The 51,325-nt window shown below is 52.4% G+C and overlaps 1 protein-coding gene across 4 annotated transcripts; it reads right to left on the reverse strand.

The window, feature by feature from the left end:
• Positions 1 to 9,854: 9,854 nt before the first annotated feature.
• IMPDH1 (inosine monophosphate dehydrogenase 1) lies at positions 9,855 to 26,257 on the reverse strand (the record flags this gene model as incomplete). 4 transcript variants are annotated; one of them, XM_082845862.1, is made up of 16 exons in its annotated part: positions 9,855 to 10,106; positions 10,778 to 10,794; positions 11,362 to 11,445; positions 11,587 to 11,730; positions 12,032 to 12,176; positions 12,272 to 12,415; positions 13,399 to 13,494; positions 13,721 to 13,811; positions 14,459 to 14,658; positions 15,495 to 15,582; positions 15,734 to 15,940; positions 16,248 to 16,322; positions 16,466 to 16,567; positions 19,715 to 19,763; positions 21,858 to 21,956; positions 26,088 to 26,257. In XM_082845862.1, the coding sequence occupies 16 exons, from the start codon at positions 26,255 to 26,257 to the stop codon at positions 10,006 to 10,008; spliced, it is 1,812 nt and encodes a 603-aa protein (XP_082701988.1). In that variant the 3' UTR covers positions 9,855 to 10,005. The 4 variants fall into 4 exon arrangements, with proteins under 4 accessions (XP_082701988.1, XP_082701989.1, XP_082701990.1 ...); XM_082845863.1 differs by lacking the exon at positions 10,778 to 10,794; XM_082845864.1 differs by lacking the exons at positions 10,778 to 10,794; positions 26,088 to 26,257 and having other exon boundaries at positions 16,263 to 16,322; positions 21,858 to 21,955.
• Positions 26,258 to 51,325: the final 25,068 nt, after the last annotated feature.

Here is a 51,325-nt window from a genome sequence, read left to right on the forward strand (position 1 = left end):
TATTGCCTCAGGCGGTTGGAGCAGATGCTTATAACATGCTTCTTGTTTTACTACGTGAAATAAGCCACTCATCAAACTCTACCAATAACAGTAATAGTAATAATAATCATGGGTCTGAAGCAGCCTCACTTGGGAACCGGGAGACCTGCGTTCCAGTCCTGTCTGGGGCAGAGCTGAGAAGAACATTCACCCTTCTTCTTTCAGGGCCTGACCGCTGCCAATAGGAGGGTGAGGTCACGTCTGCAGGACAAGAACAGGAAAAGCTTGGAGGGCGGAGACCCCCGGGAGATTCAGGGCACGCAGGCGCTTGGGAGGCGATAAGGGAAGGCAGAGGTGGGCAGTAAGTTGCTGAGGTGAGGACAGCCCACTTCATCCCGGCCCCAGGCAAGGCCGCGCTCTGCCCTGAGGGGAGGGCTGCACCCACTCAGACCCTCACAGCCAGTGGGAGGGAGGGGCAGGGAGTGACATGGGAGGAGGGCAGAGAGACCTACTGTGAGAGCTCAAAAAATACTGAATCAGGGTTTCCCTGGTGGCACAGTGGTTGAGAGTCCGCCTGCCAATGCAGGGGATATGGGTTCGTGCCCCGGTCCGGGAAGATCCCACATGCCGCGGAGCAACTGGGCCCGTGAGCCACAACTACTGAGCCTGCGTGTCTGGAGCCTGTGCTCCGCAATGGGAGAGGCCGCGATAGTGAGAGGCCCGTGCACCGCGATGAAGAGTGGCCCCCGCTTGCCACAACTAGAGAAAGCCCTCGCACAGAAACGAAGACCCAACACAGCCATAAATAAACAAATTAATTAATTAAAAAATACTGAATCACTGACTGATTGCAGGGGAGAAGGGACCGCAGGTGGAGCCTCTAAACCCGTGCCATTCACAGTGTGCACCGTGGACCAGCCCCTCGTCCCAGCAACACCTCACAGCCTTCTTGGTCTTGGCCCCTGGTGCTGAGTGCGCCAGCAACAGTCCGGTTAAGAGAAGGGAGCCCCGGAAAGGGGGGGTGAGGGCCAGCCCCAGAGTAGGGTTTCTTGATCCTTGGAGGTCGAACTCCTTCTGAGAATCTGGTAGAAATTCTGCTCCCGCTGCCCAGAAAAATAGACATACAACCTGATACGCATGGCAGGGGGTCCGCCAGAGCTCATCCATGAACCCCAACCCACAAAATCCTCTCTCTTCTTCCCATCCCGATATTGCCCACCTACCTACTCCTCCATGCACCATGCCAGGGCCCCAGGAGCTAAGACACAAGCCCTGCCTCTGGGAGCTTGCAGGCCGGACCAAGATGCACACCCAAGGGACTCAAAGCAAAAGCAGAGGGGCCCATGTGGGAGTTCCCAGGAGGCAGGGGCTCATTTCCAATCTGAGGAGGCAGACTTGGGATCACAGCAAGCCCACAGGCTCTGGAGTTGACCAGTCTCTTCATTTATACAGTGGAGATCAATGACCGCCTCACCGGGATGGCGTGGGATAGTGTCAACGGTATTTAGCGCGGAGCGAGGCTCAGGTAAACGTGCCATTGGCCCAGCTGGGCACGGTAAGTTGAATAACGGCCCTCCAAAACTGCCCATATCCTAAGCACTGGAACCTGTGACTCTCTTACCTTAGATGGCAAAAGGGACTTTGCTGATGAGACCATATTAAGGGTTTCGAGGTGGGGCCGTTATTATGGATTATCCAGGTGGACTCAGTGATTACAAGAGTCCATACTAGACAGAGGCAGGAGTGTTAGAGTCAGAGCAGATGTGACAATGGAAGCAGAGGTCAGAAAGGCAGGGAGATTTGAAGATGATGCCCTGCTGGATTTGAAGATGCAGGAAGGGGTCCAGAGCCAGAGAATTCAGGTGGTCTCTAGAAGCTGGGAAAAGCAAGAGAAAAGATTCTCCTCTAGGGCCTCCAGAAGGAACACAGCCTGGAGGATCCATTTTCATCTTCTTTTTTTGTTTTGGTTTTTTGTTTGTTTGTTTTTGTTTGGTTGTTTTTGTTTTTGTTTTTTTTGGCCACACTGCGTGGCATGCGGGATCTTAGTTCCCCAACCAGGGATCTAACCCACACCCCGCCCCTGGTGGAAGCACCGATTCTTAACCACCAGACCACCAGGGAAGTCCCCATTTTCATCTTCTGACTTCCAGACTATAAGATAATAAATTCGTGTTGTTTTAAGAGGCTAAATTTGTGGTCATTTGTTACAGCATCCACAGTAAACTAATACACCAGGCCTTGCCAGGGGAGGCCAGAGCCTGATGGGGCAAGGCTGTGGTGCAGGAGGGAGGCCGGAGGGGGAGTTTTGCAGGGCAGGGCAAGGAGTGAGACTGCATTGGGAGGGAGGAGGGGCTGGGCATGGAGTGCTCAGCCCGTGACCTCACCCTTGGCCAGCCAGGCTGCCCTGGCATCCGGACGCCTGTCAACCCGAGGTTATATGCCTCACTGGGCCAGAAAGGGATCCCCGTGTAGCCAGGCCCCAGGCAAGGGTGGGGTTGTAGCAAAGAAGGCTGGTGCCAGGGGAGGGAGCTCAGTCAGCCCCTGGGGCTGCAGAGGCCACAGCAGTGGAGGGGGAGGCCAGCAGGGGTTGGCAAGGTGCCCTGTCACCCAGGGCCCTCTGCCAGCTCGTCCTGCTCTACCTCTCTCCTGTGGGACACGAAGCACTCCCTTCCTCTCTTCTTTTTCCCTCTCCACCCCTGGGCTCCCCTAGGAAAGTGGGAGGAGGAGGGACTTGGGGGTAGAGAGCAAGTGATGGGGTCACAATCTCAGCTCAGTGGCTGAGTAGCTGGGTGACCTTGGGCGAATCTCCTTGTCTCTCTGAGCCTGTTCTCTCCTCTGGAATTGAGGAAAGAGTCTCCACTTCATGGGGCTATATTAAATGACACAATACAGTGCCCAGCATAGAGTAAACCCTCTAAGTGCAGCTGGTCTTTGTGCTATCACATGTATACACGCTACTGCCCACAGATAGAACATCAAGTTTATCTGCCCTGCTAGGTGCCCAGTTCCTCCAGGGAACACGGTGTCCTGCCTATCTTTGCATCTCAGCATTGCTACAATTACTGGTGTGTATTAGATGATGAATATGTGTTTTACCTATTCATTCACTCATTCAACAAGTACTTATGTGTAACACTGCTTTCGATGATGAAAACATATGAGGGAAAACAGACCGTATGCATATAAACAGACAGTATGTTTGTGATGTGTTATGAAAAACAACAAAGCAGGAAGAGGGAGTGCCAGCGGAGGGGGAAGCGGAGCGGTTTGCTATTTTGTACAGGGTGTCAGGGAAGGTCTGTCTCACAAGATGCTGCTGGAGTAGAGACCCCAGGGAAGTGAAGGAGTGAGCTCTGTGGAGTTCTGGGGAAGTGGAGGGTTCAGGCCTGGTGGAAGCATTCGAGGACAGCAAGGCTGGTGTGGTGGGATCAGAATGGGTGAGGGGAGAGGGATAGAAGACAAGGTCTGACGTAGTTGGGGCCAGATCGCACATGGCCTTGCAGGCATAGTAAAGCCTGGATTTTACCAGGCTTTACTGTGGAAATTTACTATAGAATGGAATTGCTATTCTCCAGACAGCGTAGATTTAAGGAGGAAAGGTCTGGGAGGATAGTGAGGGAGTGTGATGGTTAATTTTATGTGTCAACCTGACTGGGCCATGGGGTGCCCAGATATTTGGTCAAACATTCCGGGTATTCATGCTGGTGTTTTTGGATGAGATTAACATCTGAATCTGTAAGACTGGGTAAAGTGGATTGCCCTCCTGAGTGTGGGCCATCTGCTGAAGGCCTGAATAGAACAAAAAAAGGCTAAGAGAGAATTTGCTCTCTTTGCCTAAGTCTTTGATCTGGGACATGGATCTTCTGCTTCCAGACTTGGACTCAGACTAGATGGCTCTCCTGTTCTCAGGCATAAATAAATATAGTGCGTCTACCTCCTACTGGTTCTGTTTCTCTGGAGGACTAACACAGGGAGTCAGAAGTCGGGTGTTGGTTATGTTCAGCACGAGATCCTGGTCAGTGTCCTGGTGGAGACATGGAACAGGCAGAGACACGAGATCACAGGGACTGAGACCAGATCCGATCATTGAACTGAATTTGAATCCTCCCGATCTCTGTCCCTTGACCCAGCTGAGGCCGGTTTTCTCCTCGGCACAACTGCTGAAGTGGAATCCTTTCCTGCTTCTTCTCCCCAGAATAGCCCTGGGCTCCAGCTTTGTGTCCTGCTTGGAGAGCTCTCCTGTCCTTGGCTTCTCCAGAGGGTTCACATAACCTCCAGAAGCCCTAAATCCCTTCCCCTCCCCAACTCTGTGGTCTCTGACAGAGGGGAGCCCCCGCAAGGTGAGGGGAGCCCTGAGCAGAGGGGTTCCCCACCCAGGCCGGGAAAGGACAGCCGGGCTAGCAGGGGTGGATGCTCTCCTGGTCTCCCAACAAGTTCTGACCCCCAGCACCCCCCATGCCAGTTTCCCTTGGGGGCTTGGACACTTCACACCCGCCAGGAGGTGCGGTGGAATAGAGGGGGACATCAGGCAGGCCCAGCTTCCTAACCGGGTGTGCCTCTTATCAGCTGGTGACCTGGGCGGGACACTTCGTCTCTCTGAGCCTCATTTTCCCCATCCATAGCAAAGGGATAGGTGTGACTGCCTTATAGCGTTGCTGAGGGTAAGATGCACCTGCCACAGTGGCTGTTGCTTAGTAATAAATGACAGCAGGTGGCGGGGCTTTCAGACTCCTTTCCCCACCCCCCAGCCAGCCTCTCTCCTTTCTGAGAGATTAGATTATTTTACCCCCATCCTGTCCTTCAGAAGCCAAATTTTACTATGGACGTGGGCAGCCAGGGAATGGTTGCCAAGGGCAGGGCTTTCAGAAAGGCTGCCGGTCGCCCAGGAAACTACCCCACTCGGGGTTCCCTGGGGTCCCACAGGTCGTTGGGTTCTTGCGCCACCTGCTGGGTGCAGTGCCGCACTGCTCCTAAAGCACCCAGACCCGGGAGTCCCGCATCCCCGAGCAGAGAACACTCTCTGCCCCGCCCCTCTTCTCCTCACAGCATCTCCACCATAAAAGGTCCTTCTTACTGTTTGTCCCTACATTTTCCCAGAGGCCAGAGGCACGGAAAGGAGTTGGAAGCACTGTGAACCACAGGGAGGAGTGGGAGCCACGTCCTTCCCGGAGAACGACGAGGACGCCGGAGGGCTCTGGTAGTGCGGGGTCCGAAGGAAGTCCCTCCCCTTAATTGATTTCCTGAAGCTCGGACTCCGCAGTGCAGACACACGTTTTGTTTCTCATTAGTCCACTTTCCACCAAGAGGGAGCAGTAGGGAGGAAGAGGTTAAAATTGGGGGTGGGAGAGTGACGTGCAGGGTCACAGCCAGGTCCTTATGCAACATCCCCTCCTGGCTCCCTCCTCCTTTCCAGCGGCTCAGCCCCTGATGCCCTAGTCCTGACTTATCTTTTCTTCTCTGGGGAGAACCTCCCTACCTACCTTGACAGCATGTCAGACAAACCCCTTGGAGCCTCAGATCATCCTGCCTCAGAGGGAACTCCCGGGGGCGAGGGGCAGAAGAGGGAGAATCAAAAAGCCCTCTGCTATGAGAGACAAGGTCTCCTGGGTTGGATTCCTGCCTGAGGCAGCCCCTGTGCTTGGCCATCCTGAGGTCATCCTGCCCTGAAAGGTGAAGGGTGAGGTGGAGCAGCTGACGTGTGGGGTCAAAAGACAGGAAGCTGTTGGGGTGCCTGGGGGGGTGCTCCTCTTTCCCCGGTTAGGATCACAAGTGGAGAAACCCAGGCAGAGGCACACAGAGAGGGAAAGGCTGGTGTCTACCCGTACCAGGGTAATACTGCCCCTTGCAACCCACATGCCTCCTCCCTGACTTCAACTGAGCTAGGGATGTGGATGCCTTGGGAGCCAGACACCCTGGCTCCCAGCCCAGAAGCTGAGGCCGCCAATGGGCTTAAGAGGGTGTGGAGCGGCAGGCTGGGGACCAAGGTCTCCCTGACCCCGCCCATCTTCCCTCCTGAGCTGAGCTGCCAGGTGGTAAAGGAGGAGGCTGATGCAGGTGAGTCCGAACCCTGCAGGTGAGGGGCACTGTCCTGAGGACGACAGGTACGGCGAGCGGGGGTAGTAGGGCAGGGGCCCGGGAGAAGTTGCATCCTTTGACCTTGGCACTACCCTCTGACCAGATGCCCTTACTCCAAACTCCCCTCAGCTGCAGGCAGAAGGGCTGCTGGGGGTGCACTGGGGTGGATAGAACTGGCCCCTCAACCTCCAGATGGGGGGCAGCCTGTGGGTAAAGCAGGGCGGGGGAACAGAGATGCTGGAGTTGGGGCATGTGTGGCCCTACAAGCCTGGAGGGATACTGAAGGAGCAAAACGCTCTTCATAAGAGTGGAGGGGGGCGCTGCCTCCCCACCAGCCCCCGGGGCTGGTCCCGCCTCCTCTCCAGACTGCACTTCCGGGTGTGAGGGGAGTGGGTGGAGGGAAAGGTTGAGGGCAGCTGAGTTGCACGCAGCTGGGGTGCTGACCAGTTCCTGATTGGCATTAGAACCACAGAAGCTTAAAGGGCCCCCAGAGGGCTAATCCGACCTCTCCTGAGCTACCCAGTCTTGCCATCGGAGAGCGATGTGTGGGGAAAGGTGGAGCCAGAGTTGAGGGCCAACCACCACTCTTCACCTGTCCTCCAGGGTGCACCAGCCACGGCCCCGCTGCCACCCCCACCGATGTGACGGCGACCCAACTCCCCTGCCCCATCCACCTGTACTGCAAGCCGGGCCCTCTAGGGTCCCGGGGGCCCTGCCCCATGCTTCTGCTCCTGCTATGGCTGGGGGCGCAGCCCGCTGCCCAGGCCAAGTACCTGCAGCCCTTCCTGGCCTGCGGCTGCGACGTGCTGGCCGTGGAGAGCACGCTGAGCTGCTTCCTGTGCCCGCACCGGGGCCTGGGGCAAGCTGCCCGAGTGCTGGCGCTGCTGTGAGGGCCTGGGGCACTGGCCAGCCGCCCACTGGTGATGCACGCGCTCTCCCTGGGTGGCTACACCTTTGCACAGATTCTCCTGCTCATGGGCCAGGACCTGGGGCGCCACAGCAGCGTGGCCCAGTGCCTGAGGTGCCGTATTTTCGACAGCCTGGACCGCATGGCGCTGGGTGAGTGTGCGGGGCAAGGGTGAGGGGGCACCTGGGCCACACAAACCAGGCTGGACTCCAGGCGGACAGGCAGTTCTGCCGACCAAGGGGTCTGTGATCTGCGTCTGTCCCAAATGCAGCTCTGGGTTTCCTCTGACCGTCCACCTGATGTGGCCTTCCTACCCGGAGCATCTGTTGTTTTGTCCCATCTGGGCCTCCCCCACTGTGGCTGAATTTACAACGCAGAGGGATCGTGTTGTCTGGGTCCAGCCTGGCATGCTTTTATCTGCAGCCTCTATTAAGGCTAATTTACTAAGCGCCTGTAACTTTCCATACTCACTCACATAATCCCCACAGTGAGGCCATGAAGTAGGTGCTGTGCCTTCTGAAATTTTCTTAGGACACATGCTTTGCAGAGTCTCAGAAATCGGGTACAGTTGACTCTTGAACAACACGGGTTTGAACTGTTGCGCAGGTCCACTTATATGGGGATTTTTTTCAGTAAATACGTACTGTAGCACTACAGGATCTGAGGCTGGTTGAATCTGCAGATGTGGAACAGATATGCAGATGTGGAGCGCCAACTATAAAGTTATATGCGATTTTCAACTGCGTGGAAGGTCAACACCCCTAACCCCCACGTTGTTCAAGGGCCAACTGTAATTGGATGCACACAGGTTTCCTCTACAACAGTGATTTTCGAACTTTGGTAAAGAGCAGAATCACCTGGTGCTGAGTGACGATTCAGAGGCCCAGACCCCATCCTATTTCAGTGAGCCTGGGCCTCTGGGTTTTTAAGCTCTCTATGTGATTCCGATACCCACCACGATTTGAGGACCACTGTGCTCTAACTTCCTCTAGAAGGACCAAACTAATGCTAACACACCAAGTAACAGGAAGGTCATTGTTACAAAGTAACCCATTCTGCTCCTTAGCTCTAACTGACCAACTACATCTAGTTCAAAAGGAAAACTCATGCAGAGTGACTGGGAATGTCTCTAAAAATCCTTAGATCTTTTCCATCTCAATTCCTGGTCAAATTGCTTCCTGGATGGTTTTTGTAAAGCAGTGTGCAAGACAAACCATGAAACATGGCCTCGTTCTGGTCCATCCCCTCGCATCTTTTACAATCTCCTGGTATCCAGACATCCTTCTCCCACCCGGCTGGGTCACCTCAGACTCCTAGGTGCTCACCAAGGCCACAGATTCCAGGGCACAAGGCCTCTGGGGACTCTCGATGACCCAGTCACTTTGCAACAACTCCTGGAGCCATTGTTGAACCAGTTCTGAACCCACCCAACAGTCCAGCACTTTCCTTCTTGTCCCTGAAGATGCCACAAAGCTGGAAAATGCCACAGAGAGAGGCTGACTCCAGGCCACGTGGCTCTTTTAGGAAGGGCCTGGGAGAGGGCAGTTACCGGCCCAGGATGCCAAGAGTGGGCTGAGGGAGCCCCTCCCTGGCAGTCATGGGGATGTTTCCAGCTCTTCACTACCCACAGCTAGGGCCTTCTGCCCCCTCTGCTTCCTGCCACCAGAGCATTCCCAGGCCATCTTCCTTGCTGCTGCCCCGAATGGTGTCTGTACCTGGTGGGACAGCTGGGTGCCCGCTGCCCAACTACAACAGAGTCAGAGAAGGCAATGTGAACATCCCAGGACCCCCAACTCTAGGGATACTCAGCAGCCCATGTGTCAGTGCTGTCCCCACCAGAAGGCGGGTCCTGAGCCACACATGACAGTGGGCAGTAGCCCCCTCTCCCTGGTACCCACAGGTGTGTCTCAGCTGATGAGACCGCAGGCCCTGGTGGTCAGGGCCACAGCCATGCTCTACTTCCACCTGCGCGCGGGCTGCGCCGTTCGGCATTACGAGGCTGCGGTGAGCGCTTTCTGGCAGCCGCCCGCGAGGCCCCCGACGCTAGTCTTCTACAGCCACGACGACCCCCTCTGCGACAGGGCCTGCCTGCAGGAGCTGCTGGCCAGCTGGCAGCAGCCGGGCAAGCCGGTGTGGGCGCAGGCCTGGGGGACCTCGCGCCACGCGGCCCACCTGCGCCAGCACCCCCTGGAGTGCCGCAGCAGTCTCACCACCTTCCCAGGGAGGCTTGGCTCTGATGAGGCTCTGGGCTCCAGCTTACCACCAGGGGAGGGGCTCGCTGTCCAGTGGACAAGGGACAGAGACAGGATGGCGGAGGCGTTGAAACCTCTTGATTTATTCAGAGTATTTAACATACAATGACGCAACTGTGACCCCAAAGTGTGCAAACTTAAAGCCTTCAACTGCAGCTGAGAGGAGAGGGCAGGGACGGTCCACCTGGGGGTGGGGGCGAGCCAGGAACGACGGGCCGCCTCCTCCCCAGGGCCAGGGACGGGGCGGCCTGAGGAGCAGGGCCCGGATAGTCCACAGCTGAGAGGAGAGGGCAGGGACGGTCCACCTGGGGGTGGGGGCGAGCCAGGAACGACGGGCCGCCTCCTCCCCAGGGCCAGGGCCAGGGGTAGGGGGCAGAGACCTCCCTCTGGCCTAGGTCAGGAGCCCAGAAGTGCCACATGGCTGAGGGGGCAGCAGCCCAGGAAGGGGCCAGAGGCAGGGCCAGGAGAGCACCGATTCTGGGGTGGGGGTTAGGGAGGGAGGTGCCCTACAGGAGAAGCCAGGAGGGGCCACGTGTCCCAGGGGTGGGAGCCGGGCCGGAGCAGGCTGCAGCAAGAAAGACCTGAGGCAGGCGCAGGGCCTGAGAGCCCAGGCTGGCTGGGCTCAGGGGGACTGAAGAAGGGGGAACCCGGGGGGCTCCCAGGGCAGCCCGGCCTGGGAGCAGTCCTGACTCTGTGGGGGAAGCCCAGGGAGGGGCCGCAGACCCTCAGGGCCTCCCCTCTTCTCTCCCTGGAAAGGAGCTGGGGAACCAGTAGTGCAAATCTGTGGACCACTCAGTTATGGAGGGAGGCTGTACCCAAAGGGGGACCCTGGGGCATGACCCCTCCGCCGCCTGGGCCTCCACCACCATCCTCAGTACAGCCGCTTCTCATAACTGTGGGCACAAGGCAAGAGGGAAACTGAGAGTGGGTATGCGGGAAGGTGGCCTCACCACCCCAGACCCCCTTGCCCAGGCCAGCCCTGGGCCGCCGGGTGGCCCCCAGACTCAGAAGAGGCAGTGAGCTGCAGAAGCCTCTGCCTGTCAGCCACAGGGGGAGGGAGGGAATGAGAAGCAGGCCACGTGCCTCTGTCCGCCTCAGGCCAAGGCTCCCGGAAGAACCATGCCAGGCCCAGGGACAGCCATGCTCCTTCTGGCCACAGCCGCAGCTGATGGACTGTCCTCAGTGCCGGGGTGGAGAGACAGCTCAGGAAGGCACGGCCCATCCTCACAGAGCAAGATCAGGCCAATCTGAGCCTCTGCTTCCCACGTCTCCACCCCACCCCTGAAGGCACTGTGGCCTAGGTCCCTTGTGGTCACTGGGTCCAGTCCAAGACAGGACAGCCTCAGGCCTGTGGTCAGGGACATCTCTCTGCACCCCGGGAGGGGACGGTTCCTCTGGAGGAGGGGCCACCGCCAGCTGCCCCCAGCATGATGCTAGTACTAGGGCCCATGTCCCACGATTACACCCCAGCACGCCCCCAACCCAACGCCCCGCCCCAGCCCAGGTCCCACCCAGACTGCCCCTGCTCTACTCTACGCCTGGCCCGGGCAGCGCGGTTACTTACACGGCAGAAAGGTATAGCTACGGGAGGATGGGGCAGAAAGAGACACAGGTTAGATGCCCGCCTATGCCTGGGGGGACAGGCCCTCTCGACCAGGGCGGGGCCGCATGCCTGCAACTACTGCTGCCAACTAGCACTGCCCCCGCCCACGGTCGCCCCCGCGCCGGCCCTGGCATCTGTCTCTCTGCCCTTCTCCCCGCCAAGGGCTCATGCCCCCAGCCTCACCTGCCTGCCTGGTGCCGCCACCAGCCAGAGCCCAGCACCGCCAGCCCCTGCCACCAGCCACCAAGCTTCTGAGCAAGCAAGGGCTGGGGAGCCCAGGAGGGGCTGGAGGCCGCATCCCCCATGCCCGGCTCGGGGGAGGCGCCCGAGGGGTGGGAGGGCCTGCCTGCGTGGGGACTAAAGGACAGGGTTCAGGGTGGGCTGGGCCCTGTAGGAGGGGGTGATGGGGGTCATCCTGCAGCAGCCTCCATCCCTGGTGCAGATCGTCCTCGGGGTCCCTGAGACCTCGGCTCAGCCTCTGAACCACGGCCCCACCTGCCTGACCCAGTGCCAGCCAGCTGGGGCAAGGAGGCTGCCACACTTACGAGTGCAGGCCGTGGACACCACCCTCGATCTGAGCTGACATGGTCCGCTTCTCAAACTTGAGCTCTCCTGAGTACATCATGGACCTGCAGGCAGGGAAGTGGTGCAGGTCAGGGGCACCAAGGGTGGAGGAGAGAGAGAGAGAGAGAAAGGAAATGGGAAATACGGGGGCGCCAGGAGCCTCCCTGATGCCCCCCACCCGCTGCCCCTCTAGTCGTAGCACTCACCGCAGGACAGACAGGCTACGGGCACCGATATCCTGGCAGCCATGCTGGATGCCCGCTATGAGGTAGGGCACGAACTTCTGAATGGAGCCTTTGTCCTGGATGGAGCCCGAGACACCCTGCGCGATCTTCACCTTATCTCCCTCGCTGCACGGAAGGCGGGAAGACTGAGCCCCGCCACCATGGCTCAGGGGACCCCACCCCACCTCTCAAGGGTACCAGCAGAGGGGCTACCACCCAGAAGGACCCCCAAAGCCGCCGCTCCCTGGGCTACAGCATAAATAAGCATGGATTCCGAGTCAGGTGGCCCCGGCGCTACCCCAGGCCTGCGACTTGGGCCCTGTGCCTGGGGTTCCAGAACTGTGACATGGAGACCGGGTGCCACCTTGGGCAGCCAGAGGCTCGGGTGGACCTGAAGGGCTGGGAGCGGATCTGCTCGAAGTAGCACCTGAAGTAGCGCTTCTGGCTGCCGCTGCACTTCTCCATGGCGTCCAGCGAGCCCATGCCCCGGTACTTCTTGAGCCTCACGCCATCCGAGAAGAAGTACTCGCCGGGGGCCTCCGTGGTGGCAGCGAGCAGGGAGCCCATCATCACTGCAGTGGTCGGGGGGTCAGCGCCTCTAGTCCCATGGCCCTCCCAACCGCCCCCCCACCGGCCTGCCCGATCCCCGGCAGACCTGCCCCCTCACCTGTGGAGGCACCAAGGGCCAGGGCCTTGACCACGTGCCCCACGGTCTGGATGCCACCATCGGCTATGACTGGCACCCCGAAGCGCCGGGCGTACTCAGCCACCTTGTACACGGCAGTGCCCTGGGGCCGACCACAGGCCATCACTGGGGACAGTACACAAGATAAAGGCGTCAAGAGCAAGGGGAGCCAGGTGCAGTACAGGCCCCTTTCTCCTTGTGCCCTGCCTCCACCTGGGAGAAGGGACAGGGCTGGACGTTAATGTGGCAAAAACATAAGTGGCAGCAAATAACACCAGGGGAGCGCACTCCAGGAACCTGGACCGCCCCACCTACAAGAGCACTACGGGGACTCCTGCGGCAGCATCAGCACTGGCCTCAGCCTCACCTCTCTCCAGGCACTAGTTCCCTTACAAAGTTACTAGAGTTAGGTACTCACAGCCTCCTTTGGGATACTGGCTTGCATTTCTTTAAGTTTAATTGTCCAAGGTCCTTAAGTGTTACATTTCTAAGCGAGAATTCTAAGGAACCAGCACTTATCTAAGGATGGATGCAAGGCTGGATAAAGGAGAAAAGAAGACTTCTCTGGTGGTACCTTTGTTTTGTTCTTATTGCACCCCAAGGTTTAGAACAATGCCCGACACACAGTAGGTCCTCAATTAACATTTGTTAATTTGTGGAGAAGGCCCACATCTCACCTCAAGGGTCAGCTAATGCGAGGGTAGACAGTTAAAAGCAGAGGCTTAGAGACCAAAGTGGGAAGATGTTTTGGGCAGAGAAGACCAAATGGGTCATTCAGCGTTTGGGAGACATGACCAGACATGACCAAGGGGCCAGATACACCAGTCTTGGGCCTGCAGATTGGACTTCCTTGACCAGAATCTGAGAAGCAGACTGGCACACACCCCAAACTCACGGTAACCTTATCTTACACCTGCCTCCCCCCAAGTCAGTGGGCTAGACAGGCAGAGTCTGAGCCTGGGTCACCCCTGAACCCACCATCCCAGAAAGGGGCCTGGCTGAGTTAGCACTCCGCATGCATCTGTGGAGCGAGACTGAGGCCCCAGGGCCTGTGGAGGGCGACTGGGGCGTTCTAAGTGGCAGTCACTCACTCTCCTACTGACACCCACCTTCCTGGGTGATGCAGATGGAGCCGCAGCCCATGCCCACACGTAGCCCGTCCACACCAGCATCAATCAGGTTCTTGGCCTGAGCTGCTGTCACCACTGGGGGGGAGGGGGAGTGGGAGAGGAGGAACAGTGTGAGGATGGGTTGTCCCTGCCCTGCCCGGGGGCTTCCTGGGACCCCAGTCTACACCTCCCCTTCACCTACTGTGACCAAAGCCCATTCATTCAGCTCCCTGCCCCTCCATGCCAAGAGCGATGCCATCACCAGGGAATGCCAAAGGACAGAGAAAGGTTACACAGTGAGGGGGCAAGGGCCAGCACTCACCATTCCCCCCAATCACCTGGAGGCGGGGGTACTTCTGCTTGATGTAGTGCACCATGGCGATCTGATACACAGAGTTCCCTTGGGATGAGTCCTGTGAGAAGGGGGACAGGAAAGCTTAGGCTTGGAGGCTGAGAATCCTCACTGAGGGAGGGGGTCTTAAGTGGACAAATCCTGAAATTGTATCAAAGATATATGAGAATACACCTTTGTCTTTTTCTGGGAAGACAATGGACAGTTCTCAGCCGAGTCTCAAAGGGGCCTGCCTTCCCCCAAAGGTTAAGCACCCCTAACGTATAGTCTCACAGCAGACAAAGCCTTTTCATACCCACAATATGGACTGGTTCTCACAGCAAAGAGATGGTGCCTGCGGTCGTATCCACTTCCCACCAACTCACGAACCAAACAGAATTACTTGACCTGTTGAGCCTCGGTTTCCCCCCCTGACAAGTGGGCATGGTGACTGTACCTCAGGGGGCTGTTGTGAGGACCGACTGAGTTCATCTGCATAAACGCCTTAGTGCAGCGCCTGGCAAGTGGGAGGTGCTCACTGAACGTGAGTGGTAACTATTAGGGCCAAGTTATGAGTGCGAAGGGCCCCAGAGGGGTCCCAGTTTGTTCTGAGCTGTCAGAGTACCAGCGACCCTCTCAATCCTGACCCCGGGCTTAATTAGAGGTGAACCTGGTCTTCATAAGCCTCAACTCTACTGAACAGCCCCTGCTCCAGGGCAGTGTCCGTACCAGCACTATGACGTCGGCGCCCGCCTGGGTGAGCAGGTCCAGGCGGTATTTGTCATCCTCACGGGTGCCCACGGCCGCCCCGCACAGCAGCTGCTTGTGGGAATCCTTGGAGGCCAGAGGGTAGTCCCGGTTCTTCTTCAGGTCAGTGCGGGCAATGATGGCCACTAACTCATCTCGATCATTGACAATGGGCAGCTTCCCTGACAAGGAACGCAGGGGTGAATTGAAGGAGCAGGCTTCTGAGGGTGGGGTAGGGGGATAGTGAGAATGAAAATGGACCAGGCCAGAGATTCCACTGCAGTACCCAAACCAACCACTAGGTGACAGCACCCACCCAGGAAGCGCTCCTAGGGACCTGGCTCTCTGCCCAAGGAACAGGAAGCAAAGAAACCCAGTTCCTGGAGCTCTTCCTGCCCTGTGGCCTGGCCAGGCTCAGTGGGCAGCCCCTGAGCACTGGCAGCCTTTCCCCTGAAGGGCCACAGGCCACAGTGGTCAAAAAACTCCTAGCTAGGGCACAAACACGAGGCTATCCTGCAGGGAGGAACGTGTGTCCTGCCCAACACCACCCCAGAAAACAATCCAGTACGGGCCAGGGGAGCATTTCCCAGTGGGTCCCACAGGGACCTAATGAATATTATGTCAACAGCCTCAATGTCAAATAAATTTAACCACAAGACTTCTCAGAGCCTTTGATAAAGTAACGTACAATTCTTTATGCAAGATGGGGAATACAGAAAAGCAGCATTTTTCAGACTTATAAGAAGAACATGGAGCCCTTTTTTCATGATGAGTGTTTCACAGGACTGGTCGTTTTGGGAAATATACTGTGAAGATGCCAAATAAGGGATGGGCTTTCCTGAGCCAGGAAAAAGACCTCAGAAGTCACGCTCCAGCCTGACATCATTCAAACCTTCCCTGAGGCCCAGCCTAGTTGCAGGGACAACCTGCAAGGCTGTGAAGGAACAGGGGGCTCTGGGGTACAGGGAGCCGGGCTGGGGGAGGGGGGGTCTTGCATTTTCCGCCTCCTCCCTGGTACCTTTCTTGCTACGCTGCAGGATCTCGTTTGCCTCTTTCAATGTCACACCCGCTGGAGCCACCACCAGCTCATTCCGCGGTGTCATCACCTGTGGGGCAAGGAACATTTGCCTGCAGGTTGGCAGGTGAGAGAGAAGGGAGCCAGGCCTCCCTCTGGTCCCTGGTCACAGGCACCGGCCTGAGGCCCCGGGATGTGCGGTCCTCTCTGCCCCAGCCACGCTCTCCCTGCCCCGCGGGTACCTCACTGAGGAGGGTGGTGTGGTCCTTCTCGGCGAGGAAGTCGATGTCTCGGGAGGTGACAATGCCCACCAGCTTGCTGCCCATGGTGCCCGTCTCAGTGATGGGGATGCCAGAGAAGCCATGCCGGATCTTGGCCTCTAGCACGTCACCCACGGTGTGCGAGGGGCTCAGCACCACAGGGTCCGTGATGAAGCCCTGTTCAAACTTCTGCGGGCAGAGACAGGGGAAGGAAAAGGCTGGAAGAAAGCTGGAGGTGTGTACAGTCTGGCCACAGGGGGCCGAGGGTCTCCTGGCTGTGCCACAGGGGAGCCAGGGCCCGCCATGGGGCAAGAGGCCAGTGGGGAAACGAGGGCTGAGCCCTGCGCTCCCACTGTGGAGAAGGGCAGACAACACCCCACAGCCACCAGCCAGGGAGCGCACCGGCCCGCAGAGCTGGCAATGGGAGGTTGGGAGGGCCTGTGAGGCGGAGGCTGCCAGAAGGCATCTTCTTTCTCATGACGGGCCTGGTACTCGCCTTGACCTTTCGCACCTCGTTGGCCTGGAACTCTGGAGTGCAGTTGTGGTGAATGAAACCGATACCGCCCATCAGCTGGGGTTGAAGGGAAGAATGGTCAGAGCCAGGGGGCCAACCCTCCCCACTCTGCAAACCCCGCCTCTGATTTCAATTCCTCCTGACGCCCACCCCACTTGGTCCTCTCGGCCCTGGGGTCCCCACCCGGGTGCTCAACTCACAGCCATGGCGATGGCCATGTCAGCCTCTGTCACAGTGTCCATGGGGGAGGAGATGAGTGGCGTCTTCAGCGTGATCTTCCGAGTCAGGGCTGAAGTCAGGTCCTGAAGATGGAGACACAGGCTACGTGAAAAGTTTTATCATTCATTCGACAGACATTTACTGAGCTGCCATATGTACCTGGCCCCAGGACAGGCCCTGGGCATACAGCAGTGAGCAAGGTGCATGAGGTCTCTGCTACCCCTTCCAGAGCTTATACTCGGAAGGAAAAATGACACCCACGAAACGTGCACGAGGCGATTCCAGTTGGGGCGATGGCTCCAAAGGCAACAAACGAGGCAAACTGACCACTGGAGAAAGAATGTGGGGATTAGGGAAACCTCTTTCCTGGGAGGCGACAGATGAAAACTAATCAAGTGAAAGTCCCCAAAGAGGGACTGTTGTTTCAGGCTGAGGGAGCTGTGTGTGAAACCCCGCCTCTGATTCCAATTCTCCCTGAGGTGCGTTTAAGAAAGAAAAAGCTAGTAGAGTGGAGGGAAGGGAAAGAGGCAGGAGCTGAGGGCTCAGAGGCAGGGGGCAGGTCAAGGATATGCAGCCTTGAAAGGAGCCTGCATTCAATTTTGAGATGAGAATCCACTGGAGGACCTCAGGCGGAGGAGAGACATGATCTGATTTAAAGAGGTCACTCGGGTTCCGATGTGGAGATGGGATTCTAGGTGACCAGGCCTGAAACAGAGAGACTACCAGGGAGGCTGCTGACAGGTCCAGGTGGGAGATGCTGGGCACTGGGAATGTGGAGGCGTGGGAAGCAGTCTATTAGACATCCAGTCCAGGGGAATAGGTGACTAAGGGTCTGCAGCTCAAGGGAGAGCTCAGGACTGCAAGGATTTTCAGGAAGCATTTGCCTGTGAGTGGCAGCCAAGACCAGATCACAGATTCCTCTGAGATTCAGGCCAACAGCTGTGGATCCTAGCCCTCAAAACTCTCAGACACAGACTTTGCTATGTAATTTTTTGGAGACACAAAGGCCCCTGCGGTCCATTCCCAGACCCTGGCTGAGAACCCTGGCCCTGCAGTCTAGAAAACTGCCCCTTTTCCTCTCTGATCCTAGCACAGGAGAAGAGCCACAGCCTCCTGACATAGGCCATAGGACAGGGAGACCCTTGACGGCCAGGGGGGCTTCTCCCATCCCTCTCTTCCTTGCACCCTGCCCAGGATCTGGAACAAAGCCAGGGTGCTCAGAAACGGAACAGCCGAACCAAGAAGGCTTCCTGGCTGCTGTCACAAGGGGAATATATCCAGAACAGTCCTCATTTCCCCCTGAAAAATCTGTCTGGGTCAGCACTGGCTACACAGGCTGGACATGAGCTTCCCCAACGTATAAGTGATCCAGGGACACTCGGGCCCTCTGGCATTTCATGAGAATCAGACCTGAATACATATCAATGATAACAGCAACAGAAAAACTTTTTTTTTAATGTGTATTAATTTATGATAGAATAGTCTAACTTTTCCATGAAATGACTTACGCCCATCAGTATTAGCCCCTGGGCTCCTGTAGGTTTGGCATATGTTAACTGTGTAAAGGACATTGGTCATTCACCTGGTTTATTGCTGAGCCCCTCCAGTTAAGGGAGGCACTGTTTCCTTGTATTTGTCCACAACCTAACTTCTTCTTTTTTTTTTTTTAAACCTCATCTCTTTTTCTTTTTTTTAATGTTTTTAATTTTATTTATTTAGTTTTGGCTGTGTTGAGTCTTCGTTGCCGTGTACAGGCTTTCTCTAGTTGTGGTGAGCAGGGGCTGCTCTTTGTTGCAGTGTGCGGGCTTCTCATTGCGGTGGCTTCTCTTGTTGCAGAGCACAGGATCTAGGCACATGGGCCTCAGCAGTTGTGGCGCGCAGGCTCAGTAGTTGTGGTGCACGGGCTCAGTAGTTGTGGCGCACGGGCTTAGTTGCTCCGCGGCATGTGGGATCCTCCCAGACCAGGGCTCGAATCTGTGTCCCCTGCATTGGCAGGCAGATTCTTAACCACTGTGCCACCGGGGAAGCCCCACAAACTAACTTCTTCAAACCCTCTTGCCAGTTCTTATATATCATGGATCCACAGACAAGTCTGTCCACCTCTTCCAAAGTCTCCATAATCTTACTGGCTTCTATGATGTCTTTGCTTAGCACTTCAGACAAAATCCAGTAAGAAATAAAGCAGCCACACCCACGTGCATGCCCACCTCCTCCCTGGGCCTTTTTTTTTTTCTCCCCCCCCACCCCCCCGCAGTACGCGGGCCTCTCACTGCTGTGGCCTCTCCCGTTGCAAAGCACAGGCTCCGGACGCGCAGGCTCAGCGGCCATGGCTCACGGGCCCAGCCGCTCCGCGGCACGTGGGTTTCTCCCAGACCGGGGCACGAACCCACGTCCCCTGCATCGGCAGGCGGACCCCCAACCACTGCGCCACCAGGGAAGCCCCTCTCTGGGCCTTTCTGAACCTCACCTCAGGCTCTGTCAGTGAGCCCTCTGGCCTCAGGCCAGGCCCACCTCTCAGGATATCCCCAAATCCCCATAGCTGCCTCTAACCCATTAGGCATAATCCACTGACTGTGCCAGTTTCTCTGACAGCACTGAAGGTTACATCCACCACATTCCCAAGAAAAGTCTCTCCCGGGAATTCCCTGGTGGTCCAGTGGTTAGGACTCTGCGCTCTCACTGCTGAGGGTCCGGGTTCAATCCCTGGTTGGGGAACTAAGATCCCACAAGCTGCAAAAGAGGCAAGGTGTAGCTTTTTAAAAAAAGAAAAGTCGGGCTTCCCTGGTGGCGCAGTGGTTAAGAATCTGCCTGCCAGTGCAGGAGACACGGGTTCAAGCCCCGGTCCAGGAAGATCCTACATGCCACGGAGCAACTAAGCCCGTGCGCCACAACTACTGAGCCTGTGCTCTAGAGCCTGCGAGCCACAACTACTCAAGCCCACGTGCCACAACTACTGAAGCCCGCACGCCTAGAGCTTGTGCTCTGCAACAAGAGAAGCCACCGCAATGAGAAGCCCACGCACCACAACGAAGAATAGCCCCTGCTCGCCGCAATTAGGGAAAGCCCGCACGCACAGCAATGAAGACCCAACACAGAAAGGAAGAAAGGAAGGAAGAAAGGAAGAAAGAAAGAAAGAAAAAGTCTCTCCCACACCCCGCCCTTGAGCAAGAGATCAGCCTCTGGCACCACATACACAGCCCCTCTACCCCATCAGTGGAAGAGGTACTCACCACCTCATCAGCTGTGAAGTCTATGAATCCTGGGAGAATCAGGAAATCGCTGTGAAGAGAGGAGAGTGACTGTTCCTGGGTGAGGAGGGGTCCCTGAAAAGGGCAGGGCCTGCCACACCAGGGGAAGCAGCACGGGGGTGGGGAGACGGGCAGAGCCTCTGAGCCCCGTGCCATGTCAGGACTGAACCACCCTCATGCCCCTCGCTAGCATCTTGTCGACTTTAGCCCAGAGAGCTAGAGCCAAAGGCAGCGTAAGCTCTGTGGTCCTAGGGCGCCACCAAGGCAGTGGGCCCCAAATGTCCATTGCCTTCAGGGCTCAGAGTTCGTCTAGGAACCTAGACGTTCCCATAATGCTGCACACAGCAGATATGGTGCCTGCCCTTGAAAACTTCTCGATCTTGAGAGGGGGAGACAATAAATAAACACAGAATATACCTGAGAACAGTTTAGTAGGGCAGCATGGCATGAACACCACAAGCACAGGACAAGCTGCACAGCCCAGTGCCAGGGCTGCTGAGTCACACACGGTTCAAAACAGCACAGAGGGACCCCAGGGGGCTGAGTGCGGGGCATGTTCTGACAGAGCAGGCGTTGCTAAAGGTTTGCCCAGTTGGACGGGAGCAGCCAACAGACATGGCCTGGGATGGGAAAGGGGAGGAAGGGGCCTTATAGTTAGGACCAGGACGCTGGGGGCCCAGCCAAAGCATGGCAGTGGCCAACACTAGCGCGGAAAGGGAATGCAGGCCTGCATGGGTAAGGCAAAGCACCGTGTCACTGCCCAGGAGCCCTGACAGGTTCAATTTCCCTGAAATCACAGGGCCTAGACAGACACAACCAAAAGCAAATGCCACATGGTGTTCAGGAACACCCCCAACCAGACTAAGCAAAGCCATCGGGCACCCCAGGGCAGGAAGGAAAAGCTACGGGGTGGATGGGAGGGGTGGGGTCTTTAATTTGCCCCAAGGCCTAGAACAATTTCCCTAGGAGACTCCACAGAAACTATATCATAGATACTCTATCCCCCCTCATCAAAGACCACCAAAGAAATAAAGAATCTTCACTGCCCCGTCCCTTGGCAGCCCTTCTTCTGTATAGTGAAGAGACCTCTGTGGCTCACTTAGAGGCAGGGAAGAAATGCTGGAGTCTGGGCCTCTCGGCATTTTCTAGGTATTATATACACCCCTCACCTGGCCCACACCCCAGCTACTCTGACAAGGAAGAGGAGACACTCCTCAGGAGTGACTGGGTATCCTGGTGTCCAGGGAAACCGCCTGCCAAGCAGGAGTGCTTACAGGCAAAGGCAGGAACTGGCAGGAGACGGGGCAGGGATGCTCTTGGCTCACCAGCATCCTCACTCCACCCCAGTCCCAGGTCCTGATGCTCTTTCCTGGCATCACAGTCCTGCAGCCAACAGAAGAGCTAGTGCCAGGCCTGCAGCCAACAGGACAACGGGCCCAGGGCCCACGGAAAAGCACGTTACGCCAGAGGCAAATGGATAGGTCTTGTCCTCCTCAAAAATCCTGGGTGAGGTGGGCTTGGGTGGGTGATAGTCAAAGAATGCTCATGCCCGGGGGGCACCAGTACTAACTTGTAGGCAGCCAGGGGCACAAGTGGAAAGACGGCTGGACTGGACGGTGGAAAAAAAGAGCCATCCCAACTGCCCAGCTGGGCATCTCCTGGGGGCAACACCCAAGCAGCTGCCTTAGCTGGGCTCCAGGGCCCCCTCTGCCCTCGTGGTGACGCTGGGAGTTGAGAGGGTGTCGTGGACCAAGGTCTGGGAAAAGTCTCCATTACTCCCACATCTCGCGTTCCCACACGCCCCAAGGCCCCTCCATGCGGCCAAGATGCCCGTGAGCGGAGGAAGCGGGCAGGCCGGACCCGGATCTAGCCAGAAACGGGGCATGGCACCGAGGGCCGCGATGTCGCTGTGCCACGTCCGTCTGCTCTCGGCGCGGGCCGCCTTCCTTCCCTTGCCCAGCCCTCCTCCCCCGCCCCCCGCCCAAGTCGCTCGAATCGGGCCGGGGACGCGGGCGTCACCAAGGGGGGAGCTGTGCACGTGCAGGGCCGGGGCCGGGAATGGGTGGGGGGGATCACGGCGCGTTAGTGCGCGCACCCAGGTAGGGCCGAGGCCCCCAGCGCTTACTTGTAGGTGAGGCCGTCGGCGTTGGCGAACAGCTGCTGCGCAGTGAGCCCATCCTCGGGCACGTAACCGGTGCCGCCGCTGATCAGGTAGTCCGCCATGCTGCCAGAAAACACCGCGACCCGACATAAACACCCGCGCGGGCCACCCCGCTACCGCTGCTGCCGCTGCTGCTACTGCTGACGCCGCGCCACGGCCACGCTGCCGCCGCGGGCAGGGAGGGCCGGGGGCGGGGGCTGCGGCAGCGGCGGGGCGGGCCCAGGGCGCCGCCCTCCCCTCCCGCCCCTCCCCCGGGAGCCCGCCGCCTCCTCCGCCCGGAACAGCACAAAGAGCCCCGCGGAGCCCGGCCCAGCCGCCGCCGCCGCGCGCACGCCCAGGACCGCCTGCAGTGGCACAGCGGCCACTCGGGACCGGGGCGGGGGAGGACGTGTGGACCCAACGGGAGGAGGGGGCTGAGCCAGGCCGGGACACGCCCCCTCCACCGCCCCACGTCCCGCCTTCTAGGCTCCCCGCAGCGCCTCCCCCAGGCCCGCCAGCATCCTGGGCCACCCCAAGCCATACGACCCCGCCGGCCTGAGTCTCCCCTGGCCCTACTCCCCAGCCCCTACTCCCCAGCCCCAGGGTTACCTCTCACATGGTTTACCTTTCCCAAGACTAAGGCTCAGACTTTAACCAGGGCCTGGAGCCCTGAGGAACTGGTTTGGGCTGACAGCTCCCCAACGCAGCAGTTTGAGGTTGTACCCTCCGGGCAGTGCACCCGCCCGTGCTCCCCACAACCGGGCATCAGTCCTACGGGTCAGGCACCCTTAACAATGACAATCCCTGACCTTTGGGTGGCCTTGGAGCCCTCTGCAGTTTACAGGCGTTTTTCATAAATGATCACATTTACTCTACAATCTATGAATTGCCAATTATTAGGTGTCCCACCCCACCCCTGCTTTACAGATGCAAAACCTACAGTTCAGGAGGGGTTGGAGACAGGTACTACCCCGATCCAATGCTTCAGTCTTACGTCCTGTCTCATCCCCAGATCAAAAAGTAGTGTGGATACCGTAGGTTTTAACCCCAGAGGGGAAAGTTTGCTTTTATTTGGGAGGGTAGCGTGGTGGGAAGGTGAGGGAGGAGCACAGGCCTGGCCTAGGCAAGTATATATACATATAAATTAGGGCAGAGGCTAGGGAAGTTTTGAGAATTTCCCAAAGCAGACATCTGGTGGCCCTGGATGCCCAGCAAGACCCAGATTTCTACATGAAAGCAGTAAGATCAGGTAGCAAGTTGATCCACATGGGAGGAGGTGGGGTGTCAGCGGGCAGACCCTCCCCCTTTGCGGGACCAGAACTACTAACGCTACTGCCTGACCAGAAGCCAGAAAGTTATTTCCACCCCTCCCCCACACCCTCTGCCCCAGGCCCAAATGCCTCGCTCTCCTCCCTCTGTCCTCCTATGGTCCCTACAGCTCATTTCTCGATGAAGTGAGGGAAAGCCGGGCCAGGGACACAGTCCTCTCTCTGGCAAGGCGGCTGTCTGTGGTACTCCTTCCATCCCCAGCCCTCGAGGCTGGGTTTGTTTACCTCTCACCAGTGTGGTGGCAGCCAGGCCCAAGGGAAACTCCCTGGGATGCTCAGCCCCCCCTCCTCCCCCCCCCCCCCAGCCCCGGTGACGCCCGGGGACCCTGCCAGGAAAACACAGCCTGTTCCATCTGTGTGCGAGGGGAGGGGAGGCTTCCCACAGAGCTGGGGTGATGAGGCCTGTGAGGCTGAGAGTGCTGCAGGGGGCTCACAGATGTCCACAGTGCCCTCTTTCTTACTGTGGGGGACCAGAAAAATCACAGGCGCCCAAGCTTCCCTCTCCACCCAGGGAGCCCCAAGGAGGCTCCTGATGGGGGCCTCTGGAGGCCCTCTGGTGTTGAGAAGGGGGGAGAGGGCCTGCTGGGGTTCTTTGCTGAGTGGGGATTGGGGCCAACTTGCTAGGGATGCCTGGGACGTACTTGATCCCTCAGCACTCACAGATTCATCCGGAGGGCCTGAGCCATATGGGGAGGAGGGTTATCCTGAGGGGACCAGCACTAGGACCTCCTACTGGCCACCTGGAGGCAGAGCAGTGAGACCAGCCACAGAAAGCACCTGGCCACTCGGGGCTGTCCTGGGCACCTTTCTAGCCATAGAAGGATGGGGCTAGGATAGCATTGCAGGCACAGCACACTGGCTGCCCCTGTGGTCTCCCTGGGTCTCTGAGGGACCTGCCCTGGGTCACTATCTCCTGCAACTAGGGTACTATTCAGGGTTCCACCAGGGCTGGGGCCCAGGACAGCAGCTGGGTTCTGCCATCTCAGTTGACCTTAGCATGACACCTGCCCCAGCGTAGAACTCAGAACCAGAGGAGGAGGCTGCCAGGCTGAGTTGTGGGGAGAGTCCTCTTCCTGGCGGCCACAGACCTCACAGCCCCATACCCGTCTCCTCCTGCTTTGACCTGTGTCAGGGCTCCTCATTACTCTAAGCTGCTGAGCTCAGCCCTGGGTTAGGCTGTCCTCTTCCAGAAACTGTTAATCCCCCCCCACCCCAGCTTTCCTCCTCCCTCTTCCTGATCTTCCCCCCCCCCCCCGCTGCTTCCTCCATGGGGAGGAGACACCAGGCAACCAGTGACCTCCTCAGCTCGAGGAAGGGCTGTTGGTCCCCTGAGGCTCCACACCTAGCAGCTGTGAGGGCAACGGAACAGAACAGACCCAAGCCCCTTCAAGCCCCTTCCTTAGGACAGGGGGGGCACCCATAACCAGGCAGGGAGCCCAGAGGTCTCTTTCTAGTCTGGGGCTATTTGAAGGGACAAGATTTCAAAACACTTCCGAGGGGAGAGGTGGGGTGGGGGAGTGCTAATAACATTGTTGACCTGGGTTAGGGGACATAGCTTGCCCAAGTTCAAGCCAGAGAGCAGTAACTCTGGCCTCAGACCTAGACTTCTCACGGAACCCTGTCCTCTTCCCACAGCTTTAAGCTAGTGACGGCAGATGGAGGTCTAGCCAGCAGGTTTTGAATCTCATTACACCACCTGGCTGGGTCTCAGGTTTTACACAGACTCTTCAGAGTCTGGTGGGGGTGTGGGGATAGTACAGGTGCAGAAGTACAATCTGGAGAAGGGATGCTCCTGGTGTTCTGAAATGATACTTTTGCAATACATTCTCCAACCAAGGCACTGCTTCCATCAAGGTCCCGTGTGCCCCAGCACACTCTCTCACCTCCTGTAGCTTCTCTCTACTGCCCTGGACCCTGAGCCCCAGTAGCTGGATTTCTAGGATGGGAGGAAGGATACAGTTGCCAGAACCACTGTCAATTCTAGAGAGCCAGCCTGCGGGGGGCAGGAGGGGCCAGCCTTCACCCAGCAGCCCCTTAAGCCGTAAAAGTTCTTACATAAGAGGCCAACCCCTGGGCAGAGCTGCAGGGCTAATTCCCCCAGACCACCGCCCACCCCACCCCCCCAAACCCAGCTTCCAGGTCACCTCCCCAAGCTGCTGAGCACCAACAGATGGGACAGGGAAAGAAGTCCAAATCCTCTGGACCGGAAGGACAGTGGGATTGCATTTCAAGCTGCGATACAATCCAGAGATTAGCCACTGTCTCCTTTTCAGTCAGTCCCCTGGGGCCCAGATCAACACCTCCACTCTTCCTCCAGTGACCCTAACAGACCCCAGCAGGGTAAGGGCAGAGGGGGTTTTGAATCTTAGGAGAGACCCTGGGGTGAGCTGCACTGGCCGCCTCATCAGACCTCAGTGAATGGTGAGGAGGGGACGGTGTCCTCACTCGACTCGGAGGAGGCCCTCCATCTGGACACCTACACCTGCCAGGAAGACTCTGAAGATAGTTCTAGGAGGAAACGGCTAAGGAGGAGTAAGCAAAGTTGGACATGGACTCCAATAGGCTCGGTTTGAACCCCAGGAGTTGGAGCCACTTGGCTCAGGTGTGTAGTTGAGGTCAGATCCAGGACTAAAATTTTAGGGATCGTTCTTCCGACCTGCTCCCCGGTGCAACACAGCACTGAACCTTTTCCACACTGCCCGCCTGCATCCCCCAACCAAAGCTGGGTGCGGGGCGTCTGAGCCCGGTTTCAGGAAGTGAGAGCTTGAGGCGGTAAGAAGGCATGGGTGGTGGGACCTACTCTTCCCCTCCCCCGCAGCGCTGCCTGGTTCCCAGAGCCGCCGCGCCCGCCCCGGATGCGCCCCGCGCGCTCTGCCCTGGGCGTCACCTCTCAGGCTCGTAGCCGGCCTGCAGCAGGCGGGCGCTGTACCGCTGCGCCGCCGTCTCGTGTCCCGGGTGCTGCCGGGCTCCGGGCTCCGGAACATCGGCGGCTCCGCCTCCCTGCAGCGGCGGTGGGAGCGGCCCCGACCCGGCTGGCGGAGCGCGCGGCTCCTCCATGCGGACGCCGCGGCTCAGGGCGGGTGGGCGGGAGCCCCTCCGCCTAGAGGCTCCCCGGCCCGGGCTAGGGAGTGAGCGCAGCCCAGTCTGGTCCGGGGAAGGGGCGGGGCCGCCGAGGCGGGGCCTGCGTGCCGGGGGCGGGACTCGAGTGCCGGGGACCTGGTCGCTCGCGGGAGGGAGTCCGCTGGGCTTTCCGCGCTGGCAACGCTCTCCCACCGGCCACTCTACGCGGCTGCCCAGATTCAGCTCGTCTCTCCCATCCCCGGATCAGCCACAGGATACTGGGAGACGGAAGTGGAACTGCAGAGGACCTCCACCCTTTCCCGCCGTCCAGACCTTCCAGTTTCTCCTGGCCCCTTTTAAGGAAAACCAGAAAAGAGCGCAGAGTATTATCAGAGGCCAGAGTTTTCTTCGCGTCTTGTGTGGGCGCCTCTGCCTCTTGCGAACGAAGGCACGGTCCTTTGAATCGCCTCCTACCGGCCAGCCGCAGACCTACCTTGCTAGGGCAAGATAGGCGGGGAGCTGATCCATCTTCCTTTGCCTACTGCCCCCTTTGCCTGCTCAACACACTCCTTTAGACAGGAGGAAAACAGATTTTCCTTAGCCCTTACCTGCCACTACGTGAGGAAAGAACAAATAAGACTGCAGGCTCCTTAAGGAAAAGGGCCTTCTCTTCCCTTGCCTGGGGTACCCCATAACCAGGGAGTGGGGTTGAGCACACAGGTGCTCAAACTTCTTCATCTACTGACTAGAAAGCATACTTTTTCCTCTTTCATAATTGTTATGACTAGCAACAGTGATTGAGCACCTAGCAGAGTTGGCAAGTAAGAGTCCTTGCCCTCGGGCAATTTCTTTAAGGAGACAGAATAGATAGAAAATAAACAGTTGACAATTCTCATACTATATATTTTTTTTTCACAAAAATCTGACAATCTGAGGGAGCAAATGGTAAACACTAAACGACTGTGGGCTAAGATGCATTTTAAGGAGGCAGAGTTAAGGATCAGACTTTGCAGCAACTATTTCACAAAGGAAATTGAATTTACGCAATGGTAAGATCTTGGATTTTATCCTGCCTGGTACCTTTTCCTATACATGTACACACCCACTCCCCAGATTCGAGATCAAAACAATTTCTCTAATAGCTCAGCCACACGTGAATGCCATTATAGACAATTATTTTTGCTACAGCCTGAATGTTTGTGTTTCCTCAAAAGTCATATATTGAGGCCAATGTCACCTTCTGAGATGGCCCACACTCTGTCTGTGGAGTGTGTTTCTCTCTAAATAAATCCACTTCTGGGCTTCCCTGGTGGCGCAGTGGTCGAGAGTCCGCCTGCCAATGCAGGGGACACGGGTTCGTGCCCCGGTCCAGGAATATCCCACATGCCACGGAGCGGCTGGGCCCGTGAGCCATGGCCGCTGAGCCTGCGCGTCCGGAGCCTGTGCTCCGCAACGGGAGAGGCCACAACAGTGAGAGGCCCGCGTACCACAAAAAAAAAAAAAAAAGATTATTACCATGTTCCTGCAGGTATCGCAAAGAGGCAAGGGCAGACTAAGACTAATCTAAATTGTATGCAGTGATAGTCATTTTTCTGGTCCCTATTTGTGAACTGATCATTCTAGACACAGAAAGAGCCAAAACACAGGTTTATGACTGTAAACCGGAGAGGTAGTATATCAAAGATGACTGGGATTGGCAGTTAGGTGGGCCTTGGTCCAAATCTGTGTTTCTTACATATATTATATTATATATAATTCTTATATATATATTATATATAATTCTTATATAATTACCAAAGTCACAATCTCTCTCTGAGCCTCAGTTTCCTCATCTTTCAAATGGAGTTACAATATGTATCTCATAAGGTTGCTTTGCCATTAGTGAGATAACACAGGTAAACTTCCTGGCTCACGGTAGGCTCTTAATAAACAGAAGTAATGATTATTTTAAGCTAAGTAAGCTGTGGCTAAGTTCTACACTTTTGACCCACAACTAAATGCAATGTATTATAACTTCTATTACATATTCATTCAGTAAATGCTCATTGGGCACCTCCTATGTGCCAACTGGGAGTGCATGCTGAACAAGATGGTCATTGTCTCTGCTGCCGTGGGCCTTAACGTCCCCTGGGGCAGAAAGACAAACAGGCAGTGGGAGTACAATGTGCAAAGGGTTCTGACAGGGGAGGACCCCTCTCCACACAGCCCAGACTCCTGGGCAACACACAGAACATAGCCAGTTGTTCTGAGAAATAAATGAGTCAGGGTCCACTTCAAAGATCCCTGGAGGTAGGCAGAATCTGAAAAATAAATGACACACACATACATGGTGAGTGGGCCCCGGCAGTGACTGAGACCTGGTCTCACTTACAGAGTGGCTCTGTCTTTTCTCCAGAGTTTGTTGGCTACAAATGAGATTTACCAGCAAACTATTCATTAAAACAATCACATAACCTGAGAGCCTCAGTCTGTCATATGAAGGGATTTTACCTGTAGTAATTTCTAGACCGTGGTTCTCAGGACATTTGTGATGTCTGGGGACATTTCTGAATGTCATAACTAAGGGGGGGAGGGAGTATATTACTGGTGTCTGGTGAGTAGAGGCCAGAGATGCTGCTAAACTCCTACAGTGCATGAGACAGCCCTTCACAACAAAGAATTATCCAGTCCCAATGTCAGTAGTTGATATTGAGAGACTCTGGTCCAGAGGAACTATTTGAAGAAATGGGAACTAAAGAAAAACTACTTAATTTTCCTAAAGCCACAGGACAATGGACTGTTTTGGCTTTTTGTACGTGAAAGAGTTATGTGTCCTCACGGGGCCTCCTCATCTGAGAAATGAGAGTATTAGATTTGATCTTGTAGGAAGTCCTTTCCAGTTTGAAAGTTTATGAATCAAATACATTTATAGGATTAGGATGCAATTAACATGGGGCTATAAGACTGAGGGATGGTGGTCAGTCCAGGTACTAGTGTGTCTGCATTTCTTTACCTTCCAGACTTCCTGAAGTCAGGTGCATAGTCCATTCATCAAAAACGTATGGAATGAGGGCTTCCCTGGTGGAGCAGTGGTTAAGAATCCTCCTGCCCTTCCCTCGTGGTGCAGTGGTTAAGAATCCGCCTGCCAGTGCAGGAGACACGGGTTCGAGCCCTGGTCCAGGAAGATCCCACATGCCGCAGAGCAACTAAGCCCGTGTGCCAAAACTACTGAGCCCCTGTGCCACAACTACTGAAGCCTGCACGCCTAGAGCCCGTGCTCCCAACAAGGGAAGCCACCACAATGAGAAGGCTGCGCTCAGCAACGAAGAGTAGCCCCCACTCACCGCAACTAGAGGAAGCCCGCACACAGCAACGAAGACCCAACGCAGCCAAAAATAAATAAAATTTTTTAAATTACATTTTTAAAAATGTATGGAATGAGGGATTTCCCTGGCCGTCCAGTGGTTAAGACTTTGCCTTCCAATGTAGGGGGTGCGGGTTCAATCCCTGGTCGATCCCACATGCCTCACGGCCAAAAAACTAAAACATAAACAGAAACAATATTGTAACAAATTCAATAAAGACTTTAAAAATGGTCCACATAAAAAAAAATCTTTTAAAAAAAAGTATGGAATGTGACTTCCCTGGCGGTCCAGTGGTAAGACCCTGCGCTTCCACTACAAGGGGCATGAGTTCGGTTCAATCCCTGGTCAAGGAACTAAGATCCCGCATGCCAGTGCAGTGCAGCCAAAAAATGAAAAATGTATGGAACACCTATGGGCAAGGTGCTGTGCTTGGGTGTTAGAGGGGTGCAAAGAGGAATTAGACACAGCTCTTGCCCTAGAGTTACCTACAATGTAGGAGGGGGGAGAAAGCAAGGATAGCTATAAGACCAAATCAAAGACCAAAATTAATTGAGTATATATGCATCAGACACTAGGATAGACACTTGGCATACTTTTCTCATTAATCCTACTTCCCATTATTTATTATTTTTCAGGCAGGCAAACTGAGGCTCAGGCAGGGTAAGCAGCTCGTCCACAGGCAGAGAGCAATGATTGGTGGGACCCAGGAAAGGCCCTGGGCCTGTTTCCTCCAACACCTGAGGCTTTAAATATCTTCCTAGTAACTCTCATCTTCTCTTCCCTCGTACAGAGCCTGACACCATCAGCGGAGAGTCTAATACAAGGTATATAGCCCATCGCAGGGGACTTCAAAAGATAGTTCAGATTATTTTGTGATTCAGATTTTGATCTAAGTATCACTTGAAATAAGTGGAGTTTAGCGTGGAAATATTTTTATTGTGGGTTCCATTTATTATAACAAAGTTTCTGCAGTTGATAGAGCAAAGTTCCTTGCCAACAATTGTTCCTCAAGATCTGATGGTGGGAAGAAAGTGGACTGACCTTTTAGAAGCAAATATGAATATCTCCAACCCATAAAAGGGTAACTTAGGCCAAAAGGTAGCTATCATAATAACTTCTACTTGCACTTTTAACATTTGTAAAATGTGCATTGATTTGTTCAACAGATAATTATGGAGCACTTGAGGTGTATAATAGTGTGCTAGGCACATTAGGGCACACAAAGGAATCTAGCCTGGAAAATGAAATATTAAAAGCTAAATAACAATATAAAGCAATGGTTCCCAGCTGGGGACAGTTTTGTCCCCAGGGTTCATTTTGAGATGTCTGAAGACATGTTTTGGTTAGGGACGCTCCTGTATGTTCTGGAATAATACTTATGCAATTGGTTTTTTTGGTTGTCACAACCAGAGGGGTGCTATGGGCATCTAGTGGGTAGGGACCAGGGATGCTGCTGAAATCCTAAAATGCACAGGCTAACCCCTTACAACAAAGAATTATCCAGCTCAAAATGTCAATAGCACTGAGGTCGAGAATCCCCAATATAAAGCAATTACATTCTCGTTGGTAATGCCAACTATGTTTAGAGAAGTTGCAAGAAGAGACCCAACGCTATAGCTGGAGGAATCAGGGATGATTTCACAGAGGAAAAAGGACTTGCCTGGGTCTCTGAAGGAGTCAGGATTTAGGAAGGGAGGGGGACATGCTGAGGAGGGAATATTGCATGGGCGAAAGTGCTGAGGGTGAGGTGAACTAGGAGGTTTTGGGAACAGTGAGCAGGCCACCCTGGATGGAGCATTACCTCCACTCCACAGTCTGGGGGTTGGGTCAGGCTGGCGGTGTCACATCTCCAGGTGACAGATGAGGAAACCAAAGCACAGAAAGCTTGAGAGCAGATCCTGTGATGGTCTCTGAGCTGGAGAAGAAGCCAGTCCTCCTGTTGCCCAGGCCCTGGGCTTTCTCCACCGTAGTCCCCCTCACCTGAGCCACGGTCCCACCCTGGACCAGTATCTGCCATGAGATGCACCACCCAAACAAAAGCTTCCTTCTGTCCTGAATCCAGCTGTCCTACTCCGGAAGATCACTATTTCTTTATTTGAAAGGACACCCTGTAGAAATCTAAACACACACACACTCACACACTTCTAAAGCCAGAAATGGAGAGAAAGGCTGGTAGAAAATGGAATCACGTTCTAAAGAACACAAACTCAAAATTAATAGTCAGTCAACAGACTAGCTGGGGGAAGAGCAGCCAGGTGCTCAATAGAAACAGAGCAGCTTCTGGCTGGCTGTGGTGCTGTCACATGGTCACCGTGCCCGGGAGAGGAGGGGCGGGGAAGCGGGGGGCAAGGAGCGGGGACAGGTAGGTCTTAGGTAGGTCTTCAGAGCAGATGAAATGGGGAGAAAATCTCACCTGGTGGAGGGAAAGGGAGAAGCAGGAGTTTCCCACTCAGACACTCCGAGGAGACTAGACCAAGGTGCTGTGAGGACAAAGGCCGATGCTGATATGAGGAGGGAGGGTCCAGGGTCCTGGGGAACCATCACAAACCCCGCTTCCTGAGTCTGTTCTGACCACCTGGAGTCTTTCCTCTCCAGTGTACATTTAGGGAAGAAAAGACCCAGAGGCAAAGCATCTGGGAACAGGGTCAGAAAAGGGTGAAAAGGAGAACAAAGGGCGGCTGTTCTAGGCTAGTTGAGATGATGCGGGGCCTGGGACTTGAGGAAAGCACCAAGTGGATTGCCAGGGGCAGCTACAGGCTTCACAGAGTCAAGGAATCATTCACCTGTGCCCTAAACATTGAGGAGGAGGGGGGTGAGGTCAGAGGAGAAGGAGCACGCTGGAGATTAGATGAGAGGTCCTGCGGGAGGCAGAGCCCCAAACCTGGGTCTCACTCCCACGCCTGCCGGCCATCCACATCCAAGGATGGGGTCCATGGGAGGAAGCGGGACCCCGGTGCCGGCATCATGACTCTTCTCCCTCACCCCTCCTTATCCCAGCTCTGGCCTCCAGGGCTTAAATAGATTGATAGCTTTGCCATGTGTCACCCAGTTATTGACTGCTTTTGCATCTCCAGTGAGGATGAGGTTCTGGTCATGCAGGGTTGGTGCATGGGTGAGCGTGGAGCGTGGATTGGGGCGGTGGGTGGAGATCACTGGTCCAGGAAACATCTATGCCAAGACCACAGCAACTCCTTGTGCCCACGCCCACAGCATCCTCTGCACTGGATCCCCACAGAGATGCCCTTCCCCTCACCCCCAGGAGCACAGGTGGCACCAAAATCCTGTCTTTGAGAACAGTCTGTCCACCCTCCCACGCTTTTAGTTCCAACCATTTCCCAGCCTGGCTGCATAAGAAAAATGTAAGCAATGTGCAGACTGCACTTTTCTCCTGCCTGGGCGAAGGCAGGCCCTGACATTATCACAGCCACAACAAACCCCGGCCTTCACCCCAGCCCACTCCTGCCTCTTGCCCGGGGCTTGAGCAGAGGGACGCAGGGCACTGGTGGGGCCAGTTTGGGCCCAGGGTGTCAGGGCGGGCCCCCTACCCTGGTCACTGCATGGTGTGGCCTGGGGAGTGGCTACTGTGGGTGCTTCTCAGTCCCCAGGGTGCTCCGAGGGAACTGAAGGCGGAAAGGGGATGATGTGCCCATCCAGGGAGGGAGCGTCATTGGGGATCAACTTTCCCAAGTTTGGAAAGAGCCCCCCTCCCTCCCTGCCTGCCAGCCCCTGCCTCTTGCCTCCTGCCAGGTCACAGTGGGCAGTGGGACAGAGGGCAGTGGAGAGACGTGAATGGGGCCTCCACCTCCTCCTTGGACTGAAGGTCTGGGTGTTGGGAGGCGGGGAGACAAGGGGGAGGGCCCAGTCACAGGAGTGGTAGCCCCAGGCCCACCTCACCTCCCCAAGCCTCCCTCCACCCCCAGGCATAGCCTCCCACTTGCCTAATCCGTCCACGGGTACCACTGGGAGTGTCACCTCCCCACCCTGCTCCCAGGCCTTGAGACCCTGCTGGCTCCCACAGGCTGTACTCCCTCCTGCCCCACCCACCCACTCTGTGACACTATGAGGGGATGCTTGGAGAGGAATCATCTGCTCTCCTGTTTCCACCCCTGCCCCCAAGTCCTCCAGCTCTGACCCCAACTCCGTCCTCAGGGTGAGGGCTGCCCAGGCTCCCTGCTGGAGACTTGGGCCTCTTGGTAAATCCCCAGGGCCCCTTGCAGGCTTCAGCCCCACCTGGTTACCTGCAGGCAGGCCCTGTACCCACAGCACTGGCTTCCCCTCCCTTAGGTGCAGCTGGACCTCAGCCCAGAGCCGCTGGGGAGGCCAAGGCACCAAAGTATCCGGAAGGGCAGCTTGGGGGTGAGGTGGGGAGGCAACAGTTCTTCCCCTCAAAGGTACAGAGGTGGGCCTGAGGACCCCAGGCCAGGGTGAGATCGTGCTGGGATGCCCTAGGCTCCTTCTCCCTCCGTACACTGAAGAAAGGAAAAAGGGCGTTATATCTGCAGTCCTAAAATGCTGGGAGATACTGCCCTGTTTAGCTTCCAGCTAACAAAAAGAACCCTCCCAAGACTGAGAGCATATTTAGGAAGTGGTTCGGAAAGCTTACATCACCACTGACCTGCAGCCTAGAAACCTGAGCCAGCTGGGGGAGGGACCCTGGAGCGGGGTGTCTGTGACAAGACCACCGAGCTCACTGGCAGTTCTGCCATTGCCACCCTGGCATGGGGCTGGCATGGGGAGTGAGTTCCTGGCACCTGGCCCCAGCCCTGGGCAGTGTGTCCCTAACATCGCAAGCAGGTGGGAGCTGCTGCGGCCACGCTGAACCGGGGCCTCTCTGCACGTGTGTGTCCACTCCCCAGCCCATCACACCTTGGCTTCTGCTTCCGGTAATTCATCATTTGTTTTTCTGAAGCTTGACTGTCATGGTGACAGAAGATATTAAACAAAAGGTGAGGTAACTAATGAAGTAAGTTACTTGAAAGAGGTTTGACAAATGTCAAGAGCTGCACATACACGTTATTATTCTTAGCGCTTCCAACCATCAAGCAGTGTCGTGAGTCCTTGCCAGACTCGGGGGGATCTGAGAGTTCATCTGATCCAACTCTCTCATTTTGCAGATGAAAAACGTGAGGCTCAGTGAAGTGGTCTTCCCAAGACCACATGGAGGGGTTCAGCCAGATCTAGTATCCTGGCAAGAGCTAACTGTCCACTGAGCGTCCAACGCTATGCTATACTTATATTAAATCATTCTACACGACAAACTATCAGGTAGAAATATTCATTTTATAGATGAGGAAACTGTCTGAGGAAGGTTTTTTTTTAATAAATTTATTTATTTTATTTATTTATTTTTGGCTGCTTTGGGTCTTTGTTGCTGCGTGCGGGCTTTTCTCTAGTTGTGGTGAGCCGGGACTACCCTTCGCTGCAGTGCGCAGGCTGCTCATTGTGGTGGCTTCTCTTGTTGCGGAACATGGGCTCTAGGTGCTCAGGCTTCATTAGTTGTGGCGCACGGGCTTAGTTGCTCTGTGGCATGTGGGGTCTTCCTGGACCAGGGATTGAACCCTTGTCGCCTGCATTGGCAGGCAGATTCTAAACCACTGCACCACCAGGGAAGCCCCCGCATTACTTTATGCTGCCCCTTTGTAGCCAGCTGTACCCCTGCCACCCCCGGTCCCTGGCAGCCCCTAATCTGTTTTCTGTTTCTATAACTTTGCTTTTCCCAGAGTGTCCTATAAGTGCAATCATACGATATGTAGCCCTTCAAGTCTGACCTTTTTCACTTAGCATGATGCAGTTGAGATTCATCCAGACTGTTGCCTATATCAGTAGTTGCTTCAACCACAGGTTGTTAATCCACTTATCATCTGAAGGACGTTTGGCAGTTACGAATAAAACCTCTAAAAACATTCACAGGCAGTCGGCCTTCTGTATCCACAGTATTCAACCAACGGTAGATAGCTTGGTTGGAAAAAAAAAAAACCTCCAGAAAGTTCCCAAAAGCAAAACTTGAATTTGCCATGTGGAGTCTATTTACATGGCATTTACATTGTATTTATAACTATTTACATTGTATTCCATAACATAAGTAATCTAGAGATGATTTAAAGTATATGGGAGGATGTGCTTTAGGTTACATGTAAATACTATGCCATTTTACATAAGGGATTTGAGCATCTGTGGATTTTGGTATCTGCTGAGGGTCCTGGAACCAATCCCCTGAGGATACTGAGGGACGAGGGTTACAGGTTTTTATGTAAACATAAGGCTTCATATCTCTTGGGCAAATAGGAGTGGGATACACAGCGAGTGTTGTTGAATTTTATAAGAAACTGCTAAACTATTTTCCAAAGTAGCCATAGCATTTTGCACCCCCAGTTCTAGTTGCTCTGTATCCTTGCCAATATTTGGTATGGTCAGGGGTTTTTGCTTGCTTGCTTTTTTTGCCATTCTAATAAGTATGTATGAAGAGGGTTTTAAAATTTGCTTAAAATCATACGTATAGTGAGTGGCAGAGCTGATATTTAATTGTAATCTGTCTCCAAAATCCATTCCCCTTCCTCTACACATACTGCTCCTTAAATAATCCAGTTCCTCTACCTTGACTCAGAGCAAGTAGTTGGTAAACCCACTCTGCCAGTCAGAATAGCCTAGGCCACACTGCAGTAAGAACAACAACACCCAAACCCCAGTGACTTCAAATAACAAAGGTTTCTTTCCCATTCATTCTGCATATCCTCTGTGGGTCAGATGGGACCTCTACTCCATGCCCTCCTTACTGTGAACTCAGGCTGATGGAGCAGCCACTAGCTGGAGCTTTACCACTTGCTCTGCAGAGGGGAAGAGAGCTCGGAAGGGCTCACAGAGACGATTAAATGCTTCAGCCTGGAAGTGATACCATCACTTCCACTTCCACCAGACTGGCCATACCTAGTCTATGGCCACCCCCAATCACTAGGGACCAGGGACCAGGCAATGCCATCCTGGCATGTGGTCAGAAGGCAGAGAAGAGGAAAAATCTGGTGAACAGCTTTAACACCTACTATATGTATTGTAGATAATCGTTGATCATTCAGAAGATGCAAGGTAACGCTAAATGAAAAGGGGTTCATATAAAGCATCGCATTATTCTAAAGGTTAGTCTTATCCAAGATTTTCAACATGCTTTTCACAGTTGCCTCAGAGAGCCTTGGCTGGGTGCAGAGGCCCTGCCACTACACAGGCAGGCCCTCCTGCTAATATTTTCCCTGGATTCAGGGAGAGCCCACATGGCTTATAAACATAGTTTCCATTAAGGCCAAGCAATGGACTGAAAATCCAACCCTTCAGCCCCTTACTTTGTTTCTCAGATTCATATTGTTATTCCAGCCACTCCCTAATTCCCCTTGATTTGTGACTATGGGCAAGGACCTTCATTCTGAGAGTAGCTGCCAGGTACCCTCTGAGCCTCAGGGTCATAAAGCTATAGGGCAGCTCAGGTGGGCTAGAGCAGGGAGCTGTGGGGAAGGATACCTCCTCTACATGGTCCTGCCTAAGTCCTTGGACTAGACCTCAGATAGTCTCCAAGCCAAAGCTACTGGGATTAGAACAGCTGAGTATGAGTACTAGAACAGCTCACGTGAATTATGGTGAGCTGGGCAGACAGAAGGCCTCCCTCATTCCCCCCACATCAGCTGTGTGCCCATGAGCAGAAATTCTCTGAGTTGTTTCTTCATTTGGAAAATGAGGAAGATCATGACCTCTGTTAACTTGCTATGAGGAATAGTTTGTAAATGAAGCATCTGGCACATAGTATTTGCTTAATAAAGGTAGCTATTATCACCATGATGCTTAGAGCTAAATAGAAGCTCTGTGCATTTTCAGTCAGACTCTGCTGTGAGTGAGTTCTAGCGGCCTGGGACTTGATTTCCCTTGTCCTTGGGGTATGCTTAGAGTGAAAGGATGGAGTATTATTGTTAATTGGTTAAAACTAGTGCTTTGTCTCCTAACTATTGAAATAACTATTTCACTGTTACTGTTTTCATTACATGTGCACACCTAATTTGCATGGCTAATATATAAGCCCAGTATGAATTGAGATGTAATTAGCAAAAGTCCAAATGGTGATTAAAAAGAAATCTAGAGAAACTTTTTCTAAGATCTACTGCCAAAGAGCCTTAAGCAAGTAAAAATTAGCTTTCATGTCTTCTACAGTTTTTACATTGCTGTTCAGGTTTTAATTTTCGAGTTTGTAATTATTCAAACTTTATGTATTATGGTATAGTGGCTAATAAAAATAAATAAAATCTGTGAACATTCACTTCAACTTTTTCAAAACAAAATGGGTCTGTCTGATGGTTATACTCAAACCCGTCTGGGGCTGAGACAAGGCTGCCCCCTTCTGGAATTTTCCAATACTGTAATGATTCCTTAAAGAGGCAGGCTGTGGGCCTTCCACCCCAGCTGAGAAGGGGCCCATGTGTTTCCATCATTTCAGCTGTGGGTCTAAAGGTCTCTCCATGCTACACAGAACAGCAGACACAGTGGCCCTCAAGTATCCTGGGGTTTTGTTACTCGTTGAAGAAAGCGATCACATTTTCTACTTCCCCACGATACATTGGTATAGTGCTGTACAGTTTAAAGAGCAGTTTCACGCACTTTACTTCACACGTCATAACCCTGTGAATTAAGACTGGACAAAAGTTTTTGTCATTTTACATAGAAGAACAGAGGTTAAGAGACAGCAAGTGATTTGCCTAAGACCACACTACCCCTAAATGGGAAAAAGTTCTAGAATCCAGGACTTTGGTTACCTAGGCTTGTGTTCTTTCTGCCTAACCATAATAAAAATATTACTTTTACTTTTTAAATAGCCTATTTACGATGTGACAGGTCAGTGATTCTCAGCTTCGGCTGAACATTAAAATCCCCTGGGCTACTTTAAAAAGTAATTCCCATGCCTGGGCACCACCCCAACCAAATACATCAGACTCTGTGGGTAGGGTTCCAGGCATCCATGAGTTTCATTAACTCTCCCAGGTGACTCCAATGTAGAGTGTCAGGCGCCATTGTGTAGGTACTTTATAAACACCTCAGTTAAACCTCATTACAATCCCATCAGCTAGGTATTGTTACCCACGTTACAGGTGAGGAAACCAAGGCACAGAAAGGATAAGTCAATTGCTCAACTCACCTTGGATATTCCCTATTACCACAATTCCCAAACTGTGTGTCACGGTGCTCCAAGTTGTCACAGTGAGGTTCCACAAGTTATTTGAAAAATTTCAGGGATAAATTACTCGTCATCTGTCAGGCATCATGTGCACTACTTAGCTGAAGGCAACTCACCGCTTCTACAGTAGATGGCGCTACATGCCTTCCAATGACGTCACTTTTTTTGCAAAACTGGATTTTTCAACCTGAAATCAGTGTGAAACAGGAAATGGGTCTGGTGGTGTTCACTCTGATTCCAAAGTTAGAGAAGCACGGCAATGCCCAAGAGTCATAGATATCCCATTAGTAACTGTGGTAATTTAAGAATGAATTAAAATATTTTCTCTTTTAACTTTTGTGTCATTTTTTTCAAATGGCTATGCTGTTAGGACAAAAATATTTATTAAGTTGTTCGGACCTGACTACTTAATAAGGGGAAATTTGTGGCATTTGGGAAAAAAGGCACTGACCCACCAAGGGCATCCACTCTAATGTCAAAGTCACACAGTGAAGACGCAGAGGGAGGATTTGAATTTGGTCAGTCTGAACTGACCCAGAGCCTGAACACTTAACCTCTCCTCTTTTTTAAAAAGATATTTACTTATTTATTTATTTGGTTTCTCCGAGTCTTAGTTGTGGCATGTAGGCTCCTTAGTTGTTGCATTCTAACTCTTAGTTGCGGCATGCATGTGGGATCTAGTTCCTTTGACCAGGGATTGAACCCAGGCCCCCTGCATTGGGAGCGTGGAGCCTTAACCACTGCGCCACCAGGGAAGTCCATAACCTCTCCTCTTAACTGGGCTCAGTCAGTGCTTTACTTCTGTGTCCTGTCCTGGATGCCAAACCTTAAACACTGAGTTAGGAGTCAGCCTGGAAATGGTAGAACAGACATAAATTGAACATTACTATCAGGACCACAAATTATTACCATGTCCTTTGGCAAGTTACAGAATGTCCTGAGCCTCAGTTTCCTCATCTGTAAAATGGGGATAGCAACATCTACACTACAGTTGTGAGGATTAAACAAGATAAAAATCATAAAGCAGCTGGTATAGAACTGGTACTCAATAAATGTTCTTTCCCTTTCTTCCCTCCTCACTTCCATGACAGACCTGGAGGCAGAGGGACACACCAGTGTCCACAGAGGTGTGAAACACACACATGTAATCTAACCATCTGCCTGTGCCCAATCGTCAACCTCAAGCACATTGTATATACACACATATATACCTATAATCACAGCACCTTGGCGATTAAATCAGCACAAAATAAGCTGACAGAACAATGAAGCAAATAAAGTTCTTGAACTCACTCCCCTTTCTCCACATGGCCTCCATGAATAGCTACTGCTATGGAGAGATCCTCTGCCAGCCCCACGGTATCATGCAGACTCAGTTAGATCCATGCCACTCTGCCTCTCCAGTTGCCCAGTATATCACTGTACATGACGCTGGACCAAAGGGCTGCTCAGGACCTAAAAACATCTTCCATTTCATCTCAACACACACACTCGCCCGCCATTGGTTCTTAGCAGCGTCAGCCCCCGAACAGATGACCACCTTCCCAACATGTTACTCACAGGAGGAAAACCCTACAACCAGCCGAGGTAACTGAGCTTTCACCTTTAGATATTATTTCTTTGGGCTTGAAGGCTTTTTATAAAATAGAACTCTCTCTGTAAATCTTATGTCTTACCTGGCAGGTGGTTAAACTTCAGGTCAGCTTCTGGGGAGGAAGTGAAAGAAGAATCAGTGTCCCAAACACATTCATCTCATACACATCTAGTGAGCATCTACTATGTGGTAGGCACAGGGGCATGGGCGTGAACAGAGTGCAGTCACTGCCCTCAAGGCTTATGGTCTAAAGGACACAAACTAGGAAACAGGTAATTACAAAGCCCATGTGATATACGTTAATACAGGAAGGAAGTATAGGCATATGGGGGCACATAAGAGGGACAGAATCCAGACTTAGAGAATCAGCAAAGACTTCCTGGAAGAAGTGAGATCTAGACTGAAACTTAAAGGATGAAAAGGAGTTAGCCAAGTGAAAAAGGTGGGGAGCATTCCAGGTATAGAAGGCAGGAGTACACAGGATAAGGTCCAGGGATAGAAAAGCATAATGGGAATTAGGTGCCTACAATTGTGCAAAGGGTTGGGACATGGTTATGACCTGCTTTTGAGTCTTTTCAAGTCCAAACCCAGGCAAAATTTTCATGTAACAACTATTTACTGAACTCCCACCACGTGCAAAGAGTCTCCGCTGATGTGGGGAGGGTGTGTGTATGTGAGGAAACCTACACACCACGACAGTAGGAGCCCCACATTAACCTTCCCTATCTTGCCATGTCTGGACACCACCTCCTTAAGACTCTCATGATCCCAGGCTGGCATCCTACGTTGATGGCAGGCCTGGTTTGAGTCTTGGTTCTTATGTGTCCTATGGACATGCTTTGCATTCTGGCAGCCCTGATGAGAGAGTTCCAGCCTCAGGCAGGGCTTGTATTTATTCACCCCTCAGCTTCCAGAGGCAGTGGGTCAGAAGTGAGGGGACAGGGCTTCCCTGGGGGAGCAGTGGTTGAGAGTCGCCTGCCGATGCAGGGGACACGGGTTCGTGCCCCAGTCCGGGAAGATCCCACATGCCGCAGAGCGGCTAGGCCCGTGAGCCGTGGCCGCTGAGCCTGCGCGTTGCGTACCGCAAAAAAAAAAAAAAAAAAAAAAGAAGAAGTGAGGGGACAAAGCAAGGTGGCACTGCACCCATTCTGAGCTTGAGAGGCCTGGAGACATCTCATTGCTCCTATCAGAAACTTAAACACAGGGAAAGGTGGCAAAGGTGATATTTACAAAAGTAGCAGAGGGTTGGATGCCAGCATTCTGACCACAGCTGAGGAAAGGACTTGGTTTATTCTATTTAAACCTTTGACGTTCCCAGGTTGTGCAAGGCAGAAGGTTGGGTGTTGTCAGAACAGCCAATCTCAACATGCTTGCTAACTCATGTCCACATGGTAGCTCCTGGCATGATGTCCTGGGCCAGTCCGGATGTCCACCCCATCCTCGACTCCAAGCACCTAAAACACACACCTCACCACTTTTGTAAAACACCAAACTCACCATCTTTAAAAAAAAAAATTATAAGCAAAATCAGTCAGGATAGAAATGGTCCCCAAGGAGACAGTGCTTCTGAGAAGCCACTGAAGGCTTCAGGCCTGGCCGCTCAGTCCTTGACCTACTTGTAGCCAGGAAAGACCTATGCCCTTCCCAGCTTTTGGAAAGAGTCACTCTGGCCTTGCCTGCCTAGCCCAGCTTTGCTGACCTCATGGGTGCAGGTGGAGGCTTAGGAGGACCTTTCACCTCCTTCCTGCCCACTCATTTCCCTGCTGCAGCCAGGTCCCTACAGAGTGCAAGCAGACACCTGTCACACACAGCCTGACTCCTCTGATGTGTGTTGGAGAGGGGGAGGGGAGGATGGTGTGCTGGACAGGGGACAGGAGTTTGACAGGACTCTGCCACCCTACAGGGATTTATGATTCTGGCCCACCCAGGTTTGGGGGGCTCCCTAGGGCACAGGTAGCTGTGTGGCCATCTTCAGGAAGGTGGAGCAACTGCCTCACTGGGCTCTGGGACCATTGCCTGCTGGAGGCCCCTCCACGAGAAGGACAGTCTGGACCCAGAGGGGTCTCACAGACAGACCCCTCTGCTAAGCCCCAGAAGAGGGCAGACCTGGTGCCCCCAAGCCCCCTCCGAGCCCTCCTACCCTGCCCCGCCCAGCAAGCAGGAATACTGGTTCCTGCGGTAGGTCGGTGAGGGCGGGACTCTCCCCGCCTCGACGTCTCTGTTCAGGATAAAGGTGAGGACAGGCTCCTTCCCCTTAGGGCAGCCCAGAGCAGTTTCCGGCTGAGTCAGTTTCGCGGGGAGAGCGACTCGGGCGAGCTCAGGGCTCGGCTCGCCAGCAGGAATTTGCCCACTCCCCTCTTCCGGCTCTGGGCGGCCCCTGGCTCGCCCCTGGGCCCCTGGCCGGTGGATGGGCGGATGGACAGACGGCCGCGGGGGAGCCCCGAGCACCAGCCTGCTAGAGGGGAGCCGGGAGCAGGTGGGCGAGTGCGGGGTCCTGGGCCCCTTGGATTGCCGGAAGCCAGCGCTGTCCAGCCAGAGAAGGGACTCCTTGACGCCAGCAAGTCAGGGCCCTGCTTAGATTTCCCTTCCCACCTGGGACAAACTTAGTATCCTCCAGGCGCTTGCATTAACGAGTGATATTTCCCCGATCAGGACTCTCCTAGTAAAGTAACTATTGTTGCTAAAAGGAAGAAGTTGTTGCCGCTGATGGCCCCTTCCACTCTCAAGAAGCACGAGGAAAAGATATCTAGACACCTGAGGCTTAAGTATGAAAGGGAGCGTAAGGGACAGTTAAGAGTATGGCTTCTAGCATCCTGACCTGGGTTTGAGTCCTGGCTTTGCCATTTTTTGAGCCGTGTCACCCAAGGTGAGTTTCTGTCGTTTCTCAGAGGCCAGTTTTTTCACCTGCAAAATGTATAATAATTCTTATTGCACCTGTTCCTCTAGGATTGCTGTGAGGATTAAAGGAGACAAACGTGGAACATGCTTAACGCGGTGCCTGGCACATAGTACCAACTCAGTACGTGGTTGTAAAATGTGCCTTTTATTGGACAGCACTTCATCCCAAAGAGTGGGGATTTCACACAAAAGGAAAATATATTTGAGCAGGCAGGTTTTGTATGGCCGCCCAAATCACAGAGTAGACGACAGCATGTTTCCCACCAGCCACTTCAGTTTCCCTCCTGGATAAAATGTAAGTGAGCAGGACCCTATGGGGCCTTCCCGGAACAGGACTCCCCCTCTTTCCCCCCACGTCCTCTGCCTGCCTTTCGTCCGTAGAAAAACTAGTCAAAGAATAAATTTAATCAGAGAGGTGAGAAAATGCAGAAAGAAAGAAAAACAGTCAAGCAAGACAAAGAAAGTCAAGGACCTTTAGTTCCTGCTCAAGGGCAATAGGTAATATTCTGAGCCAGGTCCTTTGAGCTGTTTTGCAGATACTGAAACTTCTTCTTTGTGGAAGAAGTTAACTGTATGCCACCCACAAGAACATAGACCCCAGACCGGTTGGAACCAGAAGGTTGAAGATATCCACTCCCACCAACCCATCAGAGGAATGTCCATGAGCTGATCACACACACCACAATCCTCCTCCCTCACACTGTCTTTAAAAACCTTTCCCTGAAAACCTTCCGGGCGTTCAGGTCTTTTAAGCACTAGCGAGCGGCCCTGGATTCCTTGCTTGGTGCCCTGCAATAAACGCTGCACTTTCCTACACCACCAACCGGGGTCAGTAGATTGGCTTTACTGCACGTGGGCAAGCGAACCTAAGTATGGTTCGGTTACAAAAACAGTCCTAATTAAAGGCATCTAGGAACTAGGAAGCTAGAGTGCTTCCTAAAACTCCTAAAACGACCAATCCTCCCATCTGCCACTCCCCACCCCTACCCCCGGCCCTCCGCCCCACACAAGGTCTCAGCCCAGCCCCCCAGAGCCACAAGCCAAGAGGCAACGTAGATGTCTCCATGTTGGCTTCCTACAATCAGTCTATTATTTGTTTTATTTTGCCACGCCGCTTGCGGGATCTGAGTTCCCCAGCCAGGGACTGAAGCCGGGCCAGGGCAGTGAAAGCCTGGAATCCTAACCACTAGGCCAACAGAGAACTTGATATTTGGTTTTTTAATCACAGAGTATAGATTCTTCCCCTCCCATTTGTCCTTGTAACTTACCATTGCCTAATCTAGAGTTGTTTTCTGGAGGCACGAAAAATCTCAGCTGAATCTGAAAAGATAAATAAGGGTTCATCAGATAAAGGAAGAATAGGTCATTTCAAGTATTGAGACGAGCACAGGAAGGCTCAGAGGCTTCCCAGGACATGTTCTGTGGAATAATATGTGGCTCTGTGTAAAGGAATCTAGGTCCCGGCTGAGGCACTATGGCATAAGAGCTTAGCACGTGAACTCATGGGCTATACTGCCTGGGTTTGAATTCCAGCTCTATTACTTATTAGCAAGTTACTTAAGTTCTTTGTGCCTCATCTATAAAATAGAATCATAATAATAATACCCAGCTCCTGTTGTTGTTGGGATGATTAAATAAGTTGATACATGGAGAGAACTTAGAACAGTGATGGTGCACAGTAGGTGTTTCATAAATGTTAGATGTTACTATTCCCAATTCATATGTAAGCTTTGGAGCAGCCCATCTTTTTCTTTTACCATTCAACCCAAGTACACCCTATACAAGAAACTCTTTGATTAATCTGAAATGCCTATCTGTTGCATACCACCCAAATGCACTTCATTTCTGGATATCAACATTTTAACAAACTCATTCTCTAACACTATCCTGGGGAATTGGTCACATCAATAGAGAAGGAAGTTTACTGCAGGAAATCAAGGAGCTGTCTTGTGACACAATGACTCAGTTATACATTCAACATTCTGACAGCAAGTATTTATTGAGCACTTATTATGTGCCAGGCATCATGTTTCACATGCCTTCCCCTAGAGCCCCACACAGGAGAATTAGGTGGAGGGTGATTGATTTAAGAGTCTCAGAAAGATCAGCCTTTGTCTCCAATCTTTCTCCTCCTGACTGCTTGAAAGATTTAGCACTGATTTCACTTCTTCAAACCCTTCTTAAGGTGATGCATTCTGGTGGGTCAAAGTTCTAGGCTACCTAGAGAGGTCATACATTAGATATTTAATAGCAGTGAGAAGTCCACTATCTGATTAACTCATTTTCTGGAGCAAATGGATCCATAAAGGGCTTTGGTGGGACTGTGAACACTGGAAATCACGTGTTTGTCAATTTGTGCATTTTTCCCTAGGAGTTCTATGTCAGAAAACATAAGAATTAGATAATAGGACAATCTTCCCAATACAAAACACCTAAAACATAGCAAAGATTCTTTTACATGCATAGCAGAGCTTGAAGAAAAAAAAGGGGGGGGGAATCTATAGGGGCAAAAGACAAACAAACATACAAAGCAAAGAACAAAACATGTGCTGTTGTAGGTGTTGTCAGTGAAGCTGTGGCTGTCCTGAGCGTGCTGGCCAATCCTGATAACCGAAACCTGGAGTATAGCAGGGCCCTCAAGGCTATGCTTTCCAGGAAGGGTGGGCCAGGAGAAATCTGGCCACCTGCAAAGGGAGGGGTCAGTGATATGTGTTTGTCTCTACCTGCATTCTTGACTTGAATAAACAGTTTCCAGTGAGACTTTGCACTTCCGGTGAATTTGAGAGTAAAATGTATACTACACGTGGTCTGGGAAGACGCAAGAGGGAACATTAACAAAAATTGGAAATGGATTGGTGGTTCTTTGAAGGAGCTTTGTATAAAGCTTCTCTGGAGGAGTTCCCCCTCACCCCAGGCTACATAGGATTCCCACACAAAAAGTTTGGACAAGTAGAGCTCAAATTAAAAAAAAAAAAAAAGCTAGGGAATTCCCTGGAGGTCCAGTGGTTAGGACTACGAGCTCAGGGTTCAATCCCTGGTTGGGGAACTAAGATCCCACACAAGCTGCAAGGCGCGGCCAAAAGAAAAACAAAAAAAATCTAAAAAAACATAGAAAAAATCTCTATGAACAAATGTCAGCAGACCCAATAAATAGCTGCATAAGAGGCTTTCCAGCTCTGATAATAGAATTATTAGGTACAGAGTAAAAAAAAAACAAAACTTTTTTTTAATGTTTAAGAAAACTAAGAAGAAACTGAAAACATGAGAAAAGGACCATATGCTACCAAAAAAAGATGAAGGAGGTTTGAAAAACAAATCAAATTGAACATCTAAAAATGAAAGCCATAATAGTCACAATTAAAAACTAAATGGGCAAGTTAAACAGAAGATTTAGATAGAATGGAAGACAAAATTGGTGAACTAAAAAAAAAAATCTAAAAAATTACACAGAATGTAGTAGAGAGAGACAGAAATATGGAAAATAAGGAAAAATTAAGGGACATGATGATCAGAATGAGTAGGACTAATATTCATTGAATTGGCATTCTATAAGGAGAAAATGGAATAAAAAGAGGCCAAGAGGGCTTCCCTAGTGGCGCAGTGGTTGAGAGTCCGCCTGCCGATGCAGGGGACACGGGTTCATGCCCCGGTCCGGGAAGATCCCACATGCCGCGGAGCGGCTGGGCCCGTGAGCTACGGCCGCTGAGCTTGCGCGTCCGGAGCCTGTGCTCCGCAACGGGAGAGGCCACAGCAGTGAGAGGCCCGCGTACCGCAAAAAATATAAATAAATAAATAAATAAATAAATAAATAAAGAGGCCAAGAGATAGTGGCTGAGTATTGTCCAGAAGCAATGAATGACATGAATCCTTACCTTCTATGATTAATGTAAGCTAGATGGCAAAGGAATAAGATATATATATATATATATATATTTTTTTTTTTTCACTGTGGTCTCCAGGGCCTTTATTCAGGAAGGTACAGAGCACCTGCAGTCCGTTTGACAGGCACTGTGCAGGACTTTGTAACAGCTCAGTTTTCTCCAAAGGTGTAGTGGGGAGAGGGGTGCAGAAGGAAGGAGAACGCTCAGGGGAGTTCTCTCCTCCAGAAAAAGGCACTGGCAGGGGGTGAGCACCCTGCTTCTTCCCAAGCAATGGCCTGGGTTATATACACACAGGGCTTGACCAGATGCAGAGAAACTCAAAGCTAAATACAGCTAACCATGGAAAGGGTCCCTGGCACAGGGTGGGGAGGAAGGGGGGGGCAGTGGCAGTGGCCAGGGCTGCATCTGGGCTCTTTCCATTGGGTCGAAAAGGAAGTTCAGAAAGAAGGCAAAGCTTTAAAGGAGAAACAGAATGCTGCCTCTCAGACTCAGTGTTTTGTGCAATTAAAAAAAAGACAAAATAAATATAACTTGAAAACTTCTTACATGACACTAAGGCATATCTGGGACAAGCAGTTGAGAAACCTCCTCCACTGCTGAGCAGTGTTGAACCCCAAGAGCCCCGGGGCCCCACGGGGACAGGAAAGGACGCCCACTTTTCTGTGCACAGGTGTGCACACTTCGTCCCACCCTCCTGGCACCTGCACAGCCAGGACCCAAGGAGTTCCTGCCTGGACCAGGCTGGCTGGGGAAGGTTTTCAGACTGCCTGGGCAGAAGCTTTGGGAAATCCCATTCCAGGATCCATCTATCTCGCTCCATCAAGGGAGTGGGGGACAGAAGGGAGAATGGGTTGAGAGAGACAGTAGGTGTGCAGGAGAACTAGCATGGGAACTACAAAACCCCCTAACACCTAATAGAATAACCCTAGAAAGATGCCACTTTCTACCATTCACATATATACTGTAACTCAAAGCAAAAGATCGCCAGAAACAGGCCCTATGGGCCTCCTTTAATGAACAAGTCACTGGCATATTAGCACATTGTTTGCAAACAACTGGTGCCTATTTAAAGTACTTGGAAAGTTTGTTCTCTTAAATTGGTTAAGCTGGTTCCCTGTAATTTTTGTTCATAGCATTAATTTGCTTTAGCAAATTTTTTTCCTGGATAGAATGAGGGTAACTTGGCCAGCCCAGAGTTGTAGAACTTTTACATCTGAATTAATGACGTCCCTTCCCCACAGACAGCTGCAGCACAGACCCCCGGGGTCCCTTCTGACCCAGCTGACTACAGCTCCCAAGACCCCGAGCTGACTTTGGCGCTTCTGCCTTCTAGGGTCATAAAAATATGGAACGCTTCACGAATTTGCGTGTCATCCTTGCACAGGGGCCGTGCTAATCTTCTCTGTATCAAGGAATAATATATATTTGTGTGTGTGTGTGTGTGTGTGTGTGTGTGTGTGTGTGGTGTTGTGGTTTTTTTTTTGCGGTACGCGGGCTTCTCACTGTTGTGGCCTCTTCCGTTGCGGAGCACAGGCTCTGGACGCGCGGGCTCAGTGGCCATGACTCACGGGCCCAGCCGCTCCGCGGCATGTGGGATCTTCCCGGACTGGGGCACCAACCCGTGTCCTCTGCATCGGCAGGCGGACTCTCAACCACTGCGCCACCAGGGAAGCCCAAGGAATAATATTTTTAAATGTCTGAGAGTAAATATCTAGCAAACTAGAATTTATACTTAGCCAAATTAGCATTTAAAAGTAAGAACATACATAGAATGGGAGAAAATATTTGCAAACCATGTATCTGATAAGGGACTTGTATAAACAATATATAAAGAACTCTTACAACTCAACAATAAAAAAACAAATAACCCAATTTAAAAGTGGGTAAAGGAGTTGAATGGACATTTCGCCAAAGAAGATATACAAATAAACAATATACATATGAAAAGATGCTCAACCTCGTTAGTCATTTAGGGAACTCAAAATCATGATGAGATACCACTTCACAACCAGTAGGGCAATGGAAATAAAAAAGGAAGACAATAAAAAGTGTTGAGGGCTTCCCTGGTGGCGCAGTGGTTGAGAGTCTGCCTGCCGATGCAGGGGACATGGGTTCGTGCCCCGGTCCGGGAAGATCCCACATGCTGCGGAGCGGCTGGGCCCGTGAGCCATGGCCGCTGAGCCTGCGCGTCCGGAGCCTGTGCTCCGCAACGGAAGAGGCCACAACAGTGAGAGGCCCACGTAACGCAAAAAAAAAAAAAAAAAAAAAGTGTTGACAAGAATATGGAGAAACCCTTATACATTGCTAGTGGGGTTGTAAAATGATGCAGCCACTTTGGAAAACAGTTTGGCAGTTCCAGGAAATAGTAAATATAGAGTTACCACTCCTAGTTATACACTCAAGAGAATTGAAAACATATGTCCATATAAAAACTTGTACACAAATATTCATATCAGCATCATTTATAACAGCCAAAGAGTGGAAATAACCCAAATGTCTATCAACTGATGAATGAATGAGCAAAATGTTGTATATCCATAAAATGGAATATTATTTGGACATTAAAAGAAATGAAATTCTAATTTTTAAAAATTGTGAATCACTATATTGCACACCTGTAACTTATATAATATTGTACATCAACTATACTTCAGTTAAAAAAAGATATGAAATTCTGATACATGCTATAGCATGGATGAACCTTGAAGACATTATGCTAAATAAAAGAAGCCAGACACAAAAGATAACCAACTGCAGGATTCATTCTTATGAAATATCCAGAATAATATTCCTTTGAATAGAATTTTTAAATTACACCTTTGCAAATCTATGTAACTATACATCTATATCTATAGATATCTATATATCCATAGATATCTAGGTTTTGGGGGAAGGTTGCACTAGAGACTGTTGAAAGTGGTTGCCTTTGGAGATGGGAGATTCATGGATAGAGCATAGAGATGGGTTGGAAACCTTGTTTTTATTATTGAGGTACAACAACATACAATTAAATTCACTCTTTTAAAGTATACATTTGCTGGGTCATATAGTAACTCTTTTTTTAATTTTTATTTTGTATTGGAGTATAGTTAAAAATGTTGTCTTAGTTTCAGATGTACAGCAACTGTGTTTAATTTCTTGAGGAACTACCAAACTTTTTTCCAAAGAAGCAACATCACTTACATTCCCACCAGCAGTTTATGAAGGTTCCTATTTCTCCAAATCCTTGTCAACACTTGCTATCCTCTTTTTTATTTTGTTTTGTTTTGTTTTATTTTGTATTGCCTGTGGGTCTGAAGGTCTATGAGAAGTGGCATAAATCTTGCTTTTATTTTATTTGTATTATAGGGTCTGTGATCTTTGTGTAGGGGTCACAAGGTTAGAAAAAAAATTTGCTCTCTGTTCACCCTTTAGAATTAGGAAATCAGCCTTATCCACACTAAAAATTTCCCCAGGGCTATTTTTAATATTTCAAAAACCCTGATATAGGACTTCCCTGGTGGTACAGTGGTTAAGAATCCGTCTGTCAATGCAGGTGACATGTGTTTGATCCCTGGTCCAGGAAGATCCCACATGCCATGGAGCAACTAAGCCTATGTGCCACAACTACTGAGCCTGTGTGCCACAACTACTGAGCCTGTGTGCCACAACTACTGAAGCCCACACGCCTAGAGCCCGTGCTCTGCAACAAGAGAAGCCACCACAATGAGAAGCCCACACACCGCAACGAAGAGTAGCCCCCGCTGGCCGCAACTAGAGAAAGCCCGCGTGCAGCAACAAAGACCCAAAGCAGCCAAAAATAAATAAATAAAATAAATAAAAATTTTTTTTAATTTAAAAAAAAGAGAAAAGAAAGTGCTTTGACAACTAACAGTCCTCTGCATATGTAAGGGATGATTACAATTCATTAATTTTCCAAACATGTATTGTTGTGCTCTTCAGTGGAACAAGTAATTTAAATTTCTGCCCTCAAAGAACTTATAATTCAAGATTTTACTTGATTTAAAGTTACTTTTCTCAACAAGGCAGTGCAGGAAGGGATACGAGGCCACGTGTATAATTGTGACTATCTGAGTTTGGTGTGGAAAACTCAAATCTCATTTGATCAAGTGTGGCAGTGGGAGTTGAATCAGGGTATTAGAT

The sequence above is a fragment of the Leucopleurus acutus genome (genome assembly GCF_964270905.1).
Source record: "Leucopleurus acutus genome assembly, chromosome: 9".
Taxonomy (NCBI): domain Eukaryota; kingdom Metazoa; phylum Chordata; class Mammalia; order Artiodactyla; family Delphinidae; genus Leucopleurus; species Leucopleurus acutus.